At 40.0% G+C, this 72,089-nt stretch overlaps 1 pseudogene; it reads right to left on the minus strand.

The window, feature by feature from the left end:
* Window positions 1-13,683: 13,683 nt before the first annotated feature.
* Window positions 13,684-48,767, minus strand: LOC138809336 (myelin protein zero-like protein 3 pseudogene; annotated as a pseudogene).
* Window positions 48,768-72,089: the final 23,322 nt, after the last annotated feature.

Here is a 72,089-nt window from a genome sequence, read left to right on the forward strand (position 1 = left end):
CACAGAGTTTATGTTTTCTGTCTGCTGGTTGCAGATAGGAAGGTTTCCTTCCTGGGAAGGTTTGAACCCATATCCTCTGATCTCAGCTTTTGCTTAGCTAGGATTACCAGCAAGAGCCACCAAAGCCTACCTCAGGTTAGAAGGCTTGTTTTTCATTCTTTCCTTTTTGTTTCCTCTAAGGTCAAATAGGTGGCCTCGTTGTGTGTCATAATAAAGTGTTTTGTATTATGCCTCTTTGCTTCTGGCTTTTCTGAAACTCATTTTGTCAGTGCTTGGTGAACAAAATTGTTCTGAGGCCAGTAGCATTTTCCTTCTGAGATGTGAGGTAGTTTACTTCAATCACTTATCACTTTGGCAAAGCAAGCAGGATTTTTCTGTTAAATCCTACTTCATGAGAGAGCATTATGATTAGAAGGTATGTTCACACTTCAGTATAGTCCCTATTTTATAAATTTAGGTTACAATATTGGGTGGAAGAATGATTACTGTTAGATTAGTTTGATAATTATTCTCTAGGTTTTACTCCTTAAGGATCATTAACTCAAAAGGGGATTAAATACATTCAGACAATAGTAGAAGGTGACTACTACTAATTTGATGTATGTGGGCAGATGATCAGAATTCTCATGATTACTAAAAAGATTTCTTCCAATTTTCGGTGGTAGACTGCTATGCTATCTGTGAGGAGACAGTGATGCTGGAGCTTTGAAAAGTGGCTATGAAGCAGGATTTGGGAGGAGAGCATTTGGTAGGGATACCTTTTCCAGGGCTCGTGAACTAGAATCCCCAGGCATGAGGACTCAGAGTCACATATTGTTTGTTCCCTATCTTGGAACTTGAATTGAGAGCCTGGAAACTGTCCCTGACTATTTTTTTGCTCAAGGCTAGTTCTATACTACTTGAACCACAACTCCACTTCAAGATTTTGGGTTTTGAATTATAGATCGAGTCTCATGGAATTTCCTGTTTGGTCTGGCTTCAAATCTGATCCTCAGATATCAACTGTAGAGAGCTGCGTGCAGCCGCACCTGGAAGATGGCACCGGCTTCTGCCCTCCGCCTTCCCGATGGCGAGTGCTCTCTGTGGTAAACAACTCCTTATATGGCTAAGGCAAAGAATCTGGCTTGCTTCTGTGCACCTGAACCTATTGGTGGTTCCCACGTGACGTATCAGGGTTGGCTACCCAGCAGGTACTTAAGGCTGTGGGGAATTCTCCCCGGGGTTGAGGTCAGAAGATTGCTCAAAGGTCCTGAATAAACTGCAGAGAGAAGAGCTCGGTGTCACGTCTTCCTTGCTGGTTGAGGAGGTCGTGACAGGTGGTAGCCCATACGGGGACTCAGCCATAACCCCAACGAGGACTCAGAACTCTCTGCGGTCAGGGTGGTGCACCGGTAAGTTCCCAGGTAAAAGGGGAATCCGTGACAAGAGCGGGGGGGGGGGGGATTTTTGCTCTTCTCGGTAGATAAAGAGAGAGCGAGAACCCGGGGCTAGTCAATAGAGTAGCCAAAAGTGAAAGTAAAAGATTGTTTACCAGGTTAAGATTTTTAAAACATGGGCTCTTCTTCTTCACACCCAATTTTTTGGCTCTTAATTAGCTACTGCATTCAAAAAAGTTAAAAATAAAAAAGAGTACTTTAGAGAGATTTTTGGATGAATGTGACATCATTGCCCCGTGGTTCGCTGTTTCCGGAAGCCTCACGGTGGCCTCTTGGGAGAAACTAGGGAGGGACCTAGATTTTGCCTCTGAACAAGGAACGCTTAAGAGTGGAGTGAGACCAATATGGAAACTGATAAAGGCTGTCTTGAGGACCAGCGCTGTGGTGGGGCAGTGGAGAATGGTCAGGCCGCCCTAGAAATGCTGCAGGAAGAAAGATCGGAAGGGGCTGGGAAAGTAGGGGGCTGGGAAAGTAAGGGGCTGGGAAGGTGGCTCAGTGGTAGAGTGCTTGACTTGCATGCATGAGGCCCTGGGTTCGATTCCTCAGCACCACATAAACAATAAGAATAAAGCTGGAAGTGGCTCTGTGGCTCAAGTGGTAGAGCACTAGCCTTGAGCTGAAGAGCTGAGGGATAGTGCCCAGGCCCAGAATCAGGCCCCACAACTGACAGGAAACAAAACAAAACAAAACAAAACAAAAGAAGGGCGGACCACTAACTAATGCTGGATTAGCTGCTGCTGTGGTGCAATTAACCCAGAAGAAAGGGGGAGGCTCAGGTGCATGCTTTAGATGCGGCAAGATGGGACACATAAAGCGTAATTGCCCTGAAAAGGGAAAAGTGATAGAAACAGGAAAAGGGACAACAGCCTAAGCAGCCTGGGCTATGTCCTAGATGTAAAAAGGGGAAGCATTGGGCAAATGAATGCCGATCTGTGAAAGACATCAACGGTCAACCCTTAATGCAGGCCCAGGAAAAAACCTATTCAAAAAACGCTGCAAATTTGTCTAAACAGTTGTCTAGTTATCTTTTAGGTAATTGAACTGGGGAGTTCGACAGCCTGATGGAAGAGCTCAGGGTTGCCATCGTCATGGTGAACTCGACCCGAGTGGATGCCGGATTGGCAGAGGGGTTATCTTCATGGATCTCCACTGCTATGAATCAACTTAAGGAGTGGGCGGGTTTGGGAGCCCTGACAGGCCTCCTGGTATGTCTGTGATGCATTTGCCAAATTAGAGGTTCTCAGGATCGCAATGCAGCCATGATTATCCAAGCCTTTACAGCCATTGGAGCAGGACAGTCCCCCCATGTATGGCTTGCTAAGACTGGCCTTTTTTGAGCACAGGATGCGAGGCTTGAGCACTGCACTTGGGGTCCACCGATGTCATGAGCCCCAAGAAGAGCATGTCTGATTGCATGTGGGTTGATACCCTAAGTCCTACCTCTGTAAAAAGTTATCGGACGAGTCTGGTAATCATTCGAGTGGATAACACCTGAGTGAAGATCAGTACAATGTCCCAAATTTCTTCTACAGAGATCAGACCTCTACTCTTGCCTGTTGCAAAATAAAAAAGGGGGAACTGTAGAGAGCTGCGTGCGGCCGCACCTGGAAGATGGCGCCGGCTTCTGCCCTCCGCCTTCCCGATGGCGAGTGCTCTCTGTGGTAAACAACTCCTTATATGGCTATGGCAAAGAATCTGGCTTGCTTCCGTGTACCTGAACCTATTGGTGGTTCCCAGGTGGCGTATCAGGGTTGGCTACCCAGCGGGTACTTAAGGCTGTGGGGAATTCTCCCCCGGGTTGGGTCAGAAGATTGCTCAAAGGTCCTGAATAAACTGCAGAGAGAAGAGCTCGGTGTCGCGTCTTCCTTGCTGGTCGAGGCGGTCGTGACAATCAACCTCCTGAGTAGGTGGGATTCCAGGTGTGAGCCACCATAACTTGGCTAGCATCACATTTTTAAGTGTTCTCTAGGTTTTTCTGATATGTGTGGCTACCATTTGAACAATTTGGCTGCAGTGGGTCACATCACAATTAGAATAAAATCAATTGTTTCTCATTGTAAGCTGCAGAACACAATATCTCTCTAATTTATTCCTGTCTTCCTCTCTATTCTGTTTCTTCCATATTGTACCATTTCTTTCTTGCTTCGTGAGCTTCAGCATGTCAGTGCTATTTACCTTTTTTGAAGCAAGTCAGGTCCTTTGCCTTCATTGGGGTTTTACTTGCTGTTCTCACTGCCTGGAGAACCTGCTCCTCAATAATTGCAATGATGGTGGCCCTGCTCTCAGATAAAATGTCTCCTTCTCAGGGATGTCTCCTCATCCCCACTGTGAAGTTGTTCCCACCACATCACCAACCTTATGCCTCTGATTTATACAAATTATCGTAGTGATTTCTGTTTTTTCTTCTCCAGTGTGAAAGCTGCATGAAGGCAACTGCACTCACTTCCGTCTCTCTAAAGACAACAGTATCCCTGGTCTTTAGATCACAGGAGCCTTGTGTGGAGTTGAGCCTGCTTCAGTTCTGGTAATCTTAGAATCCAGTCAGGACAGCTAATCAAGCTGTAGTCTGGTAGCCAGATGTCATTTCCTCTCATTCTTTCTGCCTCTCGGGGTAGCTGAGTCCACTATATGGCAAGATTAGTGCCTGACCCCTATTTACTCTCATGGCAAAGGTGGCTGTGACATCATAGAAGTTTATGGCCTGAGCTGGGAGTTTGGATTAGTGGCAGACTGCTTGCCTACCATGCATAAAACCTGAGGTTCAGTTCTTCAGTAGCACACAAACAGAAAAATCCACAAGTGTCACTGTGGCTCAAGTGGTAGAGAGCTAGCCTTGAGAAAAGAAAGCATAAGGGCAGTGCACACACACTGATTTCAAGTCCCAAGTCTGGCAAAATATAAGAAGTAATATATGACCATTTTTTTGAAGCTGTGGGGGGGACCCACACCCACACCACACCTATACCACCACCTGAGGCACCCAAGACAGTGGGTTTCCACACCCAGGAATCCTACTTACTCAGGATGCTGAAGTGTGAGGATCAAGTTGAAGCCAGTACAATAGCTCAGCAACCAATCACTCACTCCCTGATATGTTCAGACTCAGTGTAGGTGCTTTCATTCTTTCTCTATATCTTTTCTTCCTTCCTTCCTTCCTTCCTTCCTTCCTTCCTTCCTTCCTTCCTTCCTTCCTTTCTTTCTTTCTTTCTTTCTTTCTTTCTTTCTTTCTTTCCTTCCTTCCTCCCTCCCTTCCCTCCCTCCCTCTCTCCCTTCCCTCCCACCCTCTCTGCCTATTTCCCTCCCTCCCTCCTTTCTTTCTCTCTCTCTTCCTTCCTTCCTTCCTTCCTTCCTTCCTTCCTTCCTTCCTTCCTTCCTTCCTTCCTTTCTTTCTTCCTTTCTTTCTTTCTTTCTTTCTTTCTTTCTTTCTTTCTTTCTTTCTTTCTTTCTTTCTTTCTTTCTTTCTTTCTTTCCTTCCTTCCTTCCTTCCTTCCTTCCTTCCTTCCTTCCTTCCTTCCTTCCTTCTTTCTTTCTTTCTTTCTTTCTTTCTTCCTTTCTTCCTTTCTTCCATTCTTCCTTTCTTCCTTTCTTCCTTTCTTCCTTTCTTTCTTTCTTTCTTTCTTTCTTTCTTTCTTTCTTTCTTTCTTTCTTTCTTTCTTTCTTTCTTTCTTTCTTTCTTTCTTTCATTTTGTCAGTCATGAGGCCTGACTTCTGAACACTGGGTTTGGGCACTTTCTCTCTGCTCTTCAGCTGAAGGATAGTACTCTACCATTTGAGTCACAGCAGCACTTCTGGCTTTTTTCTGCCTATGTGGTGCTGAGAAATGAAACTCAGGCCCTCATGCATGTACCACAATCACTCTACCCCTAAGCCACCTTCCCACCCCTCATTTTATTTTATAAATTAAGAAAATTAAAAACATGCATTCATTGATTTCTCATTCAAATTATTGAAATATACTATATGTTATTTAAGCTGTTTTAAAAATGTTTTTCTTGTAAAAATACTGTACAGAAGGGTTACAGTTACATGAGTAAGGATTCCTAACGAGCATTGTCACCTCCTCCTTTCTTTTTTCCCCTACCATCCCTTCCCTCCCCACCTCACCAAATTCTCCCACCCACCCTCTACGAATGTTGTAAAGTACAATTTCAACAAACTGTCTTGTACATCCCATTGTTACAAAGGGATAAACACTATCCTTATTTAAGCATTAAGTTATTTCCTTTCTCCTCCTCACATAAAAAATATACATACAAGATGCAGGTCACTAGAAACAAATACAGTGAAAACAGGTGTAATACTGTGTTGGAAGAACATACCAAAGAAACAAAAAATGAATAGAATATTATAAATACATTAAAAACAATAGCAAGAAAGAAAAACATTAGAGTTCCTGTCTTGGAGTTCATTTCGCTTAACGTTATCTTATAAGGTCATATGTACTTAGCTTTTGAGCTTTTCTGCTTGCCTTAAACATATATTATTTATTGCTAAAAAGGGAGGCCTGGTATACTTCACTTAATATATTTTTTATTTTTTAATTTAGTTTTATTGTGAAAGTACTGTACAGAGGGGTTACAATTACGTGGGCAAGATAATGAGTCCATATCTTATCAACCATTGTAGCCTCCCCCTTTTTTTCCCCTTCCCATCCCTTCCCAGCCTCCCCCCATCACCCCCCACAATCCTCCCCCCAACACCAAAGTTGTAAAGTTCATTTTCGACATGACAACGTGTACTTCTCATTGTTGCAACGGGTACACCAGTCTCCTTATTTAAACGAATTGTTTTTCTCATTCCCCTCCACAAATTATACCGACATCAAATACAGTGAAAGCACGGGTTATACTGTGGAAGAGGGACATACAAAGCAACAAAGAAATAATCTTATAAATGCATTAGAAACAAATGCATTTAAGAAAAAAAAACATTTAAATACATATATTAGGCTTGATTTTTCCTAACATCACCTTATCTGACCATTCCTGCTTGACGCAGACATATACTAGATATTGCAATTAAGGGAAATCATGGGACCAATGTTTCTTTGGGCTTGGCTTACTTCACTTAATATAATTTTTTCCATGTCCTTCCATTTCCTAACAAATGGGAAAATGTCATTCTTTCTGTTGGAGGCATAGAATTCCATTGTATATATAAATGCCACATTTTCTTGATCCATTCATCTACTGAGGGGCATCTGGGTTGGTTCAATATCTTAGCTATAGGAAATAATGCTGCAATAAACATAGTTGTGCTGATAGCTTTAGTGTTGTCTTGTTTGAAACATTTGGGTAAATACCCAAAAGTGGGATTGCTGGGTCATAGGGGAACTCTAGCTGGAGTCATTTGAGAACCTCCATACTAGTTTCCAAAGTGGTTGTACAAGTTTATACTCCCACAAACAATGGAGTAAGGTTTCCTTCTGTCCACATCCCCTCCAGTATCTGTTATTAGAGTTCTTGATTTTTCTCATTCTAACTGGGGTGAGGTGGTATCTTAATGTTGTTTTGATTTGCATTTCTGTTACGGCTAGGGAGGTTGAGCATTTCTTAATGTGTCTACTGGCCATCCTTCTTTCTTCTTCATAGAAGTTTCTCTTTAAGTCTTTAGCCCACTTATTTATTGGGCAGTTGTTTCTTTGAGGATTTGTTGTTGGGGGATTTAATTTTTTGAGTTCCAAGTATATTTTAGATATGAGACCCTTGTCCGTTGCATGGCTAGGGAAGATCTTCTCCCAATCCGTGGGCTTTCTATTGATCTTGCTAGCTATGTCCTTTGCCATGCAGAAGCTCTGCAACTTCATGCAATCCCATTTGTCTAACCTTTCTTTGATTTTTTTATGTTTCTGGGTCTCTATTAAGAAAATTTTGGCCTGGGCCAAGAAGACCTAGAGTTTGTCCTATTCCATCCTGTAATGATTTCAGAGTGTCTGCTTTGACACCGAGGTCTTTGGTCCATTTGGAATTGATGCTGGTGCAGCATGAACTATATGGATCTAGCTTTCGTTTTCTACAAGTAGTTGACCATTTTGGCAGCACAACTTATGGAAAAGGCTGTCTTTTTTCCGTTCTATTTTTCTTAGCTACCATATCGAAAATTAGTTGGTGATAGGTCTGTAGGTTCATTTCTCTGTTTTCAATTCTATTCCATTGGTCCTGAGGTCTGTTCTTGTGTGAAAATTGGTATTGATATTACTCCAGCAGTGTTCTTTCTGTTGAGGGTCGTTTTTGCTATTCGGGGTCTTTTATTGTTCCATATGAATATTTGGATTGCCTCTTCTATTTCCTTGATGAATGAGGTTGGAATTTTGATAGGTATCACATTAATTTGTAGATAGCCTTGGGAAATATTACCATTTTCACGGTGTTGATCTTTCCAATCCAGGAGCATGGGAGATTTTGCCACTTCTTAAGTTCTGTTTTGATTTCCTTCATCAAGTTTTTAAAGTTATCATCATAGAAGTCCTTCACTCCTTTGGTTAGGTTAATTCCTAGTTATTTTATTTTTTGTGGGGCTATCACCAATGGAGTTGCTTTCCTAAATTCAGCCACACTTTTCTCATTGTTGACATACAGAATAACCATTGATTTCTGGGGGTTCATTTTCTACCCTGCTACTTTGCCAAACCTTTGAATCAGCTGAAGAAATTTGGGAGTGGAGTCCATGTGATTCTTTAAATACAAGATCCTGTCATCTGCTAAGAGGCAGAGTTTTACTTCTTTCCTTATTTGGATCCCCTTTATGATTGCATCTTGTCTTATTGCTGTAGGTAGGCATTCTAATACTAGATTGAAGTGGAGAGAGTGGACATCCTTGTCTTGTTCCTGAGTTAAGAGGAAATGGCTTTAGTTTTTCAACATTATTATATTGCTGGCTGTAGGTTTGTCATATACAGACTTTATTGTATTGAGGAATATTCCAAGGATTCCTAATTTTTCCAGAACCTTCATCATAAAGGGGTTTTGGATCTTGTCAAATGCTTTTTCTGTATCTATTGAGATAATCATGTGTTCCTTATCATTGCTCCTATTGATGTGATGAATTATATTAATTGATTTGCATATATTGAACCAGATTTGCATCCCTGAAATGAAACCTGTTTGATCGTGGTGTATGATTTTTTGGATGAATTGTTGAAGTAGACTGGCCAACATTTTGTTAAGAAGTTTTGCATCAATATTCATCAAAGAAATGTGTCTATCCTTCTCTTTCTTTGATGAGTCCTTTCCTGGTTTTGGGATGAGGGTTATGATGGCTTCATTGAATGTGTTCTGTAGTGAACTTTCTTTTTCAATTTTATTGAAGATTTGGAGGAGTATTGGTGTGTTGGTGCTTTGAAGGCCTTGTAGAATTCCGCTATAAAGCCATCTGGTCTTCAACTTTTCTTAGATGGGAGGTCTTTTATTGCTGTTTCTATTTTCAGCTTGATATGGGCCTGTTAAGATGGTTTAACTCATCTTGGTTTACTTTTGGCATGTCAATATTTGCTAGGAAATGGTCCATTTCTGCCAAGTTCTCAAACTTATTAGCATAAAGTTTTGAGAAGTATTCCCTTATAATGTTCTGAATCTTGGTTGTTTCTGTGGTGATGTTTCCATTCTACTCTCTGAGTTTATTTATTTTGGTGTGTTCTCTTCTTTTTCTGGTAAGATTTGCTAACGGTCTGTCAATTTTGTTAATTTTCTCAAAGAACCTACACTTTGTTGATTCTTTCTATAGTTTTTTGGATTCTAATTCATTTAATTCTGATTTAATTTTAATTATTTCTTTCCGTCTATTGCATTGAGGTTTATCTTGCTGTTCTTCTTCAAGGAGGTTCAGATGCCTCATTATATTGTTGGTTTCAGTTCTCTCCAATTTGTTGATGTAGGAACTCAGAGCTATAAACTTGCCCCTGAGTACTGCCATTGCTGTGTCCCAGAGGAGCTAGTAATTTGTGTGCTCATTTTTGTTGAATATCATGAACAGTTTAATTTCCTTTCTAATCCCTTCCATGACCCACTCGTGACTCAGCAGGGTGTTGTTCAGTCTCCATGTGTTATACCACTTTCTTTTGTGGCTTTTTTTGTTGAGTTCTGATTTTATTCAGGTGTTGTCTGAGAGAATGCAAGGTATAACTTCAATGTTTCTGAATTTGGGCAAGTTTGCTTTGTGGCCTAAAATGTGGTCTACTTTAGAAAAATTTCCATGTGCTGCTGAGAAACACATGTATTCTGATGCTGCTGTGTGAAATATTCGATAGATGTCTGTTAAATCTAGTTGAACTATGTAGTTGTTTAGATCTGCGGTTTCTCTGTTGAGTTTTTTGCCAAGTTTATCTATCTAGTGGGGAAAATGGTGTGTTAAAATCCCCAACAATTAGTATTTGGATCTATGTGTGATTTTAGAGAAAGTAGTGTTTCTTGAATAAATTTGAGTTCTCTGTTGTTTGGCGAATAGATATTTAGAATTGTAATATCCTCCTGAAGGAGAGATCCCTTTATTAGTATGTAGCGACCTTCTTTTTCTCTTCTCACGAATTTGAATTTGAAGTCTATTTTATCTATTAGAATCGCAACTCCTCCCTGTTTATGGGGGCCGTTTGCTTGGTAGATTTTGTTCCACCCTTTCACATTGAAAATGTGTGTGTTTTTATGGGCAAAATGTGACTCCTGAAGGCAGCAGATAGTAGCATCTTGCTTTTTAGTTCAACTAGACAGTCTATGTCACTTAATTGGAGAGTTAAGTCCATTAATGTTGAAAGATAGGAATGAGAGGTATTTGGGAGTTCCTGCCATTTAATCCACCTTCTTTGGGGCTGATCCACTGCGTTCTTCCTATGTTCCTTGCATTCTCAGTTTGGGTGAGGATTCTTGGCCTTTGCTGTGGTCTTGTTTGTTTTCTAAGTGCAGCACATCTTCAAGAATTTTTGCCGGGCTGGTTTGGTGCAAATATATTGTTTAAATTTTTCTTTGTTATGGAAGGTTTGTATTTTATTTTCAGTTAGGAAGGACAGTTTAGCTGGGTACAGTATTCTTGGTTGATAGTTGTTTGTCTTTAGGGCATGGCATACATCATTCAAGGCTCTTCTTGCTTTGATTGTCTATGCTGAGAAATCTGAGGTGATTCTCATTGGTTTTTCTTTATAGGTGATTGATCTTTACTCGGTGACAACTTTAACGATCTTTTCTTTGGTCTGAATTGATCCTGTGTGGATTATAATGTGACGGTGTGATGTCCTATTCTGGTCTGTTCTATTTGGAGTTCTCAAAGTCTCTTGTATCTGAATAGGCCTATCTTTTTGCATGATTGGGAAGTTCTCTGCTAGGATCTTGTTAAATAAATTTCCTAACCATTAACTTCTGTTTCTAGGTGCTCCTCTACACACATTATCCTCAGATTAGGCCTTCTGATGGTGTCTTCCAAGTTTTGAATAGATCTATCATATTTCTTACACTTATCTTGGATGGTTGTATGTTCTTTCTCTGTAATATCTAGGCTGTCTTCAATCCCCGAGATTTGATCTTCTGCATGGTCTAACCTGCTGTCAAGAGTTTCGACTTTCTTTTTTATTTATTTTCCTTGTAATTGGTCAGCTTTCATGGCTTCAAATTTTTCTTGCAGCTTTGTTTTACATCTTGAATGTACTTCTTTACTTCCTTAATTTGGTGTTCAGTGTTTATTCTCAAATCACTTAGTTGATTGGTTATGGTTTCCTTGGACTCCCATTCCTTCTGTTGGGTTCCGTTTAGTATTCCCTTTGTGGTCTCCCCGATCTCATTCAGCTCTTTGTTAATGGATTCCAACAATGCCTTTAGTGATCTTTGTGCATTCTCATTTTGCTCTCTCAATTCCTGTATTACTCTTTGCTTAGCTTCTCACGTTCACGCCATTCCTGTAGTTCTCTTTGAGTGTTCTCAGCCTGCTCACGCCATTCCTGCCTTTCTCTTTGAGTGATCTCAACCTGATCAAGCAATTCCTGTATCAGTTTTTGAGTAGCTTCCTCACGCTCATGATATTCCTGTATTAACCTTTGGTTTGCCCCTTCTCTCTCCCTATCACATTCATAGAAAGTCTTTGCAAGTTTTCAATCTTTTCCTGTATTAACCTTTGGTTTGCCTCCTCTCTCTCCTTTTCATGGCCATATAGAGTCCTTTGTTCATTTACCATGTTTACCAGCAGTGTTTGTAGAGCTATTTGGGAACTCTCCTCTGGATTGCATTATCTGTTCTGTCCCCTGATTATTATGAGTGGGAGTTAAGATACCCACAGTTGTCTTTTTTCTTGTGTTTTTCTGGCTTACTCTGCCCATTTTGGATGAAAGTAACACCAGTTTGGTGCTAGAACACTATCTTAAGACAAGCATCACCCAAAATTTGTAGTTGCACTGTCCAAATTCTGCAGATACAATCTAATTCAACAGATATATCTCTTCAACATCAAACAACTATATATTAATGGGCTATGAACAGCAAAGAAGAATTTGGCAAACCAGAAATTATTAGGTTTAGGGAGATATGTGGGTAAAAATAGGAATCGAGGGATGTGGGAAGGCACAGGGAGAATTAACTTAACTAAATCAAAATCTCAAAGCGGGAAATAGGTTGGATAGTATGAAAATAGAGAGAGATAAAAAAAGAAGAAAGAGAAAGAGAAAAAAAGAGACACGAAAAAATAGAAAAGCAAAATTTAAAAATTAAAAAGTGCAATGCTTAAAAATTATGCAAATATAAAAACGAAATATTCAGAGAAGAGTGAGGATATAATTAGAGAAGTGGAGGGATATAAAGGAGACGTGAAAAACTTAAAAATAAAAAAATTAAAATATTATATAGGTATAAATAGTACTGCTATTAAAGAATGTAAGTCTAAGAGGTTTTGAATTGATGAATATATTTCTTGATTAATTGTGTACTCTGTGGGGGATAAGATCTAATAATCAACTACAAGTAATCTGAGGATGTGCAGAACAGCAATTAAGTCATACAAAGAAGAATGAAAGAGACAAAAAGGTGAAAAGAATGAGGAAGAAAAAAAGATTAAAAGTTAAATAGAGCTAAACAAAAAACAAAAAAATAAATGTTTTTTTTTAAAAAGAAAGAAAACATGCACACACACATATACCCCTAAAATAAAAATTATAAGAGGGAGAAAAAAAGTTACTAGAAAACAATTTTTTAAAGGTAAGAATTAAAAGAAGTTTTAGAAAAAAAACTTATGAAAGTTAAAAATTTTTTTTTTGATTTTTTTGGGTAGGGTTAGGAAAGTCCTGTATTTCCCTTGTGTCCATAACCAGCCTCTTGTTGGAGTCTCTGGTCTTCTTGTGGTGTTTTATTTTCCTGTGGCTTGGTTGGTTTCTTAAGTCAGTTTGTTTGAGAAGGCACAAAAATGCTCTGCTTTACCCAGGATTTTGTGATCCTTCTCCCAGTCTTGTTCAATGGGAAGGAAATCTGTTTTGAGTATCACAAGAGGGAGATGGCTTGTTCCTCTACTTTGGAGATGCTGTGATGAGGCTAGGTTCTGGGTAGAGTGGAGGCCTTTCAGCAAAAAGTAGATTTTCCCTGAGGGGTTAGCTCCTGAGACACTCACAGAGCCCAGCCTGGAGCCATTCTCAGGATTTATGTTTACTGACTTTCAATTGATTGTAGAGGCTGCTAAAGGGATGGACAGACTGTTGCTCTGTTTCCTAGTGAAGAAAGCCACTCCTGGGCCTGGCAGCCTGAGCCGGGTGACTTTTCCCTGGGTTGAGCTGAGTCTGGCACGTCAGGTTAGGTTCTTGTGAGCTCCTAAATGACTCCAGTTTTCTTCCAAGGCCTGATTTGGAGCTAGCAGCTCAGCCAGGCCCTTGTCAGTATCAAAGATGGAGATCTCCAGTAGTGGGGGATGAGAGGTGGCTTCCCTCCTCTGCTCTCTGAGAAGGAGTGAGGACGTCAGGCTTCTACTCACGCCGAGTCTTGGTTCCTGGGCTGTCTCTGGTCTGCTAACTGCAGGATGAAGATGTCTTCTCCTTGTCGGTTCTTGCTGGTGTTGAATAGAATCTGCTCACTTGCCGCATCTGGCTCTTTCATCCCGGACTCTCTGTGTTGCAGGTATGGCGGCTATGGCTGCAGCTGCTGCAGCCACAGCCATAGCCGCAAATGCTGGCAAGTGCTCAGATCTGTCTCCTTGCCAGGATTTTCCTTCTCTGGCCTAACTCTCTGTACTGTGATGGCACACTTGTGATTCTCTGACTTAGGTCTGTTCACTGGAACACTAAAACTGCTTTCTATGGGAGAGCTTGTTTAACCTCCAGTTTCTCCTCTGCCATCTTCCTGGAACTCCAAGACTTCTTCTTATAGCCAGACTTTCTCTGCTTTTTCATCTCTGCAGCCTTCCTTGATATTCTCACAAGCATCAGAACAATAACTACTGCTGAGGGAATGAAAACAAGAATAGAAAGAAGGGCCACAGAGGACAGCATGGTATCAAAACCCCTTTCTGTGATTGTTAGTTCCATCAGGGGGATGTCATGGTGCACATCTGGGAGATTCTTCACAGAACAGCTGAATGTCCTATTGTGTGGAGAGCTGCAGGGGCCAGACCAAAGATGGCACTGGCTTCCGCCTTCCGCCTTCCCGATGGCGAGTGCTCTCTGTGAATAACAACTCCTTATATGGCTATGGCTTGGCTACTGGCTTGCTTCTGTATTTGTGACCCTATTTTTATATGCCGCATGGCACCTCGGGATTGGCCATCCAGGAGGCTTATAACCGGAGTGCGGGTGCGGGGAAGGAGAAGCTTGCAGATGAGGTTCCCGAATAAACTGCTTTGAGAAGAATCCCGGGTCATGTCTTCCTTGCTGGTCGAGGTGGTCGCAACATTATTGTCTATCAGGTTAGGGTTGCTTATGCTTATGGATGTATCCCCTTTGTATACATTTCCAGCCCAAGAGATCTGATCCTGAAAAGTGCCTGCTGTGGTTGGGTACTGGAAAGACTGATAGTGAAATACAGATTTTGTGCGACTGCTGCTGGGAGGACGGTACTTACAGTCTATGGTCAGTTTGTCAGTGACATATGAAGATGACTTGAAGGTACATCTCAACTTGACATTTTCTCCAACATAACCTGGTAGGTCAAAAGCTGCACTAATCCTGCAAGAGTAGGATGCCTATCAGGGCAGAGAAGGTGCAGCCCTAGCCTCAAGCGGCTCTGATCAGCGGCATCCCGGCTGCTCCTCAGGTATCTGCCTAATTCTTTCTGATGGAGGCATGGAATTCCATTGTGTATATTTTCTTGATCCATTCATATACTGAGGGGCATCTGGTTGGTTCCATATCTTAGCTTTGGTAAATAATGCTGCAATAAACATGGTTGTGCTGGTAGTTTTAATATACTCCTTTCCAAAGTGGTTGAACAAGTTTACACTCCCCCCAACAATGCAGGACGTTCCCTTTGACCACATCCCCTCCAGCATAAGTTATTATTAAATTTGTTGCTTATAGCCATTCAAACTGGGGTGAGGTGGAATCTCAACATTGTCTTGATTTTCATTTCTTTTATGGCTAAAGAATTTGAGCATTTTTTCATGTGTCTATTGTCCATTCCTATTTCCTCTTCAGACCTTTCTCTTTAAGTCTTTAGCCCACTTATTTATCAGGCAGTTGTTTCTTTGAGGATTTGTTTTTGGAGGATTTAATTTTTTGAGGTCTAATTATATGTTAGATATGAGATCCTTGTCCATTGTAAGCCTAGTGAAGATCTTCTCCAAATCGTTGGGCTTTCTCTTGATCTTGATAGCTATGTCCTTGGTCGTGCAGAAGGTCTGCAGTTTCATGCAATCTCATTTGTCCAACCTTTCTTTGATTTTATGTGTTTCTGGGTCTTTATTAAGAAACTTTTGGCAAGTGCCATGAGCCCTGGAGTTTCTCCTTTTCCTTCCTGTAATGTTTTCAGGGTATCTGCTTGGGCTCTGAGGTCTTTGATCCCTTTGGAGTTGATTCTTGTGCAGTGTGCTTTATAAGGGTCTAGTTTTAATTTTCTACAGGTGTGAAACAGTATATGTTTTATAGGTCATTGTCCATCTCTGTAGAGCCCTCCACAAGTTTATATGTATTTGTAGCTTGGGAAAGGAAATAAGAGTTAAATCAGGACAGTTGGAGGCTATGGTTTATAGGGCTCATTTGAGACGCTTTTGGAAGGAATGATAACTTTTTCCATCTGATGCACTACAGATGGCAGTCTTGGTACAGGAATTGAGTAGACTGCTATTGGATAGGAAGCTTGTACTGATTCCTCCTGATTTTCCCCTGAAGACAAGGAGGGTGAAGTAGCCATGGGCATGAATCTGTGTGGGGTTTGCAATAAATATCTATTGACTGTGTATTTCTAATTTCTGTTGCCACAGGCAAATGAATGAAAGGATTTTTCCTTTCGTACTTTAGCTGTAACTAGATATTTTTCATTTTCTAAATCTTATTTTATTGTGAAGATTCTATAGAAAGGCTACAGTTACATGAATAAGGCAATGAGTACATTTCTGGTCAAGCATTGTTACCCCTTCCCTTGTTTTTTTCTACTATCCCTTACCTTCTCCTCCACCCTTCCCCACCCAAAGTTGTAAAATTCATTTCTAACATACTGTCCTATGGATATCATTGTTGCAATGGGTCATCCTGTGTCCTTGTTTCAGCATTTTTGTTATTTTGGTTCCCCTCCCTAAATTAGAAAAATGTATATACAAGGTGCACGGTAACAAAGTCAAGTCAAAGTCAAAAGGGGATATATTGTAGGAGGAAGAATATACATGATATATTTAAAACAACAACAACAAATGAGCCCCAAAATATAGTACCTTGTTTATATACGACATTTAGTCTAAAACTCCTTAGACATCTTAAGTTTGGACTATTTCTTTTTTTTTCTGCCAGTCTTGTGGTTTGAATTTGGGCACTCTACTGCTTAAGCCCCATTTGAGCTTATTCTGAGTAGTATATCTTATATAGAATGTGATAACTTTTCAGCCTGGGCAGGTTTCAAATAATGATCCTTAGATCTCAGCCTCTTGAATATCTAGGAGTACAAGCATGAGCCACCAGCACCTTGCTTGAATAATCCCACAGTTTTAACTACAGATGTTTTCATATCCCCTAGCAACTATGCTTCCTGACCCTTTTTTAAAGTTATTTCTAAATAGCTTATGGAGGATTTTGAGCATTGCTTAATCATTTTTTCACTTTCATTACTAGTTGCACACTCAGAGGTTTGATGGAGTTACTTCCACACACACATATGATGTACTTGCTCATATTCACCCTGCCTTCCCAGTGTCCAGCCCCTTAATTCAAGGCCCAGAACCACTGTACACGTGCAAACATTCACTGACACTCTCAAACACACACACACACACACACACACACACACACACACACACACACACACACACACACACACACACACAGCAGAACAATTAGCAAAGGATATAATGTGGACCAGGAACTGCAAGGAAACATGGGAAGGTAGATTGTCTTTTCCCAGTTCCTCTGCCTTCCTCAATTCTCTGCTATTCCTTAGAACAATTCAAGCCTTACACAACTCACATCTGTCTGTTGTGAACAACCTGAGCCTGGATTCCAGTTTGCATTCATAGGAAGCTGCCGTTGCTTGGATAGCTGGTCCTCAGAGTAAGCAGAGGCTCTCAGGTCATGTTTTCTTTTTCCATGTGTAGTGTCAATGCAGACCCTGAGACAGTTAGCAGCATCTTGAAGTGTATTGACATCTGTGTGAGCTACAAGACTCACCTCAAAAAACTAGCAAAGGAAGTGGGATGCAAAGTAAAAATCCTGAACCAATGGACCTATAGGTGACTGAGAGTCAATTTCCACATTACTGAATAAATACAAGGGCAAGTCCATTTGAAGAGGCGTCTCCAAACATTTCATGGGCCCACATGACATGTCTGGCAGAAAGCCACTTGTGTGTGTGTGTGTGTGTGTGTGTGTGTGTGTGTGTGTGTGTGTGTGTGTGTGTGTGTGTGTGTGTGTGTGTGTGCCTGAAGGCTGGTCTGGGGCTCAGGCTCAGGCTGGGTGCTGCCTGTCCTTATGCATTTTTTGCTCCAGCCTAGTGTTCTACCACCTCAGCCATAGCTCCACTTTTGACTTTTTTGGTAATTGATTGGAGATGAGAATCTGATGGACTTTCCTACCCAGGCAGGCTTCAACTGTGACCTTCAGATCCCAGCCTCCTGAAAAGCTAGTATTAAAGAAGGGATGCACTGGCACCTGTCAAGAAGCCTCTTTTTTTTGGGGGGGGGGGTTGTCCGGTTGTGGGGCCTGAACTCTGGGCATGGGTGCTGTTCCTCAGCTCTTCAGCTCAAGGCTAGCACTATACCACTTGAACCACAGCGCCACTTCTGGCATTTTTCTGCTTATGTGGTGCTGAGGAATCGAACCCATGGCCTCAAGCATGCAAGGCATGTGCTCTACCACTGAGCCACCTACCCAGCCCAAGGAAGCCTCTTAAATAACAGATCTATTCATAGGGAGACAGGAATTGCCTCAGTCCAAGAGATGGTGTTGAGTTTTCATGTTTTGAAAGAATAATTACACTCAATAGCAAAGTATGAAGTAATATGGAAGGAAAGAAGGCAGCAAAATTTCATAAATCTGGGGTTGTGAAAGCCCATCGAACATGAGACTTTCATATAGGAATAAGAATAACATCTATGTGGCAACATTGAGGCTCACCCATATGGTCACATGTACTGTTTGAAGCCCTGTTCTCACATGATATGTTTCCAGAAATCTGGGATTCTGCTCTGTAGAAGATGTTTCCCAGTCACACTGGTAATTCTCTTAGTTCTGTTTTTCACACTTCTCATCCTTCATTCTTAGTATTATCCAAGTATCTTTTCCAATGCTGCTCCAGAAGATGCTTTCAATGTCACTGTAAGGATTCATTTAATAAGAGAAATATGTTTGAAGAACTTTAATACTTATATTAATAATATAATTACTAATAAAGACTAATATTCAAGAACTATTATAAGATCAATAAAACATGATTTGTAGCAGCTATGTGGCTTTGGTATTAAAGCTGATAGCAGACATGTATTCCTTGACCATTATGAATCTGTAGTTATTGCAATCTTACAATGAAAAAGTTCTTAAGAAAGAAAATGTCTTGATAATATAAGCAACCCAATAGTTGTTGAATAAGACCTATATAGTGAGGACTTCTGTTGAGCTGGTACAAACTGGTTCTTGCCCTGAAAGCATCACCTATCTGTTCTGAGAGTCAGTCAGGGTTAAGTAGGGACACATGCTTCCAGATGACTGATCTGCCTGGCATTCACTGCATAAGTCCATTCAGGCCCACAGCCCTATAACCAATATAGGACAACATTCAGAACAGTCTTCTTGTCTTTCAGATTCAAGCCTGTAATCCTAACTCATTAGCAGACTGATATCTGAGGATCACGGTTCAAAATCACCCTGGGAAGCAAAGTCTGCAAGATTCTTATCTCCAGTTAACCAGAAAAAAGCCACAAAGGTATAAACTGAGAAACAGTAAAGGGGTGTAATTGTCCCCCCAAAATGGATTCTTTACCTGACAACTGTTTAACTGACTTAACTGTTATTCCTCTGAACATCATCTTCCTAATAATATTTTTTTAAGAAAAGGAAAGATGAGGCTGGGAAGGTGGCTCAGTGGTAGAGTGCTTGCCTTGCATGCATAAGGCCCTGGATTCAATTGCTCATTACCACTTAAGCAGAAACTATGCTGGAAATCACGCTGTGGCTCAAGTGGTTGAGACTAGCCTTCAGCTGAAGAGATGAGGGACAGTGCCAAAGCCTAGAATTCAGGCCCATAACTGGAAAAAAGGAACAAAGCAAAAGAAATAAAAAGGAAGAGAGTTGTTGCCAGGCTCAATGGCCAATCCTCTAATCCTAGCTATTCATGAGGTTGAGGATCAGTGATTGAAGCCAACTTGGGCAGGAAAGCCTGTACGAATTCTATTTCCAATTATGTCCAAAAAACTAGAAGTAGAATTGTGGTTCCAGTGGTGAAGTAGTAGCCTTGAGGGGAAAAAATAAACTTCAGGGATAGTGTCCATTTCCTGAGTGCAAGAAAAGACATTATGAACTTGGTTTATCTGTAACTGTGATGCCTTTGTTACAGACGATTATGGACTGAAACTCTGAACACGGCATTCTAGGTCTGGCATTTTTGTGCACAAACTGTGTGCATAACCATCTTAACTCCTTTGCTATTCTATAGTTGCAGGTTTAATTATCTTCTCACCATGGAAGAGGTTTCAGTATTTACTTTCTCTAGAGTACCTGCTTCCTTGTCCTCTGCTCTTTACTCACTGACAGCAGTATTTTACCTGAGAACACAAAGAGGAGAATTGGCAAGACCTTGAAAGAAGGGAAGTTGCTAGAAGTGGGTGAGATGCTTGAGATAATGCCCAGGACCAGGTCAGAATTTTTTTGTGAAGACTTGCCATGGTGTGTCAATCTTTATCAATATGCTGAGGGTACTTGGACATAAAGAGGAGGCCTCAATGCCTACTGGTGTCATTCAGACTACACAGATATAAGCCAGCTAATCATGCTCTCACTTTCCCAACATGGAGTTTTGGTCCCTGCATGTCAAGGGAACTCAGGATCAAGCATGGACAGCTATCCACACAACATCCAGTTGTGACCTCTACATTGATACAGCATTGAAAGCAGTTCAGCATGAATCACATGGAGCTTGTCAAAATCATTGAAGGGATGGGAAAGTGGTTCTTTGTTGTATGGACCAAAGCAGAAAGATCACCATACAAGTTTCCTTTTAGAGACCCCACTTCTGTTCAATGGCCAAGAGAACATACATGAAAACCTCCAGAATGAGGAGGTATGTATACCCCTATGTTTCTAACCTGGACCCTTTACTGCATGATTTCCCAGAGCTTATGGAAACAATGAAACTAAATCTCTCGAAGATTTGGCACTGAAGTCCCTCAGAGACCATTGCCTACAACTGTGAGGAGAGCATAGGAGTTAAAATGGCCTGTCAGAGAGGGGAATACCCACAGAGTGTCTTCGTGACATCGCAGGCATCCAGGATTCAGATAATTTGGGAGGGGTTTTGAAAGCCTCTTTGGTGTGGATGGTGAAACATTGAAGCAGTTGGCACCGAGGATGGGAAAGCCAGTTGAAGAGTACATGGGTCCCATCAAGTCCCAAGATGGGCAGATCTACTATCAAGAGAGCTGGACATTGTGATGGATATGTTACATAACTGCTTTTGCTCATGGACAAGTCTTAGGCACATGTTATATTAGAGTGACTCTGCTGTCTACTACCACAAATGCATGGAAGAGAGATAGAAACTTGATACAGTTGCTGACATCATCAAGATCATCCTAAGGAAGAACTTGATAGACATTATCATCTGATTGTGTGTCTGGGTGATGGATTGGGGGATGTGTATGTGTGGAAACTAGGGCTTAAACTTTGGGCCTGGACACTGCCCCTGAGCTTCTTTGGCTCAAGACTTGCACTATAGCTCTTAAGCCATAGCTCCATTTCCAACTTTTGTGATATTTTATTGGAGTATCACAAGTACTTACTTACACGATAAACTTTAATTATGAGGTGATATGATTTTAAAGATGACATACTATACTACTATGCAAATGTAACATATAAAAATGGGAGTCAAAAAGACACTCTAAGGACTATGTAGGAGGTTTTATGAAAGCCGTGAAGTTATATCTAAAAAAAGTGTTATTAGAGACTTAGACAACAGTGTTAAATTTCTTGTACCGGATAAAAGAATGCAGTCAGTTATTTCTGTTTAAAGGTCTAATATTATTTTTTCTCTTTTTACTGTGTTTGTAATACATGCTACTAATATTAATATGTGTATTGGACTCAAGCTGATTTGTTGAATCTAGAAAAGTTTTGAGAGGTTGAACATCACCTCAATAGTACTCTGAAAGATGATATCTGGCCATGGAAGGGTTAAAACAGAGCTCCGGAGAGGGTTAAACTATTGCCCTTTCCATAGTGCTTTAAAGGCCTTGAAACCTGGGAGATAAAAGAGAAGTCTCCTTTCTCAAAACAATAAGGGAACCAGTGTTACTCACTGTGGTGGCTCTGATTGTAATATTGATGCTTCATTTTTGCATGTATCCATGGTAACCTTCCCAGTGTGAATTCAAATAAATATGATTGCTTGTGTGACCTGGAGCCCAGGTGCCATTGAGCCTTGGTACCCTGGGTCCTCATTGATTTTGTTCGTTTTGTCTACACTTGTCTGTGTATTTTCTAATATTCTTCAGCTTGGTATCCAATTGCACTGCCTTGGGTTACAATTAGCATCAAATAAGAATATTCTTGAACTGTAAAAGATAAAAAGCTTACAAACTTTCTTATCCCAAATGACTTCAAACCACAATCCTCAGATCTAAGCCTACTGAGTAGCTAGGATTACAGGCATGGGCCCCTGGAAACCAGCATTCATAAGAACACTTGATGTCTTTCTTGGGCAATGTCTGCACATCTCAGTCCTCCTCAGCTCTGTTCCTTCCTGTTGCTCAAGCAGAGTCCAAAACTTTCACTCCTTTGTGTTCAAAATCCTTGAGGTTATTAAATTGACTTGCTCACCATATACCTCCTTTCTGTAAATCAATAGAAGGTTTTACTCCTTACCATCGATTAATTTTATTAACTAAATTAACTGGGATCCACACAGAGGTGACATGTCCTTTTCTGGATTGTACCCTGTACACCTATGTTTTACTTTATCTAATAAAGTTAACATTATTTACCTTGTTTGATGCTTCTTACTTTTTCCATATTTATTCCTTCTCACCTCTCTTTCCCTTGCACAGAAGGAAGAACCATTTGGAATGGTGAAGAGTGTGTTTTTAGTCATTCTCTGAAAAGCTTTACCAATGGATCCTGATTCCCAAGTCCTGTGTAACTGGCCTGTAAAGTCTTGTTCTTTAATCTCTCCTCAGCTTACACAAATGACCAATTTTATCTAAAAAAGGCTATAGGAGATGAGTTTAGGAATTCGTTTCTGGTTATCAGTCAGGAATCCTTATTACCTGGTCACTGTGCATAAGTTGTTTCTGTTTCATTTTTATTTGAATAGAACAAGCAGTGTGTACAATTAGTAGCCGAATTAGACTTACAAGTATTTTTTTTTTAATTCAGGGATAGCAGGCTCTCTTATTTGAACCACAGATCAACTTCTGCCCCACATACTTTTCTTTTGGTGGTAAATAGGACGGTGTCCCACAGGAAGCCAAGGGAACTACACAGTATCCTTAAATCTGAGGACTGCAGTTCACAGTCAGCCTGGACAGGAAAATCTATGAGCGTCTTATCTCCAACTAATCAGCAAAAAGTCAGAAGTTGAGCTGTGGCTGAAGTGGTACAGCAGCAACCTTGAGCATAAAAAAAGCTAAGTGAAAAACAGATGTAGCACTAAGAAAACCACAAAATAATTTTTTTAAAAGTGGAAGAGAGCACAAAGAGTCTACTAAAAATGATAAAATGACCAAGAATCTGGTGGATCACACTTGTAATTCTACCTACTCAAAACACTGAAATTGAGGATCACCATTCCAAGCCAGCCAGGACAGGAAAGACCATTGTGTGCGTGTGTGTATGTGTGTGTGTGTGTGCATGAGTGTGTATGTGCCTTTCTGGGATATGAACTACAAGTATTTTTTGACCATTTCTGATCTTTTGGAGGTTAATTTGAGATAACAGTCTCATGAACTTTCCTTGCTCCTGACGTTGAATCACAATCAGCACAATTCAGGACCCTATGTTAATCTCTATACTTACTTCCAGCTAACCACCAAAACCAAAAACTGAACCAAAGTGCAACTGTTTTAGAGCATGCTATCCTTCAGCAAGATTGGTGAGGCCCTCAAAACAAGCCAGAGAACCAACAAATAAACAAGTGAATGTATGTGAAGAAGAAAAGAGTCAATGAGTTTTTAAAATATAGACGCATACCTTTAATCCAATCTGAAATCTAGGGATCACAGTTCGAAGCCTGCCTGGGCAGGAAAGCCCAACTAACTTGAGTGTGCTAGGCATGGGCTAGAACTTGAGATTTTTTGCTCAAGTTTAAAACTACTACTTACCGTCTCATGTGGTTAATTGGAGATTAGACTGATGGGCTTTCAAAGCCCAGACTGGCTTTAAACTGTAATCCTTAGATTTTAGGATACTGTGTAGTGCTATTGGTTTCCATGGGACTCTTATTTCCTATTAACCACCAAAAAATAAAAGATTGAAGTTAAGCTACGGCTCAAATAGTAGAGCATGCTAGCTTTGAAATGAAAAACAAAATACCAAAAACAAAACAATCCTCAGCGAGAGTAAGTAGGCCTTGAATTCAAGCCTCTGCCCGCTCCCCCTCAAAAAAAAAACCCTCAAGAGTAGAGTTTTTGTTCGTGCTAGCTTTGAGCAAAAAAAAAAAATGATTCAAATGGTTTTTCTTTCTTGCTATTTTTCTTAACATATTTATAAGATGATTTCTTTGTTGCTTTGCATGTCCCTTCCCCATGGTATTACCCTGTTTCACTGTATGTGATGATGTTATAATTTGTTGAGGGGAAGGGAGAAAATTGTTTAAATAGGGATACAGGTGGACCCATTGCAACAATGAGATGTACAAGATGTTATGTCAAAAAACGAACTTTACAACTTTCGCGTGGGGCGGGGGGTGTGGGGGGGATGGGAAAAAATGGGAAGGGGAAACAGAGGAGGCAACAATGCTTGATAAAAAATGTACTCATTACCTTGCTCAAGTAATTGTAACCCCTCTGTACAGAATTTTCACAATTAAAAAAAAGCCAAAACTCTCATGGACAGTGAAGTCAGTGAACTAGTGTGGCCTAAATGTAGAGCTTGTTAGTTTTGATCTAAAAAACAAGCCAGGTGCCTCTGGCTCATGTGTGTAATCCTCGCTACTCAGGAAGCTTAGATCTGAAGATGACAATTGGAAGCCAGCCTAGGCTGAAAAGTCCCCTGGTGACTGTTTTGTCCAACTAAGTAGAAGTGGCACTGTGGCTGAAAGTGGTAGTGTGCCTGCTTTGTCCCTGAAGGCCGGTGCGTAGGCACTGAGTTCAAGCCCTACAATTGACAAAATCAATCAATCAATTAATTAATTAATTACTGAGCCTAAATGGGTATGCCCTAATAATAAAAGACATGAACTTTCAAAAAGGAGGAAGAGACAATCAAATAAATGAAAAGGTGCAAAAAGGAGGATATTGAAGCTTTCTAAATAAAAATTGTAATCCTACCTGTTCTGAGGACAGTGGTTCAAAACCAGCCTGGGCAGGAGACATTTTACTGTGTTCAATACTGAGGCTTGAACTTGCTATGCTTTGCTCATTGCTGGAGGTCTACTTCTTCCTACGTGTTGGTGCTTATTAGATATAATTGTCTCATTGACTTTGTTGCGCAAGACTGGCTTTGAACCATGATTCTCAAATTTCAGTCCTCTCTGTAATGCTCTTGGCTTGCTATTGATATTTTAATCTCCTATTAACCACAAAAGATGCAGAAGTTGAGCTATGGTTCAAGTAGTGAAACCAACTACCATTAAGGTAAAGGTAAATAAAACCTCAAGGAGACTCATCATGACTTAATTTCAAGACTTAACAACCACCACTCAATTAATCAAACAAACAAACAAAAAGAACCTCAGTCACATTTACCTGAGTTTGAGCCCTAGAAGAAGAGCTACAAAAAAGAGAAACAGCCTGTAGTTTACCTGTGGTCAAAGTTGTAGAGCATGGTACTTTCAAGAGGAAAGGAAAAACTGAGCATGAGAGCTAGTGCCTAAGAACAAATGACAAAAAAAAGAAATAATAAATAACTGAAAAGGTGAAAGAAGAGGTAATTAAAGATTTCTAAATGTTGACTCACAGTTATAATCCTGAAGGCTAAGGCCGCTGAAATCTGCAGATCATGGTTGAAAGCCATGTTGGGCAGGAAAGTACATGAAATTTGCTTCACTGTGTTCAGTTGAGGGACTTAAAGATGAAGTGTTTTGTTCATGGCTACAGGTCTACTATCTTCTGCCTATTAGTGTTTGACTGGAGATAAGAGTCTCATGGAATTTCTTTACAAGGCTGACTTTGAAATATAATCCTCCAATTTCTAGCCTCTCTTTACTGTCCTTGACTACCCATGGGACTCTTGCCTCATTTTAACCACTTAAAAAAGGCAAAAGTTGAGCTGTGGCTCAAGTAGTATAGCCTTCTACCCTTCAATTAATTAAGTAAATCAATAAAACCTCAGAAAGAGATGGGAGGGATGAGAGCGAAAGTCAGAACATCTTACAATAAGCAAAAGGAAAGAAATGTAAATATCACCTGGAAGAAATAATTGTATTGTCAAAGCTTATAGAATTGTATTGTCAAAGCTTACAGAATTCACAAAATTTAGACCATGATAATGACAATTTACCTTGTGAAGGTTAAAATATATTTGTGACTTCAACTAAATATTACTTTTCCACAATTCTCTGCGATAAGAGAAATTTATGTAATCACCTAGTCACAATAATAATATAAACCTCAGAAAGAGTCACTAGGAATTAATTTCAACCCCCAACTCAACAAAATTTCCCAACGAGGGCCTTAAACAAAAATATACTATGAGCAGGAGCTGAGTTTTCACACTCTGAGCAAAAGCCAAATGAAACAAAAATTAGACAGTGGTAGACCTATGGCCCAAGTAATAAAGCAAGCTACTTTTCTTAATTTTAATTTAAATTTTTTGTGAACATACTGTACAGAGGGGTTACAATTACATGGGCAAGATAATGAGTACATTTTTTACCAGGCATTGCAGCCTCCTCCTTTGTTTACCCTTCACATCCCTTTCCAGCCTCCTCCCTGCCCTCCCACCGAATCCTCCCCCCACCCCCTGCACCAAAGTTGTAAATTTCGTTTTCGACATGACAACTTGTACTTTTCATTGTTGAAACAGGTCCACCTGTATCCTTAAACAACTTGTTTTTCACCATCTCCTCCACAAATTATACCGACATCAAATACAGTGAAAGCAGGGGTTATACTGTGGGGGAGGGACATACAAAGAAACAAAGAGATAATCTTTTAAATGCATTAGAAACAAATGAATGAAAGAAAAAACATTAAAATACATATATAAGGGTTCATTTTCCTCACATTACATTATCTGAACTTTTCGGCTTGACTCATACATATACTACATATTGCAAATAAGGGAAACCATGGGACCTATGTTTCTTTGTGCTTGGCTACTTCACTTAATATAATTTTTTCCAAGACTTTCCATTTCCTAATAAATGGTGCAATGTCATTCTTTCTGATCGAGGTATAGAATTTCAGTGTGTATATAGAGCACATTTTCTTGATCCATTCATCTATTGAGGGTCATCTGGGTTGGTTCCATATCTTAGCTATGGTAAATAATGCTGCAGTAAACATAGTTGTGCTGGTAGCTTTAGTGTGGTCTTGTTTGTAAACATTTGGGTAAATGCCCAAAAGTGGGATTGCTGGGTCATAGGGCAGCTCTATGTGAAGTCTTTTGAGGAACCTCCATACTGCTTTCCAAAGTGGTTGAAAATGTTTACACTCCCACCAACAATGCAGTAAGGTTCCCTTCTGTCCACATCCCTTCCAGCATCTGTTGTTGTTAGAGTTCTTGAATTTTGCCATTCTAATTGGAGTCAGGAGGTATTTCAGTGTTGTTTTGATTTGCATTTATTTTATGGCTAGGGAGGTTGAACATTTCTTCATGTGTCTATTGGCCCTCCTTCTTTCTTCTTCAGAGAAGTTTCTCTTTAAGTCATTAGCCCACTTATTTATTGGGCAGTTGTTTCTTTGAGGATTTGTTGTTGGGGGATTTAATTTTTTGAGTTGCAAGCATATTTTAGATATGAGACCCTTGTCTGTTGTATGGCTAGTGAAGATCTTCTCCCAATCCGTGGGCTTTCTATTGATCTTGCTAGGTATGTCCTTTGCCATGCAGAAGCTCTGCAACTTCATGTAATCCCATTTGTCCAACCTTTCTTTGATTTGTTGTGTTTCTGGGTCTCTATTAAGAAAATTTCGGCCTGTGTCAAGGAGACCTAGGGTTTCTCTTATTCCATCCTGTAATGTTTCCAGAGTGTCTGCTTTGACACTGAGGACTTTGATCCATTTGGAGTTGATTCTGGTGCAGGGTGATATATAAGGATCTAGTTTTAATTTTCTACAAGTAGTTATCCAATTTTGCCAGCACCATTTACTGAAGAGGCTGACTTTCTTCCATTCTATTTTTTTAGCTCCCTTATCGAAGATTAGATGGCTATAGGTCTGTAGGTTCATTTCTGGGTTTTCAATTCTATTCCATTGGTCCTGAGGTCTGTTCTTATGCCAGTACCAAGCTATTTTGATTGCTATGGCTTTAGAGTAGAGTTTCAAATTTGGTATTGATATTCCTCCAGCAGTGCTCTTTCCGTTGAGGAGCGTTTTTGCTATTCAGGGTCTTTTAATGTTCCATATGAATTTTTGGATTGCCTCTTCTATTTCCGTGAAGAATGTGGTTGGGATTTTGATAGGTATTGCATTGAATTTTTAGATAGCCTTGGAAAATATTGCCATTTTCACGATGTTAATCTTTCCAATCCAGAAGCATGGGAGGTTTTGCCATTTTCTAAGTTCTGTTTTGATTTCCTTTTTCAAGATTTTTAAGTTTTCATCATAGATGTCCTTCACTACTTTTGTTAAGTTAATTCCTAGGTATTTTATTTTTGAGGGGGTTATTACAAATGGAGTTGCTTTCCTAATTTCAGCCACACTTTTCTCATTGTTGGCATAAAGACAAGCCATTGATTTTGGGGAGTTAATTTTATACCCTGCTACTTTGCCAAAGTTTTGAATCAGCTAAAGCAAGCTACTTTTAAGAGAAAAGAAAAAGAAAACCTGAGTATGAAGGCAAGGCCCTAAGCCCCTGACTTCCCAGAATGGAAAGTGGATCAGTCACGGAATCCAACAGTTTGTGCTTATTCTTTTTATCACAGCTGAATAATGCCCCTTCAGTTCTAGGCCCTCCAATAGGAAATGGAAGTTAGGCTTGTTCTTTGCTTCTGGCACACAAATAATTTGTGTAGAAGAAACCTATCCTCTTGCTTCCTAGATTCCAGGGTTCAGCCTCTCTTGTGAATCACGGTGGGAGGTGGATGGCAGTGTGACAAGAGGTTCCAAATAGAGTGACAGCAATGATAATGAACTTGCAGCTGGCAGCTGGATGCCAGGGCTAGGTGGCAACTTGTAGTGCCCTCTGATTACGCAGCAGTAGGGAGACTGACTTGGAGCACCTGCTGGCTCTGCCTATCAAGTCCACCCCACCACCAGAGGTATAAATGGGGATCTGAGTTGGCTGTGTCAGATTCCTGCTCCCCAATGCTACCTGTTTTCCTCTGTGCGTAACACTGCTGAGGACACACATCCAACTTTTCTATAGCCTTGCACAATGAGGAAGATTGTGTACATATAGGCAGGCCAGAGTGGCAACCAGATTGGCGCAAAGATGAGCATGGCATTGGCCTAGGATCCTAGTCTCAAATAGGGGGAGGAGGAGGAAGAGCACAGGGTTGGAGGGTGGAAAAAGTGGTGGTCTTGGCTAGGCTGAGGTAGGTGGGGCTCCATAGTGGTCCCTAACCTTCTGCAAATAAAGTCCCCCAGATAGCTTCCCCAATTTCCCTAATTTGTGTGCCCCGGGTGGGTGTGGTTTTTAAGTAAGGCTGGGGTAGTTTCAAATCCTTTGCATGACTTAGTCTTACCTGAGATTCAAGTCATTGTACTTAGTAACCTGGGAAGAGAATAATGCATTTTGGGTCTGGTTTGAATGAAAGGAATTCAGTGTCTTTGAGCTGACAGATATGGAGGATTCCCTTTCTGCCAACTGATGAGTGTCAAATAATTGAGAACAGTTCTTCCATCTTAATGGAAATTTCTCTGAGTTCTCATGCCTCATTTCAGCTCCGTTAAGTTGGGTGATCTCTAAATCAGTGGTTGTTGGTGTATGCTCTGAGGACCCTTGGAGTTCTGGAGACCCCTCTAGCTGAGTCTTCAAGATACTGCTTTGGCGGATGGCCAATAGACACATGAAGAAATGCTCAACATCCCTAGCCATAAAAGAAATGCAAATGAAAAACATTGAGATACCACCTCACTCCAGTTAGAATGGCAAAAATCAAGAACTCTAACAACAACAGATGCTGGAAGGGATGTGGACAGAAGGGAACCTTACTGCATTGTTGGTGGGAGTGTAAACATTTTCAACCACTTTGGAAAGCAGTATGGAGGTTCCTCAAAAGACTTCACATAGAGCTGCCCTATGACCAAGCAATCCCACTTTTGGGCATTTACCCAAATGTTTACAAACAAGACCACACTAAAGCTACCAGCACAACTATGTTTACTGCAGCATTATTTACCATAGCTAAGATATGGAACCAACCCAGATGACCCTCAGTAGATGAATGGATCAAGAAAATGTGGTATATGTACACAATATAATTCTATGCCTCCATCAGAAAGAATGGCATTGCCCCATTTGTTAGGAAATGGAAAAACTTGGAAAAAATTATATTAAGTGAAGTAACCCAGGCCCAAAGAAACATAGGTCCCATGGTTTCCTTTACTTGCAATATCTAGTATATGTATGAGTCAAGCGGAAAAGGTCAGATAAAGTGATGTGAGGAAAATGAACCCTTAGATATGTATTTTAATGCTTTTTTCTTTCATTCATTTGTTTCTAATGCATTTATAAGATTATCTCTTTGTTTCTTTGTATGTCCCTCCCTCACAGTATAACCCCTGCTTACACAATATTTGATGCCAATATAATTTGTGTAGGAGATGGGGAAAAATATGTCGTTTAAGGATACAGGTGGACCTGTTACAACAATGAGAAATACAAGTTGTAATGTCGAAAACGAGCTTTACAACGTTGGTGCGGGGGGGGGGGGGGAGAGGCTTGGGGGTGGCTGGGAAGGGACGTGAAGGGTAAACAAAGGAGGAGGCTGCAATGCTTGATAAGAAATGTACGCATTATCCTGCCCATGTAATTGTAACCCCTCTGTACAGTATGTTCACAAAAAAAATAAAATAAAATAAATTAAAAAAAAAGATACAGCTTCGGCAATATTATCTCCATATATGTCCACGTTCTCATCATAGAATCTAAACAGAATATGGTGTCATATAAGATGGAATACTCATAGAAGAATGTAGAGGTCTTTTATTCAGCCAGATCACAGAGATTAACAAAACTAAAATACCACCAATTTCTGTGCTTTTTTAATTTAGAAAATGTAATCATTTTTTACAAATATATTAGTGTCAACAGGACATGCGTTTCTTATAGTTACATTAAAATGCATTGTTCGGGCAGTTAACGTCCTAGGCCATAATACACTTCTCTTTCCATCTCAGTTTTAGGAAATACTAAACGATGAGCACAGCATTGACTGCACTGGAAACTACTATGGAGACAGCAGCTTACAGCTGCAGAGAATCAAGGTATATTACAATGAGGCAGCTGGTGATTGTCTCCCATCTGGCTTCCCATACCATGGCACAATAATTCCCTAAGGAAACAAGGAAGGAGTTGGTGCCTTTCTAAGGGTAGTATTGTAATTTGAATTTGGGACCTTCATCTTGTAAGTCAAGTGCTGTATCCTCCTGAGCCACTCAACCAGATATCTTAATTTTTGAGTATACTCTTGGGAATTTAAATACAATCCAAGATAAGGACTCAAATGTTTTTATTTCTTGGTATTGTTTCTAACATATTTATAAGAAGATTTCTCTGTTGCTTTGTATGTATCTCCCCCATGGTATAACCCTGTTTTCATTGGATGTGATGTTGGTATAATTTGTGGACGGGAAGGGAAAAATCAAACTGTTCACAAAGGTATGCAGGTGGACCCATTCCAACAATGAGATGTTCAAGACGTTATGTAGAAAACGAACTTTACAGCTTTGGCGTTTGGGGGGAAGGAATGTGAAGGGATAGAAGGGGAACAAAGGAGAAGGCAACAATGCTCAATAAGAAATGTATTCATTACCTTGTTCATGTAGTTTTAACCCCTCTGTATGGTATTTTCAAAATAAAAAAATTGTAAAAAAAACAAATACAACCCAATGCCATTTTATTGTGTGCGAGTCATCCTTCTAAGCTGAAAATCTTGGCACTGACCATGAGCTTCTTTTGCTAAAGGCTAATGTTCTACCATTTAAGTCACATCTCCACTACCAACTATTTTGGCTAATTTCTTGGAGATGAGAGTCTCCCAGACTTTCCTGCCCCAGCTGACTTCAATTTGTGATCCTAAATTCTCAGACCTTTGAGTAGCTAGAATTACATGCTTCAGCAACCAGAGTCCAGTTACATTGCCCTCTTTAAAACACAGATTGCATTTCTAAAAAAAATATTTTAATTCAAAATTTAAAATTTTTGGGGGGTCCGGATGTGGGGCCTGAACTCTGGGCCTGGATGCTGTCCCTGAGCTCTCCAGCTCAAGGCTATTGCTTTACCACTTAGACCACAGCACCACTTGTGGCTTTTTACTTTTTGCTTATGTGGTGGTGAGGAATCGAACGCAAGGCCTCATGCATGCAAGGCCACCAGCCACACTCAGCCACCTTCCCACCCCCAATTTTAAAATTTTAAAGAGGGATGTTCAGTCACTAATATGCATGAGAATAGTCCAAATTACAAAGTATAAACTAATTGTCTCACCCTGAAATCTATAACACTTCTGGTCTTGAGCATTTTGACTATGAATACTTAGCCAACAATGATTTTTTTAAGGTTTTAAAGTAAGAAAGCATTCTTCTGATGTAGAAAAACTAATGTGTAAACATTGTTTTAAATGATTAATATTGTCTTTCCTAATACAGACAGCCTAACTGAAGTCTACAGATTAGATTTTGAATTTTTGTAACAGTCAATGTAAAGTTCATTTAATTTTATATTAAGAGTTTCCATTCTACATTAGGGTATAAAAACAGAATCATGGAAACTTGGCTTTCGTGTGTAATAAACCAATAAACAAGTTCAAACAAAAGGATAAAGCTATTTAATTTATTTGATTTGTGGATCTACATTTTGGGATGTTCTCACCTTGATATTTTGTGTAAATATTGTTTAAGTAACGTCTAAGATTCAATCTTCTAGTTCCTTGGTTGAAAATGGTTGTGTGGGATTGTGTCACTCCTATGAACAATATTTTAGATTGTGTCTTTATTAGATCCTGTATATCCAGCAAGATGGCCAGTTTTCTTTATGTGAATGTTTAGAAAAGGGGGCATTTTCAAACTGGTATTTTATCATTTTAACTGATGTCCCTTTGGCCAACTCAGGTTAAATGGCTAATTGCAAGTAATTGCCCAAGTTTCTTCTGAGTATTTGAATACAGGGATATGCGCTATTTGATAACCATTATTGTAACATTATAAGACAAAAAATATATATTGTGTATATTTTTCCCCAGGAAAGACTTATACTTGAATTCCCCCTATATCTACTTGCTGAATAGCCACACTTGGCTCTTTTATTTTTGTCGGACATGGGGCTTGAACTCTGGGCCTAGGCATTGTCCCTCAACTCTTCAGCTCAAGGCAAGCAGCTCTACCACTTGAGCCACAGTGCCATTTCTGGTTTTCTGTTAGTTTATTGGAGATAAGAGTCTCATGGTTTTTTCTGCCCGGGCTGGCTTAGAACAGCGATCCTCTGATCTCAGCCTCCAGAGTAGTTAGGATTACAGTCATGAGACACTGTTGCCTGGCACCTGTCTCATTTTCTTGAGAAAGCTAATTGGGGAAGGGAAAGGATAGTGGGATAACAACAAAGGGAGCGGTAACAATTTTTGAGAAGAAATGTAATTTCCTTACTCATGTAACTGTAACTCCTAAATGCAGCACATTTACAATAAAATAAAATTAACAAAAAAAAAAAAAAAAAAAACAAAAGTTTCTTGCTTATAGGCGCTGGTGACTCATGCCTGTAATGCTAGCTACTCAGGAGGCTGAGAACTGAGGATCAGGGTTCAAAGCCAGCCTGGACAGGAAAGTCCCTGAGACTCTTATCTCCAATAAATCACTGAAAAAAAACCTGTAAGTGGGGCTGTGGCTCAAGCGATAGAGTGCTAGTTTTGAGCTGAAGAGCTAAGGGACAGTGCCCAGGCCCAGAGTTCAGCCAAATGACCAACCAAAAAAAAGTGGTTCTCATATTTCTTTTGCCCTGTAAGGCTCAAACCCTGATGCTCATCTTTGCCTCCTTAGTAGCTGAGAATTTGGCCACCATGCCCAAACAAAGGAATGAATATTCATGGAAATAGACAACTACAAATGTTAAAGTTGCTGAAACCTTTTGCATGTTGATTCATGCTCACGATTTCTTTTGTTTTTCCATGTCCCAAATGCTGTAATTTCTGTAATAAATGCTGAGAGCCACTTAGAATCATAAGCTCTTCCCCTAAGTTCCTTGTCAAATATAGGTATAAGTCAACACTTGTTCCCACAGGCAACAAATAAGTTCCTAGGGACATCATGGTGGACCTAGAGCCTGGAACCTTAGCCTCTGCCCAGAGCTTTAGGGCATACAACTTCATATTTGGCATGTCATAATGGTCCATGGGTCCTAACATCAAGGCACCCCAGTTCCCTTTGCTAGACAGAGCATTTATCCATCTAGATATCATCCACACATAACCCACCTATTCCAGTCCATGGGAGTCATGCACCTGGCCACTCAAACAACTCAGATCAGTGCCACTCTGCAAGCCCTCCATGACAGAGCAGCCTCTGAAGGGAAAGAACAGCCAGCAGAGATAACCTCCAGCAAGGTTTCAGGGCTTCTGATCATTTCAAAGGCCTGGCAATAACAGGGAACCACTTCAGGACACCAGAAATGAAAACACAGCAACGTGTGAGCAAGGTTCAGACAAGTGCTTGCAGCTTAGCTTCCCTCTGACGTCATTGTGATCCTGTCCCTCCTGTGAAAGTAACTACATTTCCAGTATTGAGGCAGGGTTTGTTTTTCATTTCTAGAAGTACTTAGTTGGGTTAAAATGTATCTTCCTCCACATTGTCTTTACTTACTTTACAACCTGTGTGATTTTTAGAGTCCCAGAAACATTGAAAATATTCCCTTTATTTCACCAAATTGTATCTAAAAGAATAGCAGTGTTTGCTCAGAAGAGTCCTGGATAAGATGGAGTTCACTGAGGATGAGAGAAATATAAATGACCTAGTGTCTGAGTACCAGCAGTGACAAGATTCCACTACTGGTGAAGAAGGGGAATTTGAAGAAGACTTGGTGGAGGAAGAGGTTTAAGCCTTCCCATTGCTAGCAGTGCAACGGGAGTGCCAGAGCTTGTCTACTACTTCTCAATTGAATGGTACTATCCTGAGCACTTTATATCCTGCAGTGCGGTCCTTGCTGTATATCATAATGCCTAGCCTTGTCTGTCATGAACTCACTTACAGTGAATGTCAACAAGTGGCTTTATTTTTTTGGAGGGGTCCAGTCGTGGGGCCTGAACTCTGGGCCTGGGCGCTGTCCCTCAGCTCTTCAGCTCAAGGCTAGCACTCTACCACTTGAGCCACAGCACCACTTCCAGCTTTTTTTTTCTGCTTATGTAGTGCTGAGGATCAAACCCAGGGCCTCATGCATGCAAGGCATGTGCTCTACCACTGAGCCACCTTCCCAGCCCAATGTGTGGATTTCCTTTAAATAGGATTGTTTAAAAACCCCATTTATATAAATAGTAATTGAAGTGGACCTTGAGATGAGGCCGAAGCTGGTATGATTTCATTTTGATCTAGGCCTTTGTTTTAGGGATTTTAGACTTGGTTGGCCTACTTCCTGGAATGAAGAAAATCCATCTGGTCCCCCTCCCCTTAACAAACTAACCCACCCTTGACCAGTTAAAGACTAACCCATAAAACAGGTTGTAATCTGGCTCCAACTGTTGACATCACTTGCTTACCATAAACCCTGCCTTTTGCACATGCTTACGTTAAACTCTGCCTATTGGCCACCTGTGTGTGGTCTGGTATTACTGTACAATCCTTTGTTTGTGTTATGATCCCAATGGTCAACTGAGGGTGACCAGGCTTAACCTCATAGGTTTTTGCCTTTAAAAACCAAAGAATGGGGTCACTAGGGGTCCCAGTATCAGCTCCCGATCCTGTGCTGTGGCTCTTACTGGTCACAGTAGGAACTTCCTCAATAGAGTTGCATCTTTGTTAACAAGTTTGTTGTGGTGGGCTCTGTCACTGTGGATGACTAGGTGGGTTTGCCTGCCTGAGTAGGGGTCTTCCTACTACATTTAATGGGGATCATCCAGGATAGAGTTCTTAGCTGCTCCAAACTGAGGGGGATTGAAGTCCCAGGCATGGAAGACAGTGTGTGGGCACTCAGCTGTTGGAGAGAAGTTCTGAGAAAATCCTCAACGTAAGCGCAGTTGACCTAGATAACGAAGTCGCCAGAATGAGGTCAAAAGTTGAATGAGTCTGAAAGCAAGAGAGTCCCCTCCAGCCAAGGAGGTCCAGGGACTCCTGGACCCCTCAATTCCACCAGTCTTAGCAGTCCTAATTGGATGGGGGCTTGCTTGTGGAGAAAATAGGTTGAGAGAAAAAGTAACTTTTGGTTTTGGGATCCCTCCTCATTCTGTGTATAATCGTTTCTGTCTGTGTCTCATTGTGCTTTTGCTTTTGCTTGCCATGTTTGTAATTGGATTTACTTTATGGGAAAAATATGGGACAAAGTAAGTCCACTCCTGGGACATCCCTAGACCTTGTCCTACTTCATTTTAAATATTTCAAAAAACAAACAAACAAACAAAAATCCCTGCTAGTTCTACTTTTGTAACTTGCTTCTTTGTCAATTATGAAAATGACTCTGACCACCTGCAAATGTCCCCAGTTAGATCTCAGCCTCAGGCCTCGGCTGAGGGTATGAGCATGGGGACAACCTGCCAGTCTGAGGGGACTTCTTTCTCTTGACCCAAGATGACAGGGAATTCTCCTCTGTCTTAGAAGGCCCCTGGGTCAATGTTTGCAGGAATCTAAAAGAAAAATCCTCCGGAGGTGAGCAAATGGGGTTCGAGTCCCTTGGTGAGTGAATGGTGGTGAGATATTGCCGCATTCACTGAGATCTGATTTTGTCTTTGTGGCCACTTATCTGTCTTGTTTACTTTGGTGTGTTTTCTGTTCTATGTTTTCTGAGGTAGGGAAGTTCTGGGTGCGAGTTGCAGGCTCACTCAGCAGACTCTGGATTCAGCTTCCTAAGTGGGAGCAGCACAGAGTTCTGGTAAGGATGAGATGGGGCCGATTAGTCCCCAACTCAGACTTTGGTTCTTCTCTTGTCCTGTTTTAAAATTGGTTCTAGTTTTAAATGAGGATTCTTAGTTTTTGTGTTTGTGTTTTTGTTATTTATTTGAACATCTCTGGGAGAATAAAAGTTCCAGCCTCCAGCTAGGCTTAATCAGACCTGCTTTATCCCCCTCTGTGAGGCATGGAAGTTTGATGGACTAGCTTGGTCTCCTTCAAGCCTCAGACTGAATTTTCTCCCTATGGAGGTTGCCTGAGGGGAGGGTGTAAACTGCTGTGAGCCTGGTTGAGAGACATTCAGCTGGTCCTGTTTAGTTTCAGGTGACCCCCCCTCCCAGCCTTCCTCCAACTAAAGGTATTCAAAAGATTATTTGGTGAAATGCCTTAGGAAACATTCAAGCCCTGGGAAAATGAAGCTCAACAAAGGTGTTAAAAAAAAGGAAAATCTTGTCTTAAATTCTTGTTATCTGAAGATTTTAGAAATTGTACGTACATGATGTTAATTTTTGTGCACTTTAAGATCAGTGTGAGTGTGTTTTTTATGTGTGTGAACATGTTCAAGATAAGAATTGTCAGCATATCATAACAATTGGGTACGTTTAAGTTTAAAATTCAAAAGGTTCTGAGGTTTGGATATTACCAAATATTTTGAAGAATCTTTTAAAAAAAAGCATAAAATGCTTTTTAAGGATTATTTAACTTGAAAATTAAAAATCTGGTATTTTGAAATCTAATATTTTAAAATGCACAAAGCTGTTTACACTGTAATCAAGTTATCTGCCTTAACAAAAATGTATTGGCTGGTTGAGATTTAGTTCCCTTGGTTAAAATTTGTGGATAAATATTGGAAATACAAATATAAAGTTAGTTTAACACTGTCAAAGACGTTACCTGTACTGTCTGTTTAAAACTGTGTATTTCATTCAAGAACCAAGAGAAAAGAAAGGGGAAAAACTTAGAAGCCAACAAAAGACCTATCTTTAGGGGTGAGGCAGAAATGCAGTTCAGCTGGTCATATATGGTGGGACAGGTTTGGGGGGGAGTCCACAAATGGTGAGATGGGCCCTGGGAGGAGTCCACGCATGGTGAAAGAGGGCAAGCTGGCACAAACAGTTCATCTAACCCTAAAGATTCAGATTGGGTGTGTACCCATTCCATAGGAGGAGCCAAGTGGCCCATCTTTGTTCTATCCCTTTTCCTGTAGCTAGACACTGGAAACATGATGGTAAAAATTAGTGTTGTGATGATCTGATTAGTATTCCTAAAACTGCTCCTTGGATGTTTAAAATTAAATTAAAGAGGTGTTATAAAGAGAATTAAAATTTTATTTGTATAATGTGAATTGCTTTCAATAATCTTCTACAATTAGGATATGTTTTTACAAGTCATAAAGGTGTTAAGTCTAGCTTCTTGGTACAGTGATGGTGATTGCAATTCTTGCATTAGGGAAAATTTATCATTTGTGTTTAAAAGTTTTATTGTATATCTGTTTTAAATCAAGCAGCCAGGAGACAATGAATGACACTTGGCCTCAAGATTTCAAGGGATCTTTGTGAAATGCAAATGAAAACTAAAGTATAAAGTATTAAAAGGGATTGAGAAGAGGCTTAAAAAAGTAGGAATTGATTTTTGGATATAAAGTTTAAAAGTAAAATCATTCTGAATATTTGCCCCAAAGTGCACAAAGGAAAAATTAGGATTACCAAAATAATTTTGCTATTCCAGTTTGCTCTTATGTTTGTTTGTTTTTTTAACAGTTTCCAGCAAGCCCAGAGAAAAGCACAGAGGATTTTACAAGTTTGTCAGTTGTAACTCTGGCTCTTAATAAGTTCCAGGTAAGAGCATGCTTAAAAGTACTTCTATGTTGAAAACCATGTTGCTTTTAATTGGAGTAAAGTGGTCTTTTAGTTTAAATAGGGATACAGGTGGACCCATTGCAACAATGAGATGTACAAATCGTTATGTGGACAAATGAACTTTACTACTTTGGTGTGGGGGGTGGGGGGGATGGAGAGGAGATGGGAAGGGGAAACAAAGGAGGCAACAATGCTTGATAAGAAATGTACTCATTTTCTTGCTCGTGTAATTGTAACTGATCTGTACGGTATTTTCACAATTATATATATATATATGATTCATTGATCTGCACACAGGTTCAAAGCCATCCCAGGCAAAAAAAAATCCCTGCAAGACTGTCACCTCTAATCAGCCATCAGAGTGCTGAAATTGCAAGCAGAGTGGCTTTGGGACTCAAAGTGGCAGACTGCTAGCCTTGAGCTGGAGAGCTGAAGGACAGCAATCAGGACCCAAGTTCAAGTCCAGCAACCAGCTAAGGGAAATGCCAATGTGGGATTTATCTCAGTGTGGAGAAGACACTCCTGGGACAAAATCAATGGAAGGGCATCCAGAGGCAGTAAGCCACTGCTTGGGTGGCAGAAATAATGTCATATCCTAGAGTCATTTGTGCATGGCCCTTCACAAATTGGTCAGAGCCAGGAGGTTATGAGAAGATAGTTTGTAAGCATTCCTAATGTCCATGACTAACTACCTTGTAAGGGACATTAACTTGCCAATCCTCTGTGATAGTAGTAAAGAGCTAAAGTTATAAATTGTGAGGGATAGTTTAATTCCCAAGTCCTGTATGTGCTAAAAGCCCTAATTGGCATTAACTGAGCTGACACCAGCCTCATGAAATTCATCTGTCCCAAAAAAATGGGGGGATTATAAAACTGAGTGTGTTTCTATTGACATCTTTCTAAAGGCCTGCACAGATAACTTAGGCATTGTAAGGTCATGAGAGATCACATTCGTAAGTCATCCAGAAAGATGCTTTTGCAAACCAGTGTGCTAAACAAGCTACACTGCTGTAGCTGGAGAAATGGTCTGTAGAGTTGTCAAAAGTTAAAATATTGTTCTTAGTGAAATCTTACCCTAGTAGCCTCTTTGTAAAATAAGCTAAGCTTATAAGTTCCTGGCAAGGTAGGATCAACGCCCCTCATGTCAGCTTGAAGAACTTACAGAAGATGGACCTTCGCCCATAACCCCCCTTTTAAGAACAAGAGTCCAGAGTCCATTTTGGAAAAATGAGGCAAAATATATAAAATAATAATTATTATTACTTTTTAGAAAAAGGTATAAAGAATAGTGTTAACAGGTGTGCAAAGGTGGAGACTGCATCTGTCAGAGATGATTACATCTAAGTCTTCTGTGTCTGTTTACCAAAATATCTGATTAGTAAAACGTTTGTCACTTTGGTAAATTATTCTAGGCTATTGTCTAAACAGTATTAAAAACCAACGGGGCCACAGCCTGCCAAGCCTATGTAATGTATCCTTAACCAGTCTGTGTAGGAATTTGCAACCCAACACGAGTGTGACAGTCCTTTGGAGCCACTGCTGCTGCTACAGCCTGACAGTCACCTGGAGAAAATCTACATAGTTACCCTGACCACCTCCACTGTGGAAGAAGTAGACCGAACTCCTGTCTGATTTCATCACCTGATACTGCATCACGGTTGAAAGCTGCTAAAACTAAGATCTTGTGGGACATTCTAACCTGGACTATCCTGAGTAGCAGTGAACAGCTAAGTACCTCTTCGCTCTTGAGTTCAAGCAGTTAATCTGATAGCTTCTAATAGATTACAAAACCCACCATTTCTAAAAAGAAATTGATTATATGTGTATGTAGAGGAGCCCAGTATGACCCCTGCTGTTACGCTCAGATGAAGTGTTGCTCAAGCAAGGCCAGAGGCTTGTCAACATACAGACAACACTTGTCACCATCTAAGCAATAATAGCTGAACCCCATTATAATGTCATCCCTCTTATTGTTCTCCTCCCTGATATTTTCAAAACTTTCCATAAATGTGTACAGACTTGCAGCATCCAGTGCTGTGGAAGGAAGGGTTGTTTCTGTTAAGCATGCTGCTGCCTTCTAAAATTACAGAATCTAAAGGAACAGTGGAGAAGCAGGGATCCCACTGAAAAAGAACTGTAACAAAATTAAAGCTTCTTTCTAACATTGAAATGATGGACATTGCAGTTTCCTATCGGCAGACTTACTGACTTACACACAGGAGGACGAATGTGCATGTTCTGTGCAAGAGTTCTATCTGTTCTTTGCCACCACCATGTCCTCCTCCACAATGTGGCGGCTTAGATTGGACTTCATACTTGGAATTTCTTTCAAAGTTAGAGTTCAGGCAGCCAGTGACTTCTCTAGTTCCTGCATTTAAACATAAGAAAGATGATTTAAAGGAAACCTTAAATCAAGCTGCTGCTGTTCTCACACATATAAGCAATTCCTTTGTTTAGACTCAAGGGGAGGAGGACCAGTCAAGGAAAGGCACCTTAGGAATGAGAAACAACCCTGGCCTCTTAAAGACCTACCTTGGTGGTCAGCCTCAAACCAAGTTGCTCTGAAAGGAACATTTATTCCTGCTCCCCTTTTCATTGCCTCAATTATCTCCCTAATGTTTAAATAACTCACTCTGGTATAAAATATAGGTCACCACTTCAATTTAGAGGACAGTGAAGTTAATATTTAGTTGAAATTTATTTAATAATGCTATATATATATATATATATATATATATATATTTAAAAGTTGATAGATAGGTGACATCTCCTTTTAATAAAACTAAAAAATGTATTGAAGTAGTCATCACATACAATTTCTCTTCAACAGTCATTATTTTTAGGCTAACTTTCTAAATGAAAGAGTATAAGACTTTTTAAAAATATAATTAGTGCAGATATATCAGCCAAAGTTTCATCGGCCTGTGGATACACAATTTGTTGGTTTGTCTATTTTTCTTTGTGGTGGCTATTAGGAAAAGTAGGAAACTATCCATAGTGATACCTGGCATTTTTTTTGCTGTATTTATTTTAATTTTTTGTGCTGATCCTGGGACTTGCACTCATTGCATGAGCACTGTCCGTAAGCTTTTTCTGATCAAGGCTATGACTTTAAAACTTGGGCCACAGTTCTACATCCAAACTTTTGGTTGTTAGTTGGAAATAAGACTCAGACATTCTGTCATTGGGCCCAACATCAAACTGAGGTTCTTTTGTCTCACCCTCCAAAATATCAAGGATTATAAACACGAGCCACTGTTAGTCATATTATGTGTTTTTTAAAGAATCTGTCAATAATAATAATAGAAAACTATTACTATTACTAAAGGCTCAAACCTGTAATCCCAGCTATTTCAGACCTAAGATAGATAGGATCATGGTTTAAAGCTTGACTGGTCAGACAATTCAGAGTTTGTTATTTTTTTAACCCGTTGGCCCCAGGGTTTAAATTCAGGCCTAGGCACTGTACATCAGTTGCTTTTCATTAAGGCTAGTGCTCTACCCCTAGAGCCACAGTGATACTTGCAGCTTTTCCTGAGTAGTTTATTAGAGGGAAGAGGTAAGGAGACTGCACAGTTTGGCTTTGAACTGCCCTCCAAAACCTAATCCTTGAAAATAGCAAAATAGTGATGCTTACCATCAATTAAGCAGCAAAAAAACCCCTGAAGATATGGCTCATTTCTTCAGTGGTGTAGTGTCCACCCTGCTTGGAAAAAGTTACAGAAATTCAAGCCTCAGTGTTGGCACCTATGTACACAGAAGCATGAACACACATACATACATATAAAGGTCCTATACACAATTCCATGGGATGAAAAAAGAGGTAAAAAATGCTGGGAAGATGGCTCAAAATATTAATTTAAATTAGGAAAAAAATAAATAATTTCAATTGTTAAAAAAATACTACCACAGCCGGGTGGCAGTGGCTCATACATGTAATCCTAGCTACTCAGGAGGCTGAGATCTGAGGATTTCAGTTCAACTCCAGACTGGGAAGGAAAAGCCCATGAGAGCCTTATCTCCAAGCAACCATGCAGAAAACAGTAGTGGCACAGTAGCTAAAGTGGTAGAGCACTAGCCTTGACATGAAGAGTTGAGGGTTTATTTAGCACCCAGGCCCAGAGTTCAAGCCTCCTGACCAAGAAAAACAAACAAAAAATCTGCCATAGCTGATTGTGACTTAGGTGGTAGAGTGCTTTCTTCCCATATAGAGGTATGAGTTCAATCCCCAGTGTTGTTCATACCAAAACAACCCAAGAAAAGCACACTAAGAACTATGTAACAAAAAATACAGCTTACATTGTAAAGAAAATTAAAACTTAGAAATATAATTGAGTAGAGCTAAAAGGAGAACCATGGCTCAATTGTTAGCAGCAATACACAGCATCAAGTAGGTATTAATTTCCATCAAAACAATCTAGACATTGAATCCAATACTATGATAAGTCTACACAGCAATTTGTATAGATTGGAGGCACCATCAATTAGGAAAAATAAGCCTTGAGGAATGGCAGACAGGAACTCAAAAAGAAACAAGACATTTAGAGACATGCAAGCACATCTTCTTTGCTTCTAAATACACCCTGAGAAACAACAGGCTGCATTCCTCATTTTAAGGATAAACAGCTGTTGTATGGCAAAATGTATTTTCTCCTGGAAGAAATATACTAAAGAGTGAGTCACCAAATAAATAATCAAGAATTCAAAAGGTTTAACACCAAGAGTGAAAAAGACAAAATAAACAATTACCTGCATGACTTTATGACAGACTTTGCTTTATTAGAGAAACTCCCCTGATGTCAAGCAGCTCTATGCTTCTCTCTGTGACAGCACCCACATACTGAGTGTGCTTCTATCTGTCTGTTGCTGTTTGTTTGCTTGCTTACTCAATAAAGCTATGCCAACTTTTCTTGCCATGGTGACTTCTCTGGAAATTCTTATTCCGTGACCAAAGTCAAGGACCTTAAGTAAAGAGAACCTAGTTCTGGAGGGAAACTTTAAAAACCCTCACCTAGACCCAGTGACTGTTGCTTCAAATACTTAAGAGCTGGGTGGGAGTGTAGCTCAGTGCTAGAGCACTTGCCATCCACGCAGAAGACCTGGGTTTGGTCTCCAACAATAGAGGAAGGGAGGGATTCTGAAAGATCAAAGACCCAAAGAATGAGGAAGAACAAGTGTGGACACATCACACCTGAAATGAAAATTTATCACACTGAAACACAGTAATCAAGACAGTCTGATATTAAAGCTGAAGAAACACAGTAAGTTAATAGTAGAGAAAAAAGAACCAAACCTACCTGGGAACTTGAGATCAGATACTAGATTATGCAATAAACAGCCACTAGGATAGCTAGCTATCTATATGAATAAATACAAAGTACACCATTACTTAAATCCTTTGCAAACAATTCCTAAAACAAATAGGGACGCAAAGGTAGAAAACAACTCATGGAATTTTAACGAATAACAAGTGAGTGTTTTAAGAATGGAAAATTATTTCCCAAAGGAAATATAAATAGGAAAATACCAACAAATTTGTGTATATTACAACTTAATATCTATTATTCAGTAAGTGACAGCAAGAGATAAAAAGCCAAGTTCTATTAACATCGAAGACACACCTCACAACCCCTGCACTAAAATTGGGTTTCTACAGGTCAGGAAGGAAGAAGAACCACTTACGTGGATCAATGGAATAGAATTAAACCTCAGAAATGAACACACAGATCTATAGCCACCTAATCTTCGATAAGGGAGATAAAAAAATAGAATGGAAGAAAGACTGCATCTTCACTAAATGGCAAAATTGGTTAATCACCTGTAGAAAACTAAAGCTATATCTGGATATATCACCCTGCAACAGAATCACCTCCAAATGAATCAAAGGCCTCGGAGTCCGAGCAGACAAACTAAAAACATTAAAGTAGGGAATAGGAGAAACCCTAGTTCTTCTTGACACAGGTCAAAATTTTCTTAAAGAGACCCTGAAACACAACAAATCAAATAAAGGTCACACAAATGGGATTGCATGCAGCTGTAGAGACTCTAAATGGCAAAGCACATAGCTAACAAGATCAATAGGAAGCCCACGTATTGGGAGATCTTCACTAGCCATAAAACCGAGAAGGGTCTCATATCTAAAATATACTTGGAGCTCAAAAAATTAAATTGCGCCACAAAAAATAGTCAAAGAAACAACTGCCCAATAAATAAGTGGGCTAAAGCCTTATAGAGAAACTTGTCTAAAGAGGAAGTAACAATGGCCAAAAGAAACATGAAGAAATACTCAACCTTTCTAGACATAAAAGAAATGAAAACAACATTGAGATTCCACCTCACCCCAGTTTGAATGGCTATAATGAAGAACTCTGACGGAGGCATAGAATTGCATTGTTTATATATACCACATTTTCTTGATCCATTCATCTACAGAGGGGCATCTGGGTTGGTTGTATATCTTAGCTATGGTAAATAATGTTGCAATAAACATACTTGTGCTGGTAGCTTTAGTATGGTCTTATTTGTGATCATTCAGGTAAATGCCCAAAAGTAGGATTGCTTGGTCGCCGGGGAGCTCTAGGTGCAGTTTTTTGAGGAACTTGCATACTATTTTCCAAACTGATTGAATAAGTTTAAACTCCCACCAACAATTGCCCCATTTTTTTTAGTAAATATACTTTATTCTCCTCTGTATTTGCTCTATACCTTGTTTTACAAAGTTATGAAGTTCACAGCTTTATGCCAAAATGTAAGAAGACTAGGCTTATTTGTTTATAAACATTTTTGCAGTCAGGTGTCATCTGAATTCTTCATTTGAATCCATACTCAATACTGAAGAAAAAAATCAGAAACCAAGGGTACTGGAGTAGAGTAGTGCTGTGGCTCAAGTGGTAGAGTGCTAGCCTTGAGCTGAAGAGCTCAGGGACAGTGCCCAGGCCCAGAGTTCAGGCCCCATGACTGAAAAAAAAATCAATTTCATCAGTATTTTGAGGCTGGGAAGGTGCCTCAGTGGTATAGCGCATGCCTTGCATGCCAGAGGCCCTGTGTTCGATTCCTCAGCACCACATAAGCAAAAAGAAAAAACCGGAAGTGGCACTGTGGCTCAAGTGGTAGAGTGCTAGTCTTGAGCTGAAGAACTGAGGGACAATGCCCAGGCCCAGAGTTCAGGCCCCATGACCGGACCCCCCCCCCAAACAAAAGGGTGGATGGACCCGACTGAGCAAGTATGGAAGTGCTTTGTGCTCCGCCAAGTTCTATGTGAGAGTGGATGTGCGACCATCCTCTAAACCAAAAAGCTCTGCTTCCCACACAGTATCTGACTTCACCTACTGCCCTAAATGTGTGGTCCTGCTGAGCCGCATGGTGACCAGGGTTTCCCAGATTTGCTCTGAATTCAAGATTTTAATGCAGCTGAACTGGAATCAAATTGGGGTCGAAGGGGGAAAGGTTGTTGAAGACAGTTCTCCTATTAAGAAAAATACTGCCTCATTTTTTAGGAAATGGAAAGACTTGGAAAAAATTATGTTAAGTGAAGTAAGCCAGGCCCAAAGAAACATAGGTCTCATGGATTCCCTTACTTACAATAAGTAGAATATGTCTGAGACAAGCAGAAGCAGTCTGACAAGTTGAAGTTAGTCTAAATGAGTCCCAAGATAAGGACTCAAATGTTTTTTTTTTCTATTATTTCTAACATATTTAAAAGATGATTTCTTTTTTGCTTTGTATTTCCCTCCCCCATGGTATAACCCATGTTTTCCCTGTAGTTGATGTTGGTATAATTTGTGGAGGGGAAGGGTAAAAAAATTGTTTAAATAGGGATACAGGTGGGTCCATTGCAACAATGAGATGTACAAGATGTTATGTTGAAAAACGAACTTTACAACTTTGGGGGGCCAGGGAGGGAGATGGAGGAAAGGGATAGTGAGGGGAAACAAAGGAGGAGGCAACAATGCTTGATATGAAATGTACTCATTACCTTGCTCTTGTCATTGTTATCACTCTGTACGGTATTTTCACAATATAAAAAACTTATTAATACAAAAAAGAACTCTAACAACATATGCTGCAGGGGATGTGCCCAGAAGGGAGCCCTACTGCATTTTTGGTGGGAGTGTAAACTTGTTCAACCACTTTGGAAAGTAACATAGAGGCTTCTCAAAAGACTCCACGTAGAGCTCCCCTATAACCCAGCAATCCCACTTTTGGGCATTTACCCAAATGATCACATACAAAGCCATACTAAGGTTACCAGCACAACGATATTTATCACACCATTTTTAACATACGCAAGATATAGAAGCAGCCCAGGTGCTCCTCAGTAGAAGAATGGATCATGAAAATGTGGTATATACATACAATGGAATTGTATGCCTCCATCAGGAAGAATGATATAGCCCAATTTGTTAGGAAAGGGCAAGATTTGGAAACAAATTATGTTAAGTGAAGTAAGCGAGGCCCACAGAAACATAGTTCCCATGGTTTCCCTTATTTACAATAATTAGTATATGTCTAGGACAAGTAGAAAATGTCAGAAGCTATGTTCTTATGATCTGATAAGATGAAAGTATGTGAAATGCACCCCAAGATTGGGACAGATGTTTTTTTTGCCCTTAATGTTATTTTTTCTAACGTACCTATAAGGTACCATGTGATTTTTTTTTGTTGCTTTGTATGTTCCTCCCCCACGGTCTATCCCATTTCACTGTATTCGATGTTGGTATAATTTGGGGAGGGGAAGGGAAAAAATCAAAATGTTTAATAAGGGATACAACTTGACCCATTGTAATAATGAGATGTACAATACACTGTTAAAAAATAAACTTTACAATTTAGGCAGGGGTTAGGGATGTATAGTTGTGGAAATGGGAGGGAAGGGATGGTAGTGAAAAAACAAAGGAGGAGGCAAAAATGCTTGATGAGAAATGTACTCATGTACATTTCTTTCTTGATAAGAAATGTACTCATTACCTTGTTAATGTCATTGTTACTCTTCTGTATGGTTTTTTCATAATATAAAAAACTTATTAATATAAAAATAACTCTAATAACAGATGCTGGAAGGGATGTGCCCTCATGTAATTGTAAACCCTTTCTCATGTAATTGTAAACAATCTCTACAGTATTAAAAAAAGTAAAGAAAAAGAGTTCATCATGTTCTGTAGCAGGTGGATCACTGGTTTGGAAGGACAGAATCTTTGCAGGCTCTAAGCACATAACCCAGGGCAATGCAGTCTATAGCCTGGAAGCGAAGCCTGAAATACTCTGCGTATGGCCTTCCTTCCCTTGAAACCACAATTTAATAGGAAGAGGCAAATGTGTGTACCTCAAGCTTTGGTATGCACAGTTACAATCACATACACAAAAAACCCCACCCGGGGATTATTTCCCAGAAACGAGGAAGAAGGGCCACAAAATTGGTGTATCTGGGATGAGAGTAACTGGGACTACTGGGAGGAACCAGAAAGATGCAGTCCACAAAGTGAAGAACAGTTAACTGGGCTCCACCTCGGGGCAGTCTGCAAGACCTGGCCTTACTTCTCCTAGGTCTAATGTGGCACCTGCCTCGCGACTTTGGCACAACCTGCATACATTCCAGTAAACACATGCATTAATGCACAAAATCCGTTACCAGCAATTTGTTCCCTCAATTGTAGAGTGGAAGGGCACCCACTTATGTCAGACAGGGACAGAAGGAGTGTTGGTTGAGGAGGACAGTAGCATCCACAGTTCCAGTACTATAACCTTGGGATACACAGACCATGGTGGAGAAAGCAAGTTGGGGAGGGGAGAAACTACAAGATCTGGCCTCCCTTCTCTTGGTCCTGTTGAGCATCTCCAGTTCAATCTGGCATCATGTCTGTGTGTTCGTATGAATGTATACACAGGGGCACAACCTTTCTCCCAAGATCAGTTTCTAAGTAGGGGTGATGTGGTCCACTTACCTCGAAACCAGGGCATGTGGGATGGCACCATCACTTGGAAAGAAACAGACCAGAAAGATGGAAGCGTACCAGGTGAGGATGAAGAGGTCCATATGCAGAACCTCCTTGTTGCAGTTGAAGCTATAGTGGGTTGTTGATTGTGGCAGCATCCCCAGCTCTTGTCCCATAATCCCCAGGAAAACAGGCCACAGCCAAGAGAGGAGGTGGAACAGATGTTATAGAAGCCTCAGAAGAGGGGGTGGAACCAAATTTTCTCAAAACAGGGCTGGGGCTGTTCTGAAATTTCTCCCACATGGGTCAGGGTAGAAATTACAAAACAAGGAATGAAGGAGAGGGGCTCATGTACCTTATGTGGTCCTCTGAAGATAGCTCCCACAGCTGGGCCCACATTGAGCAGGAAGGTCATATGGTGAAGCTGAAGATCCCTCAGGCTCCCCTAGTGGCTGTGCCAAGCATAACACCAGTTGAGAGAGGGAGGCAAGGGCTGCACCTCCAACCCCATAAATGCCAGTGGACATGGGGAAAACAAGGAACCCGAAACTCTACAAGTCATAGCTGGGAAGGGATGCTGAGAAAACTCTGAGCCAGGGCCTTCCTTCTCTGCGGCCACCACAACTGGATTCAGACCAGTCTGGCACCACTTCTGTGTGTTGTATGTGAACACATGCATGTTCCTTCACCTGAACATATTTTCCCACAGGAAGGGCTGAGCCAGGAGGTGGACAGGGAGGGGGGGTGGGGCACTAGGGTCAAGAGGTGAGTGGGGATAAGGGTGGGCAGGGAGAGGGGTACCAGCTGGGAGGAGTTAGGCCCCACTTTCATTGATTCAGGACTGTTTAGGTATGGCTCCTGCCCATGGCCCCAAAACTGACCAGGAAAGTAGAGGTCCCACATGGTCAGGATAAAGAAGAACCAACATTAGCTCCAGTACCAGCAGATGTATGGGAACTGAGCAACCAAATGTGCTACAAGGTCAAAGGTGTAATGGTGGACAGGGAAGACTCTGATTCCCTGCTTTCCTTCTCCAACGACTGTGTTGCCTTGGTTCAGTCCAATTGCATCGTCTACTTACGTGCATGCCACACACATCCTTTCACACAGGAAGGGTTGGGATGCGGAATGGTGGGAATGGGTGGCAGGGGATGTAAGGGATGGGGGATGGAGTGGGGAAAGCAAAGGGTAAGGCAGGCACTTGGGTGAGGAAGCATGATTTGGGGTGGACAGGGGAAACAATTGGTTTTGGGAAGGTGAAGGACGGTGTAGGGTTGCTGATGGGCAGGGGGATAATGAGGAAGGGGACCCCAGTGGAGAACCTAGCAATAAAAAGGGGAGAAGAAGAGAGATTCAGCTCACTTAACACTTAAGAGCCCTGTCCTAGGGATGGCTCCTGCTGGGGGGCAGAGGAGAGAATGGAGAAGAGGGCAATGTAAGGGGGCGAGAGGAGGGGGACACTACATTGAATCTTGGTCTTTGGTGATGGCTCCAGCAGTTAACTGCACAGTGTCCTTGAAAGTGGAGGTTTGCTGGCTGGTGATGCCTAAGAGGCACTGGGGGGACCATGTCTCTGCAACAGATGCAGCACCAGTTAGGAGAGGCAACATCTTTCTCAGCTCCAATGCCTCAAGAAGTTGCTTCATAACAACAGGTGACTACTGAGGGCATGACCAAGAGGGGATGGGGGGTGACTTCTAAGTCCCTATCATCCTTCTATGGAGGATTTTCATTCCCTCACCCACAAATCTTCCTACACTGAGAAGAGTGGGGGCGGGTTGAGGGTGAGGTTCACACCATCAGTGGTGGAGAGAGAAGATTAGAGGGAGTTGTGCCCCTTTACCTTGAAACTGGGTCTTGTAGGGTTGCCTTTGGCAGATGGGTCCCAACACCCTTAACCCAACTAAGGTTTTTGGGGCACTGGAGGGCAGAGAACTGGGCAGGGGTGGCCCATGTGTTGAGGGGACAGGGGTGGGTGTGCTGAGTGGTAGTCGAAGTGGGATTCTGGCAGGGGATATTGGGGCCCAGGAAGAAGGGATGGGCCACTTCAGTTGAAACTGGTCTGAGATGGGAGGCTCCCATAGAGGAGCAGAGAAGAAAATGCAATAGAGAGGGGTTTAGGGAGGGGAGCTCTCTCACCTCAAATCAGGGTCATCATGGGATGGTGCCCACAGCTAGGCCCACACTGAATAGGAAGATGGAGGTCCACACAGTGAAGGCAAATATCCCTCAGGAAGGCACAGAACTGGTTGAGGAGATGGCTGTGAGGTCTGCATCTCCAGCCCCACAACCACCAGTGAACTCAGGTAAACCAGAGAGCCCTGGGGCTGTCCAGGCTTAGCCAGGCTTAGCCAGGCATGGAGGAGGATCAGAGTCTGACCTGGGCTTTCCTTCTCTGTGGCAGCCATAGCTCATGTTTGGAACATTCTGGCACCTGGCATTATGTAGTAAGTGCTGGACATAGGCACATCCCCTTTCCCATGCCTGTGTTCACACGGAAGTGGAGGGCCAGGCAGTGAGGGCTGTGAGATGGGTGGGTCAGGAGAATGAATGGAGCACTGAGGGGTGTCTGACATCAAGAAGGGGATTGATCCAAAATGGGGGGTAGAGCACATAGCAGGGTGGAAGGCTGGGAAAACATGGGGAGGTAATGGGCAAGGTACGTATCAGAGTGGAGGTGTTAGTAGGGGAGGAAGAAAAGGGGTTGGGTCCACTTAACAGAAACAGTGCTGTCCAGTAGAGTTCTCTCCATGTGCTGTGTGCTGTGCTCATCTGTGATCTGTCGGAGGTAAGCCCAGCCTACTAGAGTCCCCATGCCCCAAAATATAGACTAAAGGAATGAAACTCCATCTAACTATTCACCTGGCAGGGCAAAACTCTCTGGCATCCTGGGAAAAGGTTTGTAGTAAAGACCAATTCATAGAATAGCACATATCTGGGGTAACAGTTTAATATTACCTATACCCATGAGACATAGTTAATGTATAAAATGTATTCAAGTGATAAGTCCTTCTTTCTTTTTTTTCTTTTCCTTTCTGTTTTTTTCTCTTCCTTTTCTTTACCTCTATGTTGTTCCACAACTGGAGCTTGAACACAGCTTCTAGGGCATACAAAAATTCACTGCCCAAGGGTCTATTATTCTTCACCTCCTAGACCTCCATCTTCCTGGTCACTGTCAGCCCAGGTTTGGGTACCATGGTCAGATGTCATTACCAGCCTTCCTTCTCCCCATTTTCCCTCCCTCATCTCTCAATACACTGTAGTCAATCACAGTCTTTATGGTTTGGGTTCTTCAGTTTTGATTGCCTGAGGTTTGATTGGTCCAGATATAACACACTTGTTAGCTATGGCAGGTGCCAGGGGAGGCCTTTCTTCTTCTTCTTTTCCTAACACATCCCAGGAGAGTTGTCTGTGTTTCAGGAGATTTAGTTGAATTACTTTCCACTTTCTGGACTTGGCCTCCTGATTTTGTATCTTCTTTTGTATTTATGAGGATTGAACCCAGGACATTTCATTAGCTAGTCAAGAACTCTCAATGAACTATAAACCAGCACCAGAACATCTTTTTAAAATTCTCCTTACATCTGAGTGTAAGATGGAAAGAAAATGGTATATTCCACTGTATTGGAATGTTTCAAATGTTTAGGTTTTGAGTAATCTAATTAGACACAATCATAGTCTAGAAACAGAAATGTTGGTAGAAACTGATATAGAAACAGAAATATTGTTAGAAACTTATTATGACAGGCTTTTCCTCACTATATAGCTGTTGAGGGATACAACATATCCTTGGAAACTTAGTGATGATGCCTTCAACATCTACTCATCAGGAACATAAGTTCATCTCAAGTGAGTTTGCTGTGGTCTGAAGCTCCCCTCAGGTTCCTCCTTTTCTATCTTGCATGCTACATTCCATACTCACAATATCCACCATGCTCAGTCTGACTGTTTAGATTTGTTGAAAGGTTGTGAGTTAATGTATGTGTCATCCTAGACATCTTAACATTGAGTGACGTGAGGAACTTCACCACAAAAGAGATCAATTCAGTTGCATTGATGATTTAAGATAAATTTTCATATCTTGACCACAAGCCTCCTTTTGTAGGCCAAACACTTTAACTTGAACCAAAATGATGCTATGGCAAAAATGATCTTATAATAGTGTTTCCAAATCCAAACACGAAGTTCCTTTGCTTAAGGCAGAATGAAGTATGCCAGCCAATATATTCCCAGAATTTTTCTTTTGTTTTGACCATGTAAAAAATTTAATTTTGGTCATGAGGATTGAAATTTGGGCCTAGGCACTGTCCCTCAGTGATTCAGCCCAAGACTGGTGCTCACTTGAGCGACAGCTCCACTTCCAACTTTCAGGTGATAAGAGTCTGACGGACTTTTCAGCATGGGCTGTCTTTGTACCACAATCTCATATCTCAGCCTCATGAGTAGCTTGGATTACAAGTGTGAGCCACCGACGCTTGGCAATCATGTAAAAGTTTTAACCATAATTGAAAATGCTAATGTATTTTTTGCAAAAATGTATTTCTTAAATATAAATATATTTAGAAAAAAATAAATATATATTTAAATTCTCATGCACTTTTCCCATTAGGCAGTTCAGACGATATTAATCTGAATTGTTGTCAGATTTATTTGTGTATATGTGTGATGATGTTTGAGTTTGAAGTTTGGCCCTGGGTGCTGTCCTCTATCCCAACCACCCTTTTGATTTTGCTTGCTCAAGGTTAGCGCCCTCCCACTTGAGCCACATATTCCAGCTTTTTGTTTTTCAGATGGAGATAAGAGTCTCTTTTTTCCTGCCTGTACTGGTTTTCAACCATGATTTTCATATCTCAGCCTCCAAAGTAATCCACTTACATTTAAATCAAGTGATCTACTGAGTGTTTCCCTGTCCTCTTTTGTGAAAATACACCCCTCCTCAGCATCAAAGATAAAAGAACAATTTAAAAGTTGTTATGATATTACAAATCCAAAGAAGATACTTGATATATTTATTATAAATGCTAAGATAAAAAATTTGGGGCTGTTGAAAGACAGAGTCTTTTTAGTGTCATTTTTGAAAAGTGAAGAAAATATTCAGAGCATTCTTAGATAAAGGGAATAAAGTAGACCTGTTTTTGTGGAGTATTAATGATAAGAACAGTCGTTTTTTGTGTAATTATTGTAGCTACTTGAAACAGTTTCAAAGCACAGATTCTCAGGTATATTTTCTGTGTAGTAATCTTTGAATTCTAAAATTCTTTGTTTTCTTCAGCATTTTCAGTTTGTCCTAAACAGCTATCTCATTTGAAAATACACCTTGGTACAAGGGGTCTTCTGTAGTTATTTTACATTTTAGGAAAGTAATTTTAATTTTTAAAAAATCAGAGAATCTAATAATGATAATAATTTTCTGATGTCTTTCACATTCCTCCACATTTAATTATATTGGTTTAATAGGCTATTAGTATATTTATTGGTTATTAAGTTTGATTGTGATTTTGGTTTTTGTACTGGTATTGGGGCTTGAAATCATTGGGTTGGCCTGTCACTAATGCCAGCATTGATGGCTCATTCCTGTAATGATGGCTACTCAGGAGACTGAGATCTGTGGATCAAGGTTCAAAGCCAGCCTGGTCAGGAAAGATCATGATGCCTTTGTCCTCAATTCATGACTAAAAAGCCAAAAGTGGAGTATGGCTCAAGTGGTAGAGCACCAGGCTTGAGCAAAGAGCTAACGTGCCATTATGTGTAGTTCCTGCCAAGGGTTTTGCTCTCTTTGAAGGGTGAGTTCCTTTTCTTTCCAGGTATACCTGAACATTTCACAGCTTTATGTATGTATCCACATGTGAATAAGGCTTTTGTAAAATGTCATTGCAAACTTGATTCTTCTCTTCTCACCATTAGTGAGTTTGTTGGTAGCCTGAATTGTTCTAAGAAAAATGGAATGTTCTAGAAATTTCCATGGGATGTTTATAGACGTAGGTCAGAATTTATAGTTCTTTTGGATATGATATCTCTATGGAAGTCCAAAGATATCTTTAAGTACTTTGTCCAAATGAGACAGGAATTGAAAACACTTTAAATTTTTTAGTTTTAATCAGTCTCGTATTGATTTGGGATATAGGAATTTTAAATGCTGTAATCAACTAAATTCATTTGTAGGAAAAGTGACAGAAAGGAATGTAGCTGACGATATAGCATAAGTTTTCCCTTTGATTAGTTAAGAAGTTTAATTTAAACTAAGATACAAATCCAATTTCTGTAATTAGACTAAATTAGTAGGAAAGTTACTTTGTTTGCAGTAACAATTACAATATGATATATAGAAAAGTGTGTGGCCAACATATTTGTGTAGTTGTGTAGTTAGATATTTTTATGGTGGTGTTATAGAATTTTAATAAATTACTTCAAGCACAAGGAAAAACTTTGAGAGATGTTGGAGCTTTACACAGAGAAGAGAAAATACCAAGTGGTCTTCAACAAATGTTTTCATTTTCCTATTCTTTTTTGTGGTTGTGTGTGTGTGTGTGTGTGTGTGTGTGTGTGTGTGTGCGTGTGTGTGTGTGTGTGTGTGTGTGTGTGTGTGTGTGTGTGTGTGCTGGTATTGGAGTTTCAACTTAGGGTCTTCTGCTTTTACTTATCTTTTCCCTTAAGGTTGCTGCCCTACTACTTAAGCCATACCACCATTTCCAGGTTTTTGTTAGTTATTGGCAATATGAATATCACAGACGTTGCTGCTTGATATCCCTTTAAATCTGGATCCTCAGATGTCAGTCAACTATGTAGCTGGGATTACAGGTGTGAGGCAACAGCATTCTGAGAGATGCATTTATTTATTCATGTTATGTGGCAAATTACCACAAATTTATTTGTTCATCCATTGAATACCAAATATTGTAGGTTAGAAGTTTGGGCTAGTAGTTTGGGTGTTGTTTGTCTATAGCAGAGGGCCACCAGGCTAGAGTCTCGTGGAATTTGGGGATCTCTTACAAGCTTAAGGGATGCCTGGTTGGATGTAGGTCCTTTGGTTGTGAGACTGTGGTTTCTGCTTTCTGGTCACCTATCATACACTCACTGTTGTCAGCTCCTAGACACCCCCATACTTTCTTGACAAACATATTCTCCTTACTGCTTGATTCATTCTGTTGGCGTCATTGACTTCTAGAAAGGCCTTAATTTGCACTCACTCCTTGGAAATAACTTATACCCAACTCTTGTGGGACCCAATTACATTTGTAGAATGTCCTTAATTTTGTTTTCTACCAGAGCATATTGTGGGGTGAGATCCTGGCCAGACTGGAAGATACAAGACTTCCCAAGGGTCTGAGTTGTTGTGTATCACCTGATACATATGAAAAGCTATTTATTAGCTGGGCACTGGGGCTATGTGGAGTATGAGATCTGAGGCTGTCGGTTGAAAGCCATCCAGGGCAGGAAAGGCCAAGAGACTATTCTATCCAATAAACTCAGAAAACTGGAAGTAGCACTGTGGGGCTCAAGTGTTAGAGGACTCGCCTTGAGCTGCAGAGCTGAAATACAGTGCCCAAGGTCCAGAGTTCAAGCCCACTGCCGAAAAAAATGTGGAAAAGGGTTTTTATTATTCTGTCCTCAATTTCAGATACTGGTAATGTTAAGTTATTGATTGACTTTAGCCAATGAAGTGTGAAATTTAAGATAGTTCCTTACGTCGAGTGGAAAATAATTTGGCAGTTATAGGGAATGAAAAATAGGAGTTAAACAGCATATATTGAAGAGCAGTGGCAGTGGGTTCAGAGATGGGACAGAGGTAAACACGTTAGACATATTTTAGACAGAACATGTGGCTGTGAATGTGGTTTAGTGTTAGAGTGCTTGCTTAGCATGAATGAAGCCCTGGGTTCAATTAATCAGTACCACATAAACAGAAAAAGCCAGAAGTGGCACTGTGCGTAGGGTGCTAGCCTTGTGCAAAGCAGCAGCTCAGTGACAGTGCCCAGGACCTGAGTTCATTCCCCAAGATTGCCAAAAAATAAAAAAAAAACATGTTAATAATGCATTTGGGAGGGATCCGGAAGCAAATTCCGCGCTGAATTTTTCCTCTATTTCAAAATGAAGACATCATTCCAGAAAGAAAAATGGGGCATAAAACTGGTCCAGAAAGAACATATCTTATGAAGAAATACAAGATATTTTTTACTGCAACTGTCCTGTAGAGATTATCCATTAGATATAATGGTGACTTGTAACAGCACAAGAGCTCGTTGTAATAGCACGAGTGCTAGCTAAGATTTTGTACGGGTACTGGTCCTGAGCCTTAATAAGGCTCTAGTTGCTATTCCTATATTTTCTCTCAAGAATACTACTATATTACTTAAGCCACAGCTCCATTTTTGACTTTTTTTGGTGATTAATTGGAGAAAAGAGTGTCATGGACTTTTCCTGGCTCACCTGGCTTAACAATGTTATCCCCAAATCTCAGCATTCTGAAGAGCTAAGAATACAGTTGAGAACCATTTGCACGAAGAGAAGCATTTCTTTTTCTGTGAAAGGAATTAAGAATACAGATTCTTTAGGAATACTCACCCTCAGTAATAAGTAAATCACCAAGAACAGTTCCCATGAATACACACACACACACACACACACACACACACAAGCACATACACAAAACCACATAAGCATCTCAGGGTTCTGTTTCTCTTTCCCCAAAAGAATAGCATATTCTAAGGGGCAAACTGTGGTGTCACAGGCCTGTAAATCCAGATATTGGGATGTAGAGGTATAGGAGGATTGGGTACTGAGGGTGGCTTGATTGAAGTTAGCACAAGACCCTATATAAAAAGCAAACTAAAAAATAAAAAGGGTTGGGAGCATGCAGGATCAACTGGTACCATATCTGCCTTGTAAGTGTAAGGCCCTCAGTTTAATCCTCAGTTCCATGAAAACATAGAAAGAATAGCATCTAAGTTCATTTGGTCATTTAACAAAATCCTTGAAGCTGTATATTTCATAAGGAATAAAAGGTCTATTTCAATCACAATAGCAGTGGCTGGAAAGTCTAAATCACATGGTAGCACATGGGACAAGTTCCCCTAGGTGCATCATATCACAGAGCTTCTCCGCATCATGACATGTGCTAGAATGACAGGGAGTAAGGGGCATAGATTGATTTCAAAAACTTAACAGTGACACTGTTAGTCCCTTGAAAATTGATGAGATGGCATTAATCCATTTATGACTGAAACTTCTCTTAAAAGTTCCACCTCCTTATATTGCTTCATTGAGAATTTAAGGTTCAGTGTGAATTTTGATGGTGACAGACCATCACCACGCTTCTGACAGAAGCAAGTGAGACCATTGGAAGCTGAGGACATTCATACAACTAGGCACCTGGGACAATTACTTCGGTCTCATTGATGCTGATATTTGCTGTGTTTGGGGCCATCTCACAGCCAGGATCCAACGAGTACATGTCTGTTCGATGCGCCAGCTTCAGTTATGCTGACTGTGATATAAACTGCTACACAACACAGAGAACAAGGATGGAGATGGGCAAAAGAATAGAGGTTTCACGTTTTTCATGATAATTAACATTAATAGATTTATGTAAGTAAGTCATTAGAAAGCTCTATGTCATTACAAAATACTTACATAGAGCCATTTAATAACTACTATATGACCTGGAATGATACTTTGTAGAGCAGCCTGTTTACACAAAATACACACAGTCCTATGAACACAAAAGATGGAAAAGAAAATAAGCACTGGCCTAAAAAATTAATTGTCAACCTCAGAGTCAAAGCGGATACCTTGAAAACATTACTGGAAGAAACAAGAGAAACCCTAGGTCTCCTTGGCAAAACAGGCCGAAATGTTCTTAATAGAGACCCAGAAACACAACTTCAAAGAACAGTTGCACAAATGGGATTGCATGAAAGTTCAGAGCTTCTGCATGGCATAAGACATAGCTAGCAAAATCAATAGAAATCCTATGGATTAGGAGAAGGTCTTTACTAGCCATACAATAGACATGGGTTTCATATCTAAAATATGCTTGGAACTCAAAAAATGAAATTCCCCAACAACAAATCATCAAAGACACAACTACCTGATAAAAATAAGTGGGCTAAAGACTTGAAGTGAAACTTCTCTGAAGAGGAAATAACAATGGCCAATAGACACATGAAGGAATGTTCAACTTCTCCAGCCCTAAAAGAAATGCAAATCAAAACAACATTGAGATTCAAACTTACACCTGTTAGAATGGGTATAACAACAGATGCTGGAGGGGATATGGCCGAAAGGAAACCCTACTGCATTGTTGGTGGGAGTGTAAAACTTGTTCAGCCACATTTGAAAGCAGTATGGAGGTTCCTCAAAAGTCTCCACATAGAGTTCCCCTATGATCCAGCAATCCCACTTTCGGGCATTTACACAAATGATCACAAACAAGGTCATACTAAAGTTACCAGCACAAGTATGTTTATTGCAGCATAATTTAACATAGCTAAGATATGGAACCAATCCAGATGCCCCTCAGTAGATGAATGGATCAAGAAAATATGATATATATATATATATATATATATATATATATATATATATATACATGCATATATATACGTATATGAATTCTATGTCTTCATCAGAAAGAATGATATCTTCCAATTTGTTAGGAAATGGAAAAACTTGGAAAAAAGTATGTTAAGTCAAGTAAGGCATGCCCAAAGAAACAGGTCCCATGGTTTATCTTATTTACAATAACTAGTATATGACTAGGACAAGCAGAAATGTTCCAAATCTATGTACATGTGATCAGATACGATGAAGTTAAGTGAAATGAACCCCAAGATAGGGACACAAGTGGTTTTTCCTTTCTTGCTATTGTTTCTAATGTATTTATAAGGTACCATGTGATTTTTGATTGTGTTGTACGTTCCTCCCCCCACAGTAAAACCCCTGTATTCACTGTATTTGATTCTGGTGCCTTGCATCTTGTATATACACTTCTCTAATTTGGGAGGTTAAAGGAAAACAGAATATGCTTAAATAGATATACAGGTTGACCCATTGTAAAAATGCGATGTACAAGACAGTACGTTAAAAACGAACTTTTCAACTTCAGAGGTAGGTGGAGTAGTTGTGGAGGTGGGAGGGAAGGGATCGTGGAGAAAAACAAAGGAGGAGGCAATAATGCTTGGTAGGAAATGTACTCGTTACCTTGCTCATTTAACTGTAACCCCTCTATAGAGTATTTTTACAATAAAAGACTTACAAAAATTAATTTAGTGTATGGTTATGGGTTAGTATTAGGACTTGAACTTATGGGCCTTCCACTTACTTTCACGCTTCCAACCGATATCTATATTTGTCTTTAATATTTTATTAATCTTTTTTCAAGGAAAAATCAAATAACAGTGTCCCCTAATTATTGTATAAAATAAATTTTGGAAATTTTACACTGTTAATTGATTTTTGTTACATTCATCATTCTATTGTCTTCAAGTTTCTAGTATTTCTTGGAAGTTAAAGACAGGCTCTCTGCTGCATTTATTAGGAAATCTTTTACCTGGTTCTGGTCTATAATCCCAGCTCCTAAGGAGGCTCAGATGAGGAGAACGTTGGCTTGAAGCAAAAGCAGAGAATTCCATGAAACTGCATCTCCAAAATTATATATATTTATTCACATATAATTACATGTAATATATCTAATATGTAATATATTTGTGAGATATATACATAAATACATACTATATATCTGCAGGAGATGGGCACACTATAAAAATAGAAGGCTATGATTTAATTTCAGTGCTGTCATTCTGCTTTGGCATTTTTTTAAAATAAAAAATAGATGACCATGATTTCATTTAATGTCCTGTCCAATATCATTTTGTTTATACCAGGCAGGCTGTACCTCATATCACACATGAGTGCAAAAATAATAGGGATTAGTGCATTACATATTGACTCATCAGGACATAAGAAACATTCCTCAACTTGGTTGAGCCAATCTCCATTTTTTTTCTATACTGTGCCTCTGCTTTGGGTCTGCAGTTTACAGTTTCAAGATGATATTTTGTCTTTTTGGGTACAGGTGAATGGAGAAATGTATGTGACCTCCAAGACAATTACCTGTATATGGCTAAAATTCATATATTCAAATGGAAAATTTGCCATCCTCATAGAATACAAATGAGACTCTCAAGCACCAGATGTCTACTTTGTAGCCACTGTAATTTTCATGCAGAAATATTTTATAGGGAAAAAATTAATGTATGGAATATGTCCTTCAGCAACTATTCTGGGGACATCCTTATGCTCATACCAAAGTCATTGACCTTCACATTGCCTTTGTCATCCAACACGATGTTGTTGGGTTTAATGTCTCAGTGTTCATTTCTATATTCGTTAAAGTAATGCACAGTCCTCAAAATCTGTCTGAACAATCATCTGACTTCATTCTTGAATAAGTGGTAAGATTTTCACATTTATCTTAGAAGGTCTCTGGATTTCCAGTTCCACTGCAAGGTATAGGTGCTCATCCTTCTCCCTCACCTGGTATGACCTGATCATGTGTGGGTGATAGAAAATCTTAATAATGTCCATCTCATTTAAAAATTTTTTGTGGGTCCTGGGGCTTGAAATCTGGGCCTGGGCACTGTCGCTGAGCTCTTCAGCTTAAGGCTAGCACTCTACCACTTGAGCTACAGCATCACTTCTGGCTTTTTCTGTTTATGTGGTGCTGAGGAAATGAACTCAGGCCTCATGCATGTAAGGCAAACATCTAACACTGAGCCACCTTCCCAGCCTCTCCATCTCATTTTTAAACTGAAAATTGTTGAACTCTCCCTTCAGGATTACTTTTACTATCACCCCAGTGTCTATGAGGTGGTGCTGGGGCAACTTTACATATCCATAGCTACCATAGTCAGTGATCTCCTCCTTCACACTGTATTGTTCAGGGAAAATCTTCTCCTGCCATAGCCAATTATCTTCTCCATACTGTCTTGTTCAGTGAAAATCTCCTTCTCTGAGGAGCTTGAGGATAATTCACTCTGTTCTTCCATCTTTCTGCTAAGATGGCAAGGAGTAAATCTACGTAAACTTAGCTAAGAAAATAAAAAACCCAGAGCAATAAACAAAAGAAAATACCCAAACTCAAAGAAAACATAGCCCCCCTCCAAAAAAAAAAAAACACTCAAAATCGTCAATGTAGCACTGAATCTAGTAGGTCACCAGGAACTCCCAGCACTGTCATGGAATGCAGAGACTACTCACAATGGCTGCAATGGACCAATCACAGCTTGGCATGAACCCACTGGATCTTTTGGTCTTGAGCCTGGAGGACTGTTGCCAAGATTCCCACAGGGACGTGAGTGATGCCACTGCTGCTGCCATGACAGTGTTGCAGGAATTTCAAGTGCATCAGAAAGTGTATTCTTTTCTTGGTGGCTTCCAGGTCCTAGTGTTTGCTCCCAAAGATTTTGTCCTTGAGTAGTATCCATGTCCTCATGTCTGCTCCTGCTAGAACTCTGGCCATGTGCAGGAGTCAAACATACACCAATCAGTGGCTTACATTCACTATTTGTGCAGGTCTTGGAACTTGCTCCAACAATCTAAAAACAAAATTGATTCCCATGTATTTCTAGGTCATGGGGCACATGACAAAGTATCCAATTGGAAACTTTCACTAAAGTGGATACAGATTTTTTTTTACTTTGACAATAAAGGGAAAATTCAAACTAGTTAAGGCACAGCAGGTGTCCCTATTTGTTGAATTATAACCCTCTTTGCACAACTGCTTAAAATAAGCTTAAAATCTTTATTTGTTATGGAGTTTATTTATTGTTGGCACCATAAAATAAATCATTTCTGGTCTTTAAAAGGTTGTATTATCCGTATGCACTTTGGTGTCTTCTAAATGGAATCCAAGACGAGTCCCATAGCTTTAGAGTAGAAGTAAAACAATATCACATTCAACAATAACATGTGGTTGCAAGAAGGCAGGTAGTATCAGCCTACTGTAAAGTGACTATTGCCAGGATTAATCCTCTGTAGAAACTCTTTTTTCTTTTTAAAATTTACTGATAAAACACACCCGTGTATTAATGGCAATGCATTACTACTTTAATACAAATTAGGCATGTTCTCTATTCAACTCAGTGAATTTTGACAACTATTTAATTATGTAATGCAGTCCACTTATAAAGTCAATAGGTTGGCACTTTTGTCATTTCCATTAAAATGCGAAGAATCTAAGACCAAGAAAGTTTTATACTTAGGTGGGTCATGGAAGTGGCTGTTTTCTCACTTGGAATTTAAATCCAGTAGGATACTTCATGGCATCCATAATCGAAAAAGCTGCTCTAACTTTTGGCTCTTAAAGACCTCATCAATTTACTCAAGATATTCAATGTCCTTTTCTTTGAATCTAGGATGACTGATGTCAAAAGAATAGTGGTATCACTTCAGAATCATCTGATACTGTAGCAAAATGCCCTATTCCATACACCTCCCTGAAGCAGGTTATTAACATCTACAGGAGTGAGAAAAAAGAGAGCATCATCATTTTTCATGTTAGTTTCTTATCAAAGAGTTGACATCAGAATCCTTGAAATCCATAAGATTGTGTGTTGATATGTTCAAAATGAAGAACAAGGAATGCAGTAGGGAATTTGTGGTAGAATCCCTGCTCAGAAAATTGGAAGTCCTCAGCTTGAACTCTCCTACTGCCAAAACCATGAGTCTTCCTTTAGAGATAGAGGTATAGCTGTGCATTTCAATTCCATTGTGATTCTATAACAAAATTCCTTTAGACCAGCTCCCAATAGCTTAGAGCAAGTTATTTGTACTCAACGGAAATTCTGAAGGACCAGATCTAGAACCCAGAAAATTCAATTTACTGAGAGTTCAACTTCACCAAGGCTTTAATGTGCTCCCTTGTTGTTGCATACTCACATGGTGGACAGGCAAGAAACTTATTTAAAAGAAAAAAAATACAGCTGACAGACTTCTTCCCACCATCCAGATGAAGTTTAATTTGTTTCAGATCTCTATTATTTCTTCTGTCATGTCCCTCCTCCTCTTGTTTTTTAGAGGACTGGCCTTGAACACTTGAACCCCCAAAGACTGAATGTTTGTATGCCAAGTATATACTACCAAAATCATATGTTCTTACTTCTCTTTTGGGAGTAAACCACTTACTTGGCCCAAACCATATGCTTTATTGTTCTTCGTGTATATTTTTTTTTTAAATTTTTGGTCTGTTATGCATTTTCCACCTGCCTTAACAAGGATCCTTCACATATAATAGGCAAATACTCTACCACTTAGTTACAAATTCCCTGCATAGATTTTTTTTAGTTTTAAATGTTTTTTCTATTGGTAAAATACTGTACAGAGGGGTTACAGTGTCATGAGCATGGTAATGAATACATTTCTTATCAAGCATTGTTGCCTCCTCCTGTTTTTTCCCTACCATCCCTTCCCTTACATCTCCACAACTACACTCCCCCCACCACCTAAATGATAAAACTTGTTTGAGATGTACAAGATTTTTTATTTCTTTATTGGTTGACTTCATGTTAAACTAACATACTGAAAACATGTAAATATGTAAACCTGTAAACATGTTTGTATATTTATGTAGACTACCATGCACCTTCCTCACAAACTACAGTGTTTGCCTTTCATTGCAATCTCCTCCTCCTCCTCCTCCTCCTCCTCCTCCTCCTCCTCCTCCTCCTCCTCCTCCTCCTCCTCCTCTTCCTCCTCCTCCTCCTCCTCCTCCTCCTCCTCCTCCTCCTCCTCCTCCTCCTCCTCCTCCTCCTCCTCCTCCTCCTCCTCCTCCTTCTTCTTCTTCTTCTTCTTCTTCTTCTTCTTCTTCTTCTTCTTCTTCTTCTTCTTCTTCTTCTTCTTCTTCTTTCTTTTCAGTTAAAAATATCAACTGTTTTGTCAAATTCCATCATTGATAACAAACTTCTCTCTTGATTGCATCAGAAATACCTCCGCTATTTTTTAAAGAATATCGTAGTTGGAGAGTTCTGGGAAGGTGGCAGAGGAGAAGTTGTAGGCTAAACAAGCTTTCGCATAGAAAGCAATTTTAGCGTTCCAGTGAACAGTCCTAGGCCAGAGAATCACACCAAGTGTGCCATCACAGGACAGAGAGTTAGGCCAGAGAGGGAAAATCCAGGCAAGGAGATAGATCTGAGCACTTGCTAGCTGCCACCACTATGGTGGCAGTGGCATCGGCTGCTGCAGCTGCCATAGCTACCATACCTGCAACACAGAGAGTCCGGGACTTAGGCCCCAGACTTGGCTGGTGAGCAGATTCTATTCAACACAAGCAAGGACTGACAAGGAGCAGAAAACTTCATCTTGCAGTTCGCAGACCAGAGAGGACCCAGGAACCAAGACTCAGTGTGAGTAGAAGCCTGACATCCTCAATCCTTCTCAGGGAGCACACACTACCAGAGATCTCCATCTTTGAGACTGACAAAGGCCTGGCTGAGCAGCTAGCTCCAACTCAGGCCTTGAAAGAAAACAAAAGTAATTTAGCAGGACACAGAGCCATAACCTGACCTGCCAGGCTCAGCTCAACCCAGGGAAAAGTCACCCAGCTCAGGCCGACAGCCCCAGGAGTGGGTTTCTTCACTGGGTAAACAGAGCCAGAGACTTCCCCCCGCCTACAGCAGCCTTGACAATGAATTGAAATTCAGAAACCATAAACCCTGAGAATGGCTCCAGGCGGGTCTCTGTGAGTGTGTCAGAAGCTAGCCCCTCAGAGAAAAGCTACTTTTTGCTGAAAGATCTCAACTCTACCCAGAACCTAGCCTCATCACAGCATCTCCAAACTAGAGGAAACAGCCACCTCCCTCTTTTGTGAAACTCAAAACAGATCTTCTTCCCATTGAAGTAGCGTGGGAGGAGGATCACAAAATCCTGGGTAAAGCAGAGTATTTTTCTGCCTGCTCAAACTAACTGACTTAAGAAACCAATTAAGCCACAGGAAAACCAAACACCACAAGCATACCAGATACTCCTACTAGAGACTGGTTACGGACACAAGGCATATACAGGATCTCCCCCCACCAAAAAAAATCAAAGAATTTTTTGAACCTTTTATAAAAATGTTTTTTCTAAAACTTTTCTTTAATTTTTAATTTTTAACTTTAAAAATTGTTTTCTATTAATTTTTTTCTTCCTATTATAATTTTTATTTTAGGGGTATAAGTGTGTGCTCTTTTTTCTTTTTTTCCATTTTTGTTCTTTTTCTTTTTTTAAAACTTTTTTGTTTAGCTCTAGTTAGCTTTTGATCCACTTTTTTTCTCTCCTTCTCATTCTTTTCACCTTTTCTTCTCTTTTGTTCTTCTTTGCATAACTTAATTGCTATTCTGCTAATCTTCAGATATACCCGTATTCGATTATTACAGCTTGTCCCCCATTTTGTACAGAATTTATTATCAGAATTTATTATCCAGAATTTATTACTCAATTCAAAACCTTTTAGACTTAAATGCTTTAATATCAGTACTACTTCTTTATATCTATATATTTTAAGCATTTTTCTTTTTAAGTGTTTCATGTCTCCTTTCTATTCCTACCCTTATCTTACCCTATCCACATTCTTCTATGAATATTACATTGTTAATTTTGCATAATTTTTAAATGTTTAACTTTTTAATTTTTAATATTTGTTTTTCTATTTTTTCGTCTCTTTTTTTCTCTTTCTCTTTTTTTCTCTCCCTCTGCTATCATTCTATCGAACCTTTTTCCCGCTTTGAGATTATGACTTAGTTAAGTTAACTCACCCTCTGCCTTTCTACATCCCTCTATTCCTATTTTTATACACATCTCTCCCTAAACCTAATAATTTCTGGTTTGCTAAATTCTCCTTTGCAGTTCGTATCCCATTAACATATAGTTATTTGATGCTGAATAAATATATCTGTTCAACTAGAGTTTATCAGCAGACTTTTGACTGTACAACTCCAGACTTTGGTTGATGCTTACCTTAAGATTGTGTTCTAAGCCGGGCGCCGGTGGCTCACGCCTGTAATCCTAGCTACTCAGGAGGCTGAGATCTGAGGATCGCGGTTCAAAGCCAGCCCGGGCAGGAGAGACTGTGAGACTCCTATCTCCAATAAACCACCAGAAAACCAGAAGTGGCGCTGTAGCTCAAGTGGTAGAGCGCTCGCCTTGAGCTGAAGAGCTGAAGGACAGCGCCCAGGCCCAGAGTTCAAGCCCCACGACCGACAAAAAAAAAAAAAAAAAAAAAAAAAAAGATTGTGTTCTAGCACATAACTGGTGTTACTTTCATCCCAAATGGGCAGAGCAAGCCGGAAAAACACAAGAAAAATGGCAAGTCCAGGTATCTCAACTCCCACTCATGATAATTAGGGGATAGAACAGATAATGAATAACCCATGGGAGAAGACCCAAAAGCTCTACAAACACTACTGGTAAACAGGGTAAATGAAAAGTATGAAAACCTGCAAAAGACTCTCTATGAACTTTATAGGGAGAGAGAGGAGGCACACCATAGGTAAATAGAGGAATATCATGAGTGTGAGGAAACTATTCGAAGATTGATACAAGAATTGTGTGAGCAGCTCGAGAATACTCAAAGAGAAAAAAAGGAATTGCGTGAGCATGTTGAGGACACTCAAATAGAGTTACAGGAATCAGGTGAACGTGAGGAAGCTAAACAAAGAGCAATACAAGAATTGACAGAGTGGGATGAGAATACAGAAAAATAACTAAAGACATTCATGGAATCCATAAACAGAGACCTGAAAGTAATCAGGGAGATCAGAATGGGAATGCTGAATGGAACCCAAAAGTAGGACTGGGAGTCCAAGGAAACCATAACCATTAATTAAGTGATTTGAGAATAAAGACTGAACTCCAAATTAAGGAAGTAAAGAAGCTCATATGAGATCTAAAACAAAGCTCCAACAAAGAATCTGAAGTCATCAAAGACAACCAATTAGAAGAAAAACGAATAAATAAAAAAAAGTAGGAAGTCTTGATAGTAGGTTACACCATGCAGAAGATCAAATCTCAGGAATTGAAGACAGCCTACATATTATAGAGAAAAAAACATACAACCATCCAAGACAAATCCAAGAAATATGATAGACATATTCAACACTTGGAAGACACCATCAGAAGGCCTAATCTGAGGATAATGCGTGGAGAGGAGCACCTAGAAACAGAAGTTAATGGTCTAGGAAATTGTTTAAGAGGATCCTAGCAAAGAAATTCCCAAACATGAAAATATAGGCCTATTCAGATACAAGAAGCTTTTAGAACTCCAAATAATCCAGACCGGAACAGGACATCCCTCCATCACATTATAATCCGTACAGGATCAATTCAGACCAAGGAAAAGATCCTTAAAGCTGTCAAGGTGAAAAGATCAATCACTTATAAAAGGAAACCAATTAGAATCTCCTCAGATTTCTCAGCCGAGACAATTAATGCCAGAAGAACCTGGAATGATGTATGCCATGCCCTAAAGACAAACATTTATCAACCAAGAATACTGTACACAGCTAAACTCTCCTTCATAACCGAAGCTCAAATAAAAACCTAAGAAAAATTGAAACAATGTATTTCCACCAAACCAATTCTCCAAAGATTCTTAAAGATGTCCTACACATAGAAAACCAACAAGACCACAATTAAGGCCAAGCAAATGCACCCAGAACCTAGTTACCACAGCCCCCAAGAAGGTGAATAAAATGGCTGGAACTCCCAAATACCTCTCAGTCCTATCTCTTACCATTAAAGGGCTTACCTATGCAATTACGGGACATAAACTGTGTACTTGGTTTAAAAAGCAACATCCTTCTATCTGCTGCTTTCAGGAGTCACAACTTGCCCATAAAAACAAACACATTTTCAATGTGAAAGGCTGGAACAAAATCTACCAAGCAAATGGCCCCCATAAACAGGCGGATGTTGCAGTCCTAATGTCAGGTAAAATACACTTCAAATTAAAATTAGTAAGAAGAGATAAAGAAGGTCGCTATATACTAATTAAGGGATCTCTTCTTCAGGAGGATATTACAATTCTAAATATCTATTCGCAAACAACGAGCACCTAAATTAATCCAAGATACATTACTTTCCCTCAAATCCCACACAGATCCAAAGACATTAATTGTTGGGGATGTTAACACACCACTTTCCCCACTAGATAGTTCAACTCGGCAAAACCTCAACAGAGAAACCACAGATCTAAACAACTGCATAGATCAACAAGATTTAACAGACATCTACCGATGATTTCACACAACATTATCAGAATACACGTTTTTCTCAGCAGCACATTGAACATTTTTAAAAATAGACCACATTTTAGACCAAAAAGGAAACTTCCCCAAATTCAAAATCATTGAACTTTTCCCTTATACACTCTCAGACCACAAGGGAATAAAAATAGAACTCAACACCAAAAGCCACCAAAGTCCTGTAACACATGGAGGATGAACAACACAAAGTTGAATCACGAGTGGGTCATGGAAGAGATTAGAAAGGAAATTCAAATCTTCAGGATAGTCAACAAAAAAGAACATACAAACTACCAGCTCCTCTGGGACACAGCAAAGGCAGCACTCAGGAGGAAGATTATATATCTAAGTTCCTAGATCAACAAATTGGAGAGATCTGAAACCAACAATTTAATCAGGCATCTGAGCCTCACTGAGAAAGAGCAGCAAAATAAAACCCAATCAAGTAGACAGAAAGACATAATTAAAACTTATTCAGAATTAAATGAATTAGAATTAAAAAAAAAACGAGAAATAATCAATAAAAAAAAGGGTTAGTTCTTCGAAAACATCAACAGAATTGACAGACCTTAACAAATCTTATCAGAAAAAGAAGAGAACACTCCCAAGTAAATAAACTCAGAGATGAGAATGGAAACATCACCACAGAAACAACCAAGATTCAGAACATTATAAGGGAATATTTCTCAAAACTTTATGCTAATAATTTTGAGAACATGGCAGAAATGGACCATTTCTTAGCAAATATCGACATTCCAAAACTAAACCAAGATGAGTTAAACCATCTTAACAGGCCCATATCAAGTATTGAAATAGAAACAGCAATTAGACACCTCCTATCTAAGGAAATCCCAAGACCAGATGGATATACAGCGGAATTCTACAAGGCATTAAAAGCAGAGCTCACACCAATGCTCCGTCAACTCTTCAATGAAATTGAAAGAGAAAGTTCACAACCGAACTCATTCTGTGAAGCCATCACAACACTCATCCCAAAACCAGGCAGTTACTCATCAAAGAAAGAGAACTATAGACCCATTTCTTTGATGAACATTAATGCAAATCTTCTCAACAAAATTTTTACCAAACAACTTCAACAATTCCTCCAAAAAATCCTACACCACGATCAAACTGGATTCATTTCAGGGATGCAAAGCTGGTTCAATATACACATCAACAGGAGCAAGGGTAAGAACCACATGATTATCTCAGTAGATGCAGAAAAAGCATTTGACAAGATCCAACACCCCTTTATGATGAAGGTTCTGGAAAATTTAGGACTCCATGGAACATTCCTCGATAAAATAAAGGCTGTATATAACAAACCTACAGCCAGCATTGTACTTAATGGTGAAAAATTAAAGCCATTTCCTCTTAACTCAGAAATGAGACAAGGATGTCCACTCTCTCCACTGCACTTCAATCTAGTATTAGAATAACTACCTACAACAAAAAGACAAGATGCAAACATAAAGGAGATCTAAATAGGGAAAGAAGAAATAAAACTCTCCGTCTTTGCAGTTGACATAATCTTGTATTTAAGGAATCCCACAGACTCCACTCCCAAATTACTCAAGCTGATTCAAAACTTTGGCAAAGTAGCAAGGTATAAAATTAACCCTCAAAAATCAATCGCTTGAGGATTTGTTGTTGGGTGGTTTAATTTTTTGAGTTCCAAGTATATTTTAGATATGAGACCCTTGTCCGTTGTATGGCTAGTAAAGATCTTCTCCCAATCGGTGGGCTTTCTATTGATCTTGCCAGCTATGTCATTTGCCCTGCAGAAGCTCTGCAATCTTATGCAATCCCATTTGTCCAACCTTTCTTTGATTTGTTGTGCTTCCGGGTCTCTATTCAGAAAATTTCGACCTGAGCCAAGGAGACCTAGGGTTTCTCCTATTCCATCCTGTAATGTTTTCAGAGTGTCTGCTTTGAGTTCAAGGTCTTTGATCCATTTGGAGTTGATTCTGGTACAGGGTGATATATAAGGATCTAGCTTTAGTTTTCTACATGTAGTTAACCAATTTTGCGAGCACCATTTACTGAAGAGGCTGTCTTTCTTAAATAAGTGGGCGAAAGACTTAAAGAGAAGCTTCTCTGAAGAAGAAAGAAGGATGGCCAATAGACACATGAAGAAATGTTCAACATCCCTACCCATAAAAGAAATGCAAATCAAAACAACATTGAGATATCACCTCACTCCAGTTAGAACAGCAAAAATCAAGAACTCTAACAACAACAGATGCTGGAGGGGATGTGGACAGAAAGGAACCTTACTTCATTGTTGGTGGGAATGTAAACTTGTTCAACCACTTTGGAAAGCAGTATGGAGGTTCCTCAAAAGACTTCACATAGATCTCCCCTATGATCCAGCAATCCCACTTTTGGGCATTTACCCAAATGTTTACAAACAAGACCACACTAAAGCTACCAGCACAACTATGTTTATTGCAGCATTATTTACCATAGCTAAGACATGGAACCAACCCAGATGCCCCTCAGTAGATGAATGGATCAAGAAAATGTGGTATATATACACAATGGAATTCTATGCCTCCATCAGAAAGAATGACATTTCCCCATTTGTTAGGAAATGGAAAGGTTTGGAAAAAATTATATTAAGTGAAGTAAGCCAGGCCCAAAGAAGCATAGGTCCCATGGTTTCCCTTATTTGCAATATCTAGTATAGGTATGAGTCACGCGGAAAAGGTCAGATAATGTGATGTTAGGAAAATGAACCCTTAAATATGTATTTTAATGTTTTCGTTTCTTTCATGCATGTGTTTCTAACGCATTTATAAGATTATTTCTTTGTTGCTTTGTATGTCCCTCCCCCACAGTGTAACCCCCGCTTTCACTATATTTGATGTCAGTATAACATGTGGAGGAGATGGGGACAAACAAGTCGTTTAAGGATTCAGGTGGACCTGTTGCAACAATGAGAAGTACAAAATGTCATGTCAAAACCAGCTTTACAATGTCGGTGTGGGGGGGGGGGGAGGGGGGTATAATTGGGTAGGGGGAGGGGGGTAAAATTGGGTGGGGGGAGGGGGGAGGCAGGGAAGGGAAGTGAAGGGTAAACAAAGGAGGAGGCTGCAATGCTTGGTAAGAAATGTATGCATTATTCTGCCCATGTAATTGTAGCCCCTCTGTACAGTATGTTCTCAAATAAAATAAAATACAATTAAAAAAAAATCAATCGCTTTTCTGTATGCCAACAAT

This window comes from Dipodomys merriami, unplaced genomic scaffold (assembly GCF_024711535.1).
Source record: "Dipodomys merriami isolate MVZ:Mamm:240054 unplaced genomic scaffold, mDipMer1.0.p SCAF_492, whole genome shotgun sequence".
Lineage (NCBI taxonomy): Eukaryota > Metazoa > Chordata > Mammalia > Rodentia > Heteromyidae > Dipodomys > Dipodomys merriami.